Genomic DNA, 60,948 nt, shown 5'->3' on the forward strand with positions numbered 1-60,948 from the left:
GCCAGCTCAAGATTTTCCAGGAGTTTCTTGTCCTAGCAACATGGAGGAACAGTTTATCTCAAAGTCAACAAACCAGTCCTGGTCATTTTCATCTCCACTAGGAGCAGGTCTTTTGTAAGGCTAGTGGGTCTTAATTGCCCATTCGAAACCAAGTAACCTCAAAATTCCTTGTATTTTACAACAGGGAACAATATACTGTTGACAAAATTAATCCCCATCCCCACCAACTACTGTGAGGATTGTACATAAATTCAAGGAACAGGGACTTCTGAAGGAGATGGCAGATTACATCAGCATAAAGGAGTGCTAGCTGTGTCTCTGCAAGACCTGGCTCCATGACTACTGGCTACAGACCAGAACTAGGTCTCATGCACCTCTCCAACACTTATAATGCAGCTCTACTGCCTTCTTTCAACTTTACCACCTTGAATTGCTGGAACTGAAGCATTTCATCTTAGCACCTCACACAGATGTATAGAAAGTAAGCAAATCCATATATATATATATGGATTTATATATATATAAATATATATATATATATATACACACACACACACACACACACACACTGCAAAGCAGCTCATTTAGGGCCAAAACAACCATGACTTTATAGATGTAGCTGGCTAGATTTAGAGGGCCCAGTCCAGATTGGGATTTTAGCACAGGGAACAGAGGGGATTTAATAATCATTTCCTCCTTCCCCAGTACGGGCCTGGGACCCCACACCTACCATTTCTATTGTAAAATAGTGATCTGTAATGGAAATAGACCACTATTTTGCAATAGAAATTGCAGGCACTGGGGTCCCAATTGGGATTGCTCCCATTGTAGGGGGGGGAGGTTAAAGCCCCCCCATCTCCCATTTTAGGGTCCTGATCTGGATCAGGGGACCTGTACCTACTCTAGAGAGAACTGGGGTAAACTATGTAGCTTCTAGCTACATCTCTAAAGCAATGTCTGTTTTGGCCCTGAGAACCCGTTGATGTGCTATTATAGAGCAATAGTTGCTTTCAGGTGGTCCTGACGTATTGCACCCCACAACATCAAAAACATCCCTAGCAAATATACAAAGAAGAGATATAATAAATTCACTGCTAAGGCTCCTCCCATTGCTTTGACCCAAGAAAACCACAGAAGTGTGATATCCATGTCTGGCAACAGATATGAACACAGGACCTGCTCCTGCTACTTCTTTGGGGCAAGAAGAGGTTGGCCATTACTCTGGGAAGGCCCAGCACAGCAGAATGTGCCAGAAGAGTCCATACTCTTTTCCCTCAACCAGGTTCCAATATTTTTTTTCCAGGACTGAGGAGTGGGTATGTTGTTGTTCAGTCGTTCAGTCATGTCCGACTCTTTGTGACCCCATGGACCATAGCATGCCAGGCCTTCCAGTCCTGCGCTCTCTCCCGGAGCGTGCTCAAGTCCATATTCATTGCATCAGTGATGCTATCTAGCCATCTCATCCTCTGCTGTCCCCTTCTCCTTTTGCCTTCAGTCTTTCCCAGCATCAGGGTCTTTTCCAGAGAGTTTTCTCTTTGCATTAGGTGGCCAAAATATTTGAGCTTCAGCTTCAGTATCTATTCTTCCAATGAGCACTCAGGGTTGATTTCCTTTAAGATTGACTGATTTGACCTCCTTGCAGTCCAGGGGACTCGTAAGAGTCTTCTCCAGCACCACAGTTCGAAAGCATCAATTCTTTGGCGCTCAGCCGTCCTTATAGTCCAGCTCTCACAGCCATATGTTACTACTGGGAAAACCATAGCTTTGATTAGACGGACCTTTGTCGGCAAGGTGATGTCTCTGCTTCTTACTATGCTGTCTAGGTTTGCCATAGCTTTCCTCCTAAGGAGCAAGCGTCTTTTAATTTCATGGCTACAGTCACCATCTGCGGTGATCTTGGAGCCCAAGAAAATAAAATCTGTCACTGCTTCCATTTCTTCCCCTTCCATAGGCCAGGAAGTGATGGGGCCAGATGCCATGATCTTCATTTTTTTAATGTTGAGTTTCAAACCAGCTTTTGCACTCTTCTCTTTCACCCTCAACAAGAGGCTCTTTAGATCCTCTTCGCTTTCTGCCATTAGGGTGGTATCATCTGCATATCTGGGTTGTTGATAATTCTCCCGGCAATCTTAATTCCGACCTGTGATTCATCCAACCCAGCGTTTCTCATGATGTACTCTGCATATAAGTTAAATAAGCAGGGAGACAATATGCAGCCTTGTCGTACTCCTTTCCCAATTTGGAACCAATCGGTTGTTCCATGTCTGGTTCTTACTGTTGCTTCTTGACCCTCGTACAGGTTTCTCAGGAGACAGGTAAGATGGTCTGGTACCCCCATCTCTTTCAGAATTTGCCAGAGTTTGTTGTGATCCACACAATCAAAGGCTTTAGCATAGTCAATGAAGCAGAAATAGACGTTTTTCTGGAATTCTCTTGCTTTCTCCATGATCCAGCAAATGTTGGCCATTTGATCTCTAGTTCCTCTGCCTCTTCGAAACCCAGCTTGTACTTCCGGTAGTTCTCAGTTCACATACTGCTGAAGCCTAGCTTGTAGGATTTTGAGCATTACTTTGCTGGCATGTGAAATGAGCGTAATTGTACGGTAGTTTGAACACTCTTTGGCATTGTCCTTCTTTGGAATTGGTATGTAAACTGACCTTTTCCAGTCTTGTGGCCACTGCTGAGTGTTCCAAATTTGCTGGCATATTGAGTGCAGCACTTTAACAGCATCGTCTTTTAGGATTTTAAATAGCTCAGCTGGAATACTGTCATCTCCGCTAGCTTTGTTGTTAGTAATGCTTCCTAAGGCCCACTTGACTTCACTCTCTAGGATGTCCGGCTCCAGTTCAGTGAGCGCACTATCATGGCTATCAGGGACATTCAGATCTTTCCTGTATAGTTCTTCTGTGTATTCTTTCCACCTCTTCTTAATCTCATCTGCTTCTGTTAGGTCCCTGCCTTCTTTGTCCTTTATCATGCCGGTCTTTGCACAAAACATTCCCTTCAGATCTCCGATTTTCTTGAAAAGATCTCTAGTCTTTCCCATTCTGTTTTCTTCGATTTCTTTGCATTGTTCATTTAAAAAGACCTTCTTGTCTCTCCTTGCTTCTCTGGAACTCTGCATTCAGTTGGATATATCTTCCCCTTTCTCCCTTGCTTTTCGCTTCTCTTCTTTCCTCAGCTACTTGTAAAGCCTCATCAGACAGCCACTTTGCTTTCTTGCATTTCTTTTTCTTTGGGATGGATTGAGTTGCTGCCTCCTGAACAATGTTATCTGTTTATTACTGTTATGACAAAATAAAGATCCAGTGTGGTTTACCCTTTGACAAAGCAGCATTATTTGTTCATGGACTGATTTATTTTCAACCTACTTTTATCCATTAGATAAAATATCTCCACTAGTGGCCCCAATCCAACTGAAGTTATTCAGTTAAGGCCCATTGAAAAGAATGGCATTGAAGTTTCTTCTGTGACTAACTTGTTTCAACAGTTGCTATAGGATTTAGTCACAACTAACTTTAGCTGGATTAAGGTCAGCATAAGAAGCACTCTGAAGACTGTAAGGCACTATATAAATAGTAAGTAGCAATGGTAAAAAAAAATGATAGCAGTATTATCATTCAAAGTGCTGGTCGGAGGAAACTCTGGGGCAAGGGAGGAGAAGATGCAGAAGTCCCATTCTGTCAATGGTACCCTTATGCAGGTGGAGGAATGATTCTGGATCCAAACTAGAGTGCAATCCTATGCATGTTTAGACATGTTTAGATCTGGCTAAAAACTCCTTCATAAGACAGACATCCAAAACAAGGAGGAGAAGGAGGACTATGTATGCTGCCTTGGGTTCCTTAAAGAGGAAAAAAGGTGGGATATAAATGCAATAAATAAATAAATAAATAAATAAATAGAAACCTCAAACAAAATCTCAAAATTAAGTTTAAGAGGCATGACTATGCATGTTTAGACAGAAGAAAATCTTATAACTCTCTATGTTTCTTCTGACTAAAAATGCATAGGATTGTGCCCTAAATAAATAAACCATGTTAGAAAATAATTTAGGGAAGATGTATCTAAACCATTCTCTCCCTGTGTGTGTCAGGAGTGTTTTTGAGTGCAGGGAGTGCGATAGCAGTTCAGATTCTGAAGGAGAACCGCCAGACATGGGGGAGGTGTTTTCCCAGGCTAGTCCAGACATGACTAGGCCAGCTTCTCAGATTATAAACATCCAGCTGGCTGAGGATGTGGGTCCCTCTTCACACACACACCCGTGAGATGCAGCAAACAGGAGGCAGGGTTTGGGGAGTCTGACCTAATAGATGCGAGACACACGCACAGAGCAAAGAGAGAGAAGGCCAGGGTGGAACTTAGATGGTCTACCTGATTGGCTTTGCGTGAAAAGCTGCGCTTAGAGGCAGAGAGAGAGAGAGAGAGAGAGAGAGAGAGAGAGACCTCCCCCCTTTAAGTTAGGCTAGTGAAACCGCCTTCCTCTTCAAACAGCAGCTGGCAACTCTGGTAATTACCTTTTGAATCACCTGAAGGCATTCCTTTGTAAACTGAGAGTCACTGAGAATTTGCATCTGTATGACCCTGTAAAGTAATGGATTAAAAGCTGTAAACAGAAGCCTCTCGTCTGTGTTTACTCTCAGCGTTGAAGTGGGGGCTAAAAGAAACCTGACTTTCTCTCTCTCTCTCTATATATATATATATATTCATGAGAAGTCTTTAATTTTCAAAAGGGAGACCTAAAGAATAGACGAATTGGATGGAAAGCCATGCCTAGCTTGTACGAAGGAGGCAGGCAGCAGTGCATTTAACTCTTCGTTGCGGCTGAGATGAAGACTCGCATTATGCCTGCTGATCTGTGCTGCTTCATTCAGCAGCTGGGAGTGAAGAAGAGGAAATGCACTTACCAATGTCATTAGTCATGGCTTTGAGTGAACAGGCTCAACTTTGTTTAGTAAATGATTTGTTGGAGACATGCTCTGGCCGTTTATTTATATGCTGCCTGTGCAAAATAGAAATTCCCTCCTTATAAAAGTGTACATTAAGTGTTCAACAAAAGAGCAATGCTACAACACCGACCTTCCTGCAGAAGGTGCAGGAGATAAGGGAACTTGATTTGATCCTTAAGAAGCGTGTATGGAGTCAATATACACCTGTGAATGTATAGCTGAAGATTTTTTTTGCTGTCCTGGCATAATGCTCCATGGGCTTCCACCTGCAGTGTTACTGAAGATTTTGGTGTGCACTCATTTCATGTGGAGAGCTGGTATAGCTGGACCCCTATTAATTGTGCTACCCAAGGCAGCTGCGTAGTAGGGTGGCCACTTAATGCATCACCAAAAAGAGGAAAAGTATCATGAAAAAAAGAGTACAAAAGAGGACACCAATTTGCATAACATTTGAATATCTATAGGTGCAACTAGAAATAACTATAATTTTAATGAAGATACAATCCATCTCACCAGAGAGAAGTCTAAGTGACCTGTGCACCTGCTCAGTCTGCTGTCCTCATATTAACTGTTGATGGGCAACTTCAAGGCCCCTGTGCTCCCTCCTTTGACTTTAAACCAGACTTGAACAGGACCCCTCTTCAAACAGAGGACACCTCCAGAATAGAGGTCTGTCTTCTGTAAACTAGGACACCTGGCCAGACTGCCTGTATGACTGAGCTGACCCTGGCTAGGTAGGCCTGGTTGTGGTCTTGCTTTTTTTTGGTGAAGAAGAAGGCTAAACTGGGTATCTTTTGCTCCTCCTGATTCTGTGATTATAAAGTTAGATCAAAGTCAAGGGGGACTGTTGCCTTTTGAGTATAGTTATGTGTATGAGTGTGTGTGTAACGTCACGTTTGCATTTTGAGAAAGAATTGTCCTACATTATGAAGGATCTGCAGCAGGTGGGAGACTCGCTTCCATCGACAGAATGACCACGTTTGGCTTATTGTCTTCAACAAACAAAAAGATTGGTAATGAATCTCGACAGGTTATTTGGAAAGTGCTGAAGAAATGGGATCAGGTGCAGTTTTTGTTATTTTTCAATATTCATCTAACCTGTCAGGATCTCATCCAGATTTTTATTATTTTATTTCATTTTTGGAATAATGAATGGAATTGTTTTATCAGTATTGATGCAGGGAGTGTGAGATGGGGGGAAAATATTCCACTGAAATGCTGTCATCCAGATCTTTTGTTTAACTGACAAGAGTTGTCATGTTCTTTTGGTACCTGATGGGCAGAGTGTAAACTGATAAACAGCTTAAAAATGAAATTGTCAATCACCATTACAAAGCCTCAGCATTTTTTTTTTCCTTCAGCTGGAAAGCGGAGTTAGGTCTCAATATTCAGACTCCCCTGTGGACATGGAGAGAGACACAAAACTTTGTGAGTATATCAGCCTTAGGGAGTAACTTTCAGCCATTGAGAAATAAAGCTCAAGGGTTGTTATAATAGTTCTGGAAATAGCAGTTTCTTTGTTGTCTCAGGAGGAGAATTGCGAGCGGAGGTGGGTTAAAGAAGACACAGACAACAAGCTTGGGTTGAAAATTGGGCCACATTTATTGAAATAGCTGCAAAGGGGTAACTAGGACGGGCATCTAACTGTGTCAGCGGCTAGCTGGCACTTCCTGGGCGAAAACATACCCAGCCTGAGGGGTGGCAGTGATCTCGCCATCCCTCCGGACTGCCCCTTCTGGGGGAGGTAGACCTTCCGGTGTCACCCCCAACCCGGTGCCGCGAAACACCTGGGTGAGTGAGTAGGGTTGGTCTCCCAGGCAACCCTTATCCCCCCGCCGAGCCGCACAACCCGTTCGGGGGGCCCTCAGGCGTCACCTGTCACCATAAGGTGCCTCTGTATGCACACCATCCCTACTTTCCTGTTTTGCCCGTCCTAGCCGCCAACTGGAATGTGACCGATGATAAAGACCATATTCCCTTACAGGACACACTCGACCCGCAAAACAGTGTGACGTAGGCAAAAAAGACACACAGTAATAGGCCAATCAAACTGTGAGCCAAAAAATTCTTACATGATTCCCAAAGGGCAACCGGTAATAAACCCACACTGCTTAGGGGAGGGTGGGAGGGAGCTGCGTTGAGCCAGAGAGCTGAGTTTGAGAAGGGGGCTGAGTTTAAGACAACTCAGCCTGCCCCTCCTTGCATGGTGGTGCCACTGGGGTGCACCAATCAAAGGCCCCTGCGTCATGTCACCCCACCCACCCGCAATGGCCCCCCCCCTTTTAGCCAGACAAGCTGGCGCCGGGTGAGGGCATATGTTGCTGTACAGCTGTGTATAATAAGAGAAGGAAGACTTAGCAAACTGCAGCACTATTCTTGTTTACTCAGAAGTAACTGTGTTCAATGGGGGTTGCTCACAAATAAGTGAGCATAGGATTGCAGCCTTAGGGAACAAACCTATGCAAGTTTACTCAGATATCCCACTGAGTTCAATAGGACTTACTCCCAGATAAGTGTGAGGATTCCAGCCTTAGATGGCATGGTACATATTTCTATAAAATTACTTCTGGTATGTAAAATTGGAGTAACACAAAACTGAAAGATTTTTTAAATTACCCAAAACTGAAATAACACATAGCATTTTTTTTTTTAAATTACTGCTGCAAACCCATTTTCCTAGCAGAATGGGCCTTTTCAGAAATCACAGCATTCCCTGGTTGCAATTTCCTGAGATTAATAACATCCTTGAAAGTCTTCCAAAAAACCCGAAGTAACAACAAAATGCTGACCCGTGCTGTTGCTGCACTCTCCTCCTCTGGTATCCCAAATTCTGATCAGTCCTATCTCTCCTCACAAATGGCATAAACAAACTTTCTCTTGTTCCCAGTCCACAAGAGCAGCAGGCAAGTTTGATCACTAGGGTCTGGCACCAAACATCACAATGAATAATTGAAGTTATAGGGATAACCTAGCCACAGTAGTAGATGCGCTGGTAACTCCCCGATTAGACTGTTGCAATGCACTTCACGTGGGGCTACCCTTGAAGACGACTCTGAAGTTGCAGCTAGTGCAAAATGCAGCAGCTAGACTGCTGACTGGAACACACCATAAAAACCATATAACACCAGTTTTAAAGGAATTGCACTGGCTGCTAATATGCTTCTGGTCAGAATTCAAGGTTTTGGTGATGACATTTAAAGCCCTAAGCGGCTTGGGACCTCGATATTTGAGGGAGCGCCTCTCCCTATATGTGCCTGCCCGAGAACTGAGATCAGTTGGACAGGCCCTCCTCTGCGCCCCACCAGTATGAGACATATACTATGGTGGGATGTGGGAGAGGGCCTTCTCTGCTGTGGTTCCCAGGTTGTGGAATACCCTCCCCTTGGAGGCCCGATTGGCACAGACATTGGTGTCGTTTCAGCGCCAAGTAAAAATGTGGCTTTTTACCAAAGCCTTTGAGGGCTAAATGCATTCCCTAGCACATTGTTTTAACTGTTTTAGTGTTTTAGATTTTAAGTGCGTTTAGCTTGTTTAATAGTTTAATATGTTTTAGGTGTTTAAATTATTTATTGTTTTATACTGTTTAAATTGATTTATCTGTATGCCGCCCTGAGATCTTAATGATATAGGGTGGGGAAGACATGTTTTAAATAAAAATAAAATAAATAAAGTTATCTAGTTCCTGGTTGAGGCCAGGACTGCACGTTACCTGCAAAGTCTGATTCAGTGCTGGCTTCAGGATTTGGCTGCGGTGCGGTGGGGGTTGCTCTTGGATAAGGCACCCTCAGTGAGTTCCCTTAATTTGGCAGAGCTATGGTTAATTTGTCTCATTTTCCCTTTGATCTTTCTGGATGGCCCATACAAAGTGAAAACAGCACTTCTATTGGCGCGGTACACACTTTATTGATCCTGGGTCAATCTTTCCCAGCCAATGCTCAACCTTTCCACTTCCTGAAACCGGACCTGGTTCAATGGCCCGTTTGTTACTCAGAAAAGCCCCTTCTAGTGGGTCACTCAGGAGCAAACTAGGAGCCATATGTCCTACTTTGCAGAGGACAGCCCTCTGTTTGAAGGTATCGTCTGTTTGAAGGGCTGCCCAGTCCAAGTTTGATTTAAAGATAAAGTTAGCACCTAATCGTGGACCACAGACTGAGCAGGCACACAGGTCGCCTCACCACAAGGTCTCTCCATTAAGGTGGAATGCATTGTATTTTTATGTAAATTATAGTCGTTATTTCTAAATGTGCATGTATACATATACATTTGCACATGCAAATTTGATGCCAATCTCCACCCTCTTTTGTCCTCCCAAACACACAGCAGTAAGAAACTGCACAGCAGTAGGGCAGGGGAGAAGCTATTTTGGAGGTGATTTAGAGCAAGGAAAGCATAGGTAGGGGAAATGGTTAAGTGCCCTTCCCACCACTTTTCTGCTCTTGCTCTTACCCACTAGAAACCACTTTTCCATTCAGGAAAAGATAAAAAAGAAAAGTCTGGCTATTGTAATATGTGTTTGTATGCATTGTGTAGTTTGGGGAAACACCAGAAAGGAAGGCTGTGCTATGAACATAACATTACAGGATTTTTGCCCTGTAGGAAGCCCTATCAAGCTCCTGTTGTTACTAATATGTAATAGCAATAATAACAGGCTGATTAAGGGCCATGCCTGTATCTGTTTTTGCCGGGAGATAGCTATCAGTATCATTTTGTTGCTCTGGAAGGCATCAATCAAGCTGTGCCATAATGCACAGCACAGATGGTGGGAGGAAGCGAGCAGGAATGGGTGGAGACAGATGAGAGCCCTTTTAGAATAATGAAGCCGTTGTTGCCTGTGGTGCACACACATCCATCCTATTATGGTATCTGGCCGAATACTTTTGCATGTTTTTGGAGTGCTTCAGACTGGAGATAATGGTGGATCAAAAAGAATGAAAGTGTCCACCTTCGTTGACAATACCTCTGCCATATCTTCATCAGCTCTCTTAAAAGCCATTGTTTTCCATCAAGGGGTTCTAGCCCTACCACTGTAAAAGAGATGGAGGAGTTTCATAGCAGAGGTAATCCTTTTTTTGAGAACAAGTGCAGCCTGCAATGTTGCAGTGTGGAGTGCTCCTGTTCAGGGTTCTAGGCAGCCAGATGTTCCTCTTCCAGGATACTCTATTCCATTCCAGTAGTTTTAATGGATCCTTTTTTGGTAATTCAAATTGCAGGTGTTGGGGGCCTGACCCAGATTAGGATCATAGCGGGGCAGGGGAAGGGTTAAAGTCTCGTATCTGCCACCTGAGGGTCCCAATCTGGATCACACACATCCCTCCTCCATGGTAGCAATTTGTAAACAAACAAACAAAGGGTGGGGATGTGGCTTCTTGGTTCAGAGAAGTTTCCCACATCTCTCTGTGCCTGCTGCATGATACGTGTTATATGAAAAACAAACTGACTCTCCAGTGGCTATAAAAAAAAATCCAAATCTGTATTGTAAATGTCAGCTAAATTGTTGGCAAATAAGGGCCTGGATTGTGCTGGCAGAACAGTAAGCTCAAGTGCATCATGAGTTATTTGTTTTCAAAAAGGAGTCCTGCAACTGAAAATATCAGTTTGACAAGTGCAATGTGCTGGAGAAAATCATGCCCAAGCTGATTGACAACAGAATCTCTTCCAATCAAAATACCATGGAGGTTGGTCAGAGAAGATGAAGCTACACACACACGCACACACCATGAAAATAGTATGCTTACTTGGTTCCGCATTCTTTGCTGTAACAGAAAATAATATAGGGAACGTTTCTGTGAAGTTCCTGAATTTAAAAAGGGATCTAAAATTAATGGAATTAGTTTTCCCACTAAGGGATACACTACTAGATGGCATCTCTGTGGCATGATCAGCTATGCCAGAAGTAAACAAACAAGAGGTAGTGAGGAGGCATCAGCATTGGGACATATACCCCCAACAGGGATGCAGGGCTAGTTCTGATTTCTCTCCCCACGGGCAGCATATCCTCCAGGATTTCAGACATGTAAACTGGGTCATTCTTGTGCACTCGTAACATGTCCATTCTCACATCATTCTGCTTTCAGACTGGTGCTTTTAGTGCAATGTCTAGTGCAATGTCTGGTGCAATGTCTCCTTTCAGACAGCTGCAGTGTCTGCCCAGACATTGTTCTTCTACATGCAGAATCACAACTGGGGCTGCGGTGGCGGTGCTTCTTGGTTGTACGTCCCACTGTGTTCCATTCAGACTGGTGGGCATGGAATAGATTTGTGAGTGAGCAAGTGACAGTACTCCTAAGCATGTAATTTTAGCAGCATGTTAATTTTAAAAACATTTTTTAAAGTTTGCACTAAACTTTGCCATGTAAGCACTTTTTGCATGAATATTGTAATTTTCTAAATGCATTCTACAAAGTATTTTAATGCAATGCCAGCCTGTCCAATGTGGACAGGCAAAGTGCTGTTGTATCATGTAAAGGCTACTGTGCTTTTAATTAAAAGTTTCTTCTTTACAGCTTGTGCTTCTTTCATTGGTTCCTGTGCAGTATAACTAGGGAATTAGTGATTCGTTTTCATTAATCAGTCAACTTCTGTTCTCCATGAATGGATGTGTGTGCGCGGGCATGTTAATTACTGTTTTCTTTCTTTCTTTCTCTTATTTCTTTTAAAGTGAAATAGTGCTACTTCACCATAAAAGAAAGGGAGGAATGATGAAAGAAAACCAGGATTTAAAGCCCCACCCAGACATACATGGGGAAACAGAAATTGACAAATTAAGAGACAATTCATCACTAATCCCCTGACCACACTGAACAGGAACCAATAAACAGGACAGACACTGCAAAGAAGCAACTGCTAAGTAATGTTTCATGGGTACCTTTGCTAAACAAGGTTTATTTGTGAGTAAACATTATAAAAGGATTTTGACCACAGGAAAAGCTACTGATGGATAATATAGTGCTATGTATTAAGTGCTTGTGTGGAACCTTCATTTTAATTGTGCTTCCAGATGAATGCAGAAAAGTGATGTCTCATCCATGCTAAAGGGCTTTCATGTAGAAACAACCATGACATTTAGAATCCCTTGTTCTACCTTTCCCCAGACTTGGCTTTACCTGTTGGGTGCAACCAAGACCATTGCATTACAGTAACTCCATCCCAGAGATTCCTTAGGGGGTAAACTATAAGTATTGTGCAGCATCCACAATGTGGTGCCCTCCAGATTTTTTTTTTGTACTAGAATTCCCATCACTCTGACCATTGGTCATGCTGGCTGGGGTTGCTGAGAGTTGTAGTGCAAAACATCTGGAGTGTACCATGTTGGGGAAAGCTGTATTACAGTTACAGAGTGTTCATCTGCCCAAGATGAAAGGCATACTAGTAGTTGAGCTGGCTGGTAGGACTAGATGTCAAAGGACCTACAGTTCCCACTAGGACTGTGCTCTCTTGACTCTTGAGGCATTCTATTCCCCTTTCCAGCAAACTTGACATCAGGATACATTTCACACTGAATCTGAATCACAAAGGTCCCTGTCAATAAACCAAACAAACAAACTTGCATTTATAATAAATGAGACAAAATAAAATGAAGCCCAAGCGTTGAGATGTATGACAAAGGAAAAGAAAAACTGGCATGGGGGAATAAAAATTAGCGCAGATATTATACTGCATTGCTGCTAAAATGTATTAGCATTTTTATTAGAGCTACTGATGTCTTTTGGATTGTGTTTTGGCACGTTCTCGGGAGGTATGAACTCTTCATTTAATATAACGAGAGATTTACATGCAAGTGCTAATCTTTTATCTTTTGCAACAATTACATGTTGAAGAAAATATCTTCCAAGCCGTGTCAGCTTGAGTGACATGTGAGCACCCCTCTCTAAGCATCTGTTACAGAGATTCTATTACTGAAAGTCTGTCACACTTGAAAATTGGAACAAACGTTGTGGGAGACCAAGGGAGTTAAAATGTTATGATGCTTCTTTTTAAAAAATTGTTTTCTACTACCATCAGAGAGCCTATTATATTTTTTTGCAGCAAATTATAAACCATGAAGCATTTGCTTGATGGTTTACACAGAATTTACACATTTGCAATACTCTTTGGGAACAGTGCACCAAGTACTGCTCCTGTGAAAACTGAAGTGGAATAAATTAGCATTGTGTATCACTTCTGGGCTCCCTTTTTTTGGCAAGAAACCTGTAAAAAGAGCTTGCTTTTTCTTTAAAAAAGAAAGGCTACTTCCTAATAATATTGTGCATGCATGCTGAAAGCAAGGGTGCATAACCCGTGGTCCATCAGATGTTGTCTGACTTCAACTCCCATCAGCACCAGCCAACATGGCCAGCTGCCAAGAATGACAGGAGGAGTAGTCAACACCATCTGGAGGGTTGGATTATAGCATTGGTTCCCCACCACTGGTTTAATGTGTAAATCCAAATGTTCCATGATGCTCCGTTGTGCAGATGAACCAGTTCTGCCAGTATCACTGGGGAAGGGCTTGGGGCTATAGCAGGCCTATGTGGTGGTTCTCATGGACCTGTGGCCCAATTGGAGTCCACCTGGAAAAGAACCTTCAGTGTGGTGGCCCCCTTTCTATTGAACTCCATGCCTCTGATGGTCAGGCAGGTGCCAACACTGTTCTGTTTCTAGTGCCTCCTGAAAACATCTTTATTTCAGGAAGCCTTCCTCAACTGACCAGCCATGTTTTTTATCAGTATTGTTTTTTAAAAATAATAACTTTTAATATGGAGTTTTATTCTTTTATCTTATCTTTGTATGTTATATTGTTGACTGCTGCAGAATCTGTCTAGATGTGTAGCGGTAAGTAACTGTAGTATATGCTGTATACTGTATGCCTATATGTAGTATGTATTTATTTATTTAGGGCGCAACGCTAACTAGATAGGCAGCCGCCTCCGAACTCGGAGGTGACCACCTATCCAAAGCAAGGCAGAAGAGGCACAGGGGGATTGTTCCCATTTTCAGCTGCCTAGTGGCGGGTGGGCCGACAGGGAGAGGAAGCTGCCGTATGACACGTAGGATGTGTCGTATGTACAGCTCTGCTCTCCCCTCCCCGGAACGTCCCCCAGCCCTGGCCCTTTTCAGTTGCTCTGCACTCCTCTTCCAAGTACGGATGGGGCTTCTCTGCACTGCCTTGGAGGCAGCGCGGACAAGGGGGGCAGTCAGTTTTCCAGGAACCGACCTCGGAGCACAGACTCCAAGGTCAGTTCCCGGAAATGGGCATATCCTATGGCCCCCTAGACAGTGTCTAGCGGCCATAGGATTGCTCTCTCCCTCAACTTTTCAACCACCCAATAACCAAAGTTCTCTGTGCAGTGTACAATATATTAAAAACATAAAATACAAACAGATAAGAACGGCCCAGAATAAAACCATGTCAGCACATAAAACCAAAGTAAAAACCAGCAGCAGGATAGCATACTGAAAGCACTAAAAACCGTTTTTAAAATGCCTGGGAGAATAAAAAGTTCTTCTCCTGGAGTTGGAAAGACTACAATGTAGGCACTAGGCAAGCCTCTCTGGGGAGAGTCTTCCACAAAGGGGTTACCACCACTAAAAGCACCTTCTCTCTTGTAGCCACCCACCTCATCTCATTTGTCAGGGGGTACCTAGAGGAGGGCCTCAGACAATGATTTTCAGGTTCAAGTAGGTAAATAAGAGAGGAGACGTTTCTTCAGGTAACCTAGCCCCAAGCTGTTTGGGGCATTAAAAGTTAAAACCAGCACTTTGAATTGGGCCCAGAAATGGACTGGCAGCCAGTACAGATGAAGAAGTAGAGGCATAATATGATCACATTGGCCAGTCCCAGTTCGCAGTCTAGCTGCCTGATTTTGGACTAACCTAACTTTCCAGACCGTTTTCAAAGGCAGCCCTGTGTAGAACATACTGTAATAATTCAAACAGGAGGTTACCAGAGTGTGAATAACTGTCACAAGGCTATCTCTGCCCAGGTAGGGTCTTAGTTGGTATATCAGCTTAAGCTGATAAAAGGCACTCCAAAGCCCAGAGCCAAATGGCTGCTGCTAGATTTATATAGTACTAAATTTATATACTAGTGAGCTGATGGTGGGTTTGGGGAGGCAGATAGTAGCATAAGTTAGAAGCAGGAATGGGGACGTTTTCAAAACATTTAAGAAACACAGGTTTAAGGTCAGGAGGGATGCTAAGCTGATCCATTCACCAGCGATCAGCCCCCACGGATGCACAGGTTAAAAAAAAGGTTACTGTAGGGACCTGTGTTGCGCAACCATTTTCCAAAGCTTTCGCTTTGTACATGAACCAGAACTGTTCTGTCTTGTTCTGACTGGATCTCCTCCTGATGCTGAATCCAGTCTCTGAACTGGGCCACCAGATCCAAAGGCAAGACGTGGCAGGTCTGCCCCTGTTCTGCCCCTGTTGTTCTTCAGGAAGTTGGTCCTGGATTCTTCATTCTTGACTATGAACAGCTGGGTATCCCCAGATTTCAACCCATATTTAGAAAATCCTTTACTGCAACAACAGACAATAAACAATACTACATAGGATGACTTGAGCACAAAACAAAACACAGAAACAGGAAATCAAAGAAAAAAGAGCTTTGATGACATAGAGAGGGGTGGGGGAGAAACAAACTCTATGACTATAACCAACTAACAAGATAGGCTACATCTCCACCTACTGTTGGAGAAGACCAGTTGCAACCGTAATCAGTATACAATGAATGAATTGTATTTGCCAGTCTGCATGATCCCTGGAGCCCGCTGTGGCTTAAGCCACAGTGGGTTGTGGTATGTCCTGGAGGCCATTTTGAATATTCAATCCCCCAGCTGTTGGAGGAGGAAACAACCCCCAAATAACCCTAGAACAGACCATGGGTTCTTTGGGGATTGTTTCCCCCTCCAACAACCCCTGCCTCCCAGCTTTGGATGACATGGCAAACTATGGCAACCCACCACCAGGGGATGAATATTGAAAATGGCCACCAGAACACTGCAACCCACGGTGGCTCAAATAAGCCAGAGTGGGCTGCACTGATCGTGCAAACCCGGTCTATGTGAACTTTTGGCCTTTTTAAGATAAGCATGCCCTTGGACATTAATTTCTTAAGAATAAATTGTGTTAACGATTAGAATCAATAAAACTGTTGCTATCATATCAGTGCATGTGGATTACAGCTTGTACATTTGTACAACAGCCACCTCAATAAAGATCTGAATTGTTTTATCATCTCCCTGTTCCCCTAAAAGATGCACCAGAGGGTCCCCCCCCCCATGGACTTTGAATTATCATGCTCCCATGAAAGCAAATTATGTTTTGTACAGCAACAAAGTGAAGTTTAGTTCCACAAGTTGAGTCCCTATTAAAATTAAGCGATGTTATGTTTCTTTAAATAAAAATTATTTCAAGAATGTTTGCTCCTTATGTGTTGTTTTTTCTCCCAAAGAGTAAGTTTTAGAAGGTACAGAATGGGACTGTTGTTACTGAAATATGAATTTACCCATGGGACAAATAGCAAGGATGAGTTATTCCCATGAGTGATCAAATATGCACAAAGCAAAAGCTACCACACACACAAATGTGTGTTTAAAAATATAAATTTTATAGTCAGGCTCCTGGCAGCTGATCTGAGAATGCCTTAATTATTCTAGATTAGACACATGCAAGCAATAAAGATAAAGGATAAACATAACATGGAGTAAAGTCAGCCACACAAATATGAGGCTTTAAAAACAAATAAAGGCAGGTAGCATCAGGCAAGAAAACAGAAGCGCACAGGCAGCAGCCATACAGCTTCATGCTGGTGACTGCTTATCGTGGAACATTTTTCTGCCACGGACACAAGGAGGACAGGGGGTTTGTGCCAACCAGCCACAGCTCCTGGTGCTCACATGGCATGCTCCTCGTGGCTGCACGTTCGTTCAGTGTTGGTGAGAAAGGGACTGTGCATGTATATAGGTCCTTCACACTTTCAGGAATCCTGGGTACAGGGTACACTGCACGTGTGTAGGATCCCTTTCTCATTCTGGACACAAGTAGGGCCGCTTTCTCACTAACACCAAATGTGTGGTCCAGTAGCGTAGTGGCAAATTCAGAAGTGCAGGGTCCTTTTGTGACAGCCACAGCCACGCCCCTCACAGCCACGCCCCCTTCTAAGATTGTACAACCTTTTAAGATACACAGCCTTCAACTGGGATCCAAAAACAGGGCAGCTGAGAGGAAGGCAAGGGTATTTCAATTTGGCATCTGAGAAAAAATGCTAGGGTGTTAATCTTTTTCACTCACTCACTCACTCAAACACAAACATTTTAGGTTTTCAAAATATGATACTCTATGGAAGCTTCACCCTCTCAACTCAGCCCTCATCGACAGATCCCTTCTCATTTAAACAGCCCCGTTGCACACTCCCTTAGCGCCCCAACATTACCCATTAGCCTTCCCTAAGCTCCTTCATTATACCTCTCCCATCCCACAACAGAAATGTCCACACACCCAGCTGGATTGAAACACACACTCCTTTCTCCTCTCCCCCCAGCTGATTTTTTTCTGTTTCCCTTTCTTCCACTAGGGTTTGTTTGCCTAGATACATGCCAACCTTGTACCAAAAGGTGTAGCTGACAGAGCAGGTTGCATTTGGCAATTCTGCTTACTGTAGAAATTAATGTTCCAGAATTAACAGAGCAAGCCAATGGGTGTTTGTTGTTGTTGTTCAGTCATTAAGTCGTGTCCGACTCTTCGTGATCCCATGGACCATAGCACACCAGGCCTTCCTGTCATCCGCAGTCTCTCCCGGAGTGTGCTCAGGTTCATATTCATTGCATCAGTGATGCTATCTAGCCATCTCACCCTCAGCCGTGCCGCCCCCTTCTCCTTTTGCCTTCAATCTTTCCCAGCATCAGGGTCTTTTCCAGGGAGTTTTCTCTTCGCATTAGGTGGCCAAAATATTTGAGCTTCAGCTTCAGTATCTGTCCTCCCCATGAGCACTCAGGGTTGATTTCCTTTAGGATTGACTGATTTGTCCTCCTTGCAGTCCAGGGGACTCGTAAGAGTCTTCTCCAGCACCACAGTTCGAAGGCATCAATTCTTCGGCGCTCAGCCTTCCTTATAGTCCAGCTCTCACAGCCAATGGGTGTTTATTTCGAATTAAATTTACAGAGATCTTGGGAAGGCAGCTAAGGCTGCAGTCCTACACACACTTATCTGGGAGAAAGCCCAGTTGGCAATTGAACATAGTGGGACTGACTTCTGAGTAAACATGCATAGGATTGTGTGATAAATCCTAAAAACTGGCACAAACCAGCCACCTGCCCTGCCCCATAAGTAAAAAATGGTGGCAGCACCCCCCCACACATACACTCCTGCTGCTGCCGTGGCCAGTAGCAGCAGCAGCAGCAGCCCTGAACGGGTGGCCGGTCTTGCAGGAGACGAGGGCAGTGCAGGTGAGCAGACATGGAGCAGGGACAGGCGGAGAAGCCAAGACCTGAGAAGAATGGGGGGGGGGCAAGAGGAGCCTGCAGAGCTCCCTCAGGCTCCCTCGCTCCCTTTGTGTGGACAGCAGCCAAGAGGCAGCCGCCAGCACTCCCTCTGCTCCCTCCTCTTCCCTAGCAGACTGCGACCTGGCTGGGGGCTGGCTTAAAAAAAAGTGCCAGACCAATGCCCCGGCGCGACCTGCCACGACTACACCGCTGGTGTGGTCACCCGGAAGGGGAGCAATGGGAACATCAGCATTAGGTGCACAGCTGGTGGGCGCAATCCTGCCTGTGGAGTCTTCATATGTGAGGCAGTTCATATGAGCAGTTCAAGGTACAAAAGTATAATCCATGGAGAAAATCTGGCAACCCTACCATAAAAGCTAGATGTGTCTCTCATTTCCAAAAGCACCAGCATTAAATGGGTTTTGCACAATGCTACTAACTCAGCTTTATGCACTAATAAAAGCAACATTAACATTACCATCTAGCTTATGCTCCTGTGTCATATGGCAGTTTGAACATTGGGCTAAGCGGCCTTGTTTCACTTATCCATGCCCTGCATATGACCTGGAAACTTCTGTAATATGGTTGAGAGACTACTAACTGAGACTGGGTGGTATAAGCATACCATATCAGTGCTTTACCATTTTTACTTGCTCCCTCCCAGTCCAATTCTGGGCCCAATTTAAAGTTCTGGTTTTAATTTTAAAGGCCAGCTAGGGAGTGGGGTACCTGGAGGACTGCTTCTCTCCACATGTACCTGCCCAGACCCTGAGACCTTCAGAGGGTCCCCCCTTTGAGTGCCCCCACTGAGTGGGGTGCAGCAGATGACTACAAGACACAGGACCTTATCCGTGGTGAAACCTGAACTGTGGAATGTCATCGCAGAGATGCTTGCATGGCACCTAATTTGGTGTCATTACAGTGCCAGATGAAGATATTTTTATTTTCCCCAGCCTTTTAATCTGTTTCAGCTTGAAGCACTTTAACTGTCTGTGACTTGTTTTGTTTGTTTTTTTGCTGTCTTGTGCTTTTATCATTGTTCTTGTTGTTATTGAGCTTTAACAAAAATTAACTGTGAGCCGCACTAAGAATGTTGTTATAGGGCAACCTATAAATAATATAAATAAATCAGTACATTTACTTTATTTATCCAGAGTAGTGTAGCCATGTGGCCTCTTTTACAGACAACCATCCTCTGTTTGAAGGGCTGTCCTGTCCAATTCTGGTTTAAAGATAAAGAACCAAAAGAACTAATACCCATCAACGCTTAGCAGCTGGACAACAGATTGAAGAGGCTGGCACACAGGTCACAGTCTTCTTCACTAGGGCGGGATCTACTGTATTTCGTTGAAAGTATAACTACTCTTTCTAAATTTTGCATCTATACATATGAATTAGCATATGCATTTTTTAATGAAAATCTGTCCTCTTTTGGGGGGATGCATTTCCTCTTTCTCAACAGTTCATAAGCGGCCACCCTAATCCAGAGGGAGTCATTAAACATTCTGGATGAGTTGGCAAGTGGCTTCCTGAAAAGCTGATCTATAGTATACAATCAGAGTAATCCATCTGTGAGAAGATGTTAGGCCTTGTTTACACAATTAGAACTGAGAGGTTATTAACCCAGGGTTGAATCCAGGTTTGGCCATACAGTATGTAGATTCACGAAAATCACTGGGATTTGAATTAGACATGTACCATTGATTACAATGGATACTATGAATGTGACTAAGTCTGGATCCAGTCCCCAAGGTTCTAAAATAATGACTTCCATATGACCAAACAAGGTCATACAACAAACAACCCTTGCTGACTAAAAAGGATCAGTAACAGGATGCTGTATTTTTGTAGAGTTGATTTCATTGAGCCTATTCTAAAGTATGACTAAGTCTGGATCCAGCCCATCATTTACACTATTATTTATCACATGGTTAAACAGAAGTTAATCAGAAACCCTTGCTCTTGCCAGGAGGACTTATCTCTCCAAGTTTGAAGATAGGGCTGATTCATACATGGCTCTACTTTCAGTTGCTCCTATCTTGTTCCTGAACATGTGAAGCTTCCGCCTAAAGAATCTGACCTCTGAGGCCAGTTTCATACATGCAAGTAGTGCAGGATATTGAAGATCTTATTCTAGGATAATCGATCACATAAAAAGCAGTTTTTATTCTAGGCTAATCTTATTCTAGTTCTTATTCTAGAATAATCAATCACATAAAATGCAGTTTGCAAAGCAGAACACAGAGTTCATTTCATAAAAGAAAGCACAGCTGAAGACTGTGCAGATATTGGGTTAGACTTAGTCGTACTTAGAATAGACCCATAGAAATCAATGAGAGTTAATTTAATCATAACTACTTTAAGCCCCATTGATTTCAAAGGGTCTACTCTAAGCTTGACTAAGACTGGATCCAGCAAAGTTAAGTCCTTGGCATGACTTGGGAAGGATTTCATAGAATCACATTTTCTCTGAGGAGATGCCTATCACCTCGTTGGTATGTGTGCGGTGCGCCAATCTTGACAAAAATATATATGAAATGTTGAAACATTTACACTTGTATAACAAATGCTAGCAAGCTGTTCTAAGTTCTTTTGTAGATGGAAATATGGGATACATTTGGTCTCATTCTGAATTGTAAATATTCTACTTATTGTAGGAGTAAATATGAATTGATAGTATAAGTGCAATTATTATTCCATTGGGGCACTTGTTTTTATTTCCCATTCCTTTGACCATTATATTTTGAAGATGCCTTTCAGGAATCTCTTGCCTTGCAGGAATCAAATCAATGGTATATGTTATCAACCGGCAAATATACATAGAGACAAAACAGTATTCCGATATATTTTATCATACTTGCATTTGAAAATGCCATCATTATGACTAATTTTGCCTTTCATGCCTCAGCATGATTCATGCCTAAAGACAATACATTTTATATTTTGCCAGACAGACCTGACAATTATATTTTAAAACATTTATTTTTACACCTTTAATAAAAGATAACCCTCTAAGTTAATATTCTAGCATCATCAGATATTGAAATTGTGTGTTGCTAAAGTGCCACCTACTGCATCAGCAGGAACAATACATATAATGTGGGTCTGGCTAGTAGGCTTTGGAGGCAAACACATGCTCAGAGTTGTGTGTGTGATCAGGGAACTGGACAGTTTGCCCCAGGGGTCTCCCAGCTGCAAGTTCAACAAAACAATTATCTGACTCGGACTGTAAATCCAGCTTCCAGGCATCAGGTTCAAGCTCTAGGAGCAACTGCACTCTCTCTTAGATTTTTGCATCTGTGCTTTTGACTCATTTTCATGGACTTCTCCACTTAAAAACAAACTGTTATCAAATGCTCTATATTTCTTTTCAGCTTGGATTGATTATTCACTGTGTGACGGAATGGTGTTGTCAGGAGACAAACACTGGATAAGGCATCAGACTTTGATGTACTACCTTTAGACGGCACTACTATCTAAGTAATATGCAGTTCCCCAAGACTGCAGACCAGTGACCAGTGATGTGTGACCTTTGCTGGGCTTCCGTGGAACTGGAAACAGGACACCAGTCGTATCTTTTAGATGGTTAGCCTTTGTTTCTTGACACGCTGTTTCTGCCATAAGGCTCTACTTTGTTCTGACCTTTTCTTTGTTTTCTTTTTCCAGTCTAGGGATGTTAGAGAATTCCGCCACAGATCCCAGGGGGTCCTGGGATCCCACGGATCCCGGAATCCATGGCGGAACAGAGCCCCCCGCCCCCCCACCCCGCAAAAGCCCCGCGAAACGGAGCCTACCTGGCTCCGGCTCCAGCTCTGGCAGCGGCTGTGGCCGCTGCCGGGCTGCTGCGGTCGCAAATGGCAGCCGTCGTAGCAGCCGCCATTTGCGTCCCTAGGCCGGCCCGTGAGAGGCTACGTAGCCTATCACAGCTAAAGCAGGGATGCAAATGGTGTAGGGGACTTTGGGCTTTGGAGTTCTTTGGGCTTTGGAGTTCCCCTAGGCAGGATGTCATTTGCGTCCGCACCAGCCCGGCAGCGGCTGGAGGCCCAGCTGCGAGTTGGCCCAGCAGGTGACTCCACGGCCTGGCCGCAGAGCAGAGCCAGCCGGGCAGGATTCCGGGGGGGAGGAACGGATCGCCTCCCCCACCCCCGTCAAGGATTCTGGGGTGAGGAACGGATCACCTCCCCCCACCTGTGGAACCCAGCGGAGCCAGGTAAGCGGGGTTTTGTACACCCCTATTCCAGTCTCAAGGAGGTTGGGGTGGAGGCAGAGAATCTAGACAAGCACAGCAGCACCCTTCTGTGGAAGAAATCCCACAGCGATGTTCCTCCCCTTTCCACCATGGTGCGCCTATAAGCCGCTAAAAGACTGAGCACACCTGCCACAATAGCCCCCTTTGATTGGTCAAGTTATTCAAGGTCCAGAGCTCAAAAGAGCTGAATGGGGACATAAGAGGTGCACAAAAATCTTCCATCCCCCTTAATGGTGGCTGAATGCTCCTGGCATTCAGGCCTCTGACTGCCCTGACATGTGTGCCAAGGGCACAGGTGGGGAAGAGAGGACTCTGTTAAGACCTATATGGGAAAAGGTCATACCCCATGATTTTTATTCTGTGGCTGTGGCAGCAATATACTCTTGAGCTATTCCAGTAGCTGATCAGCCATTGTTTATTTCAAAGTGAGAGCCAGGGCCTGCAGGAGAAGCCACCACCACCGGGGAAGAGGCGTGCCTGCTGCTGCCGCCACCGGACTCCTGCCTGGCATTATTTTTAAGGGGATTTTTAATTGGTTTTTTTGTTTGTTTTGTTTTTTTTTCTGGGGGATTTTGTTGTGTTTTTAGGGGTGGGTAGCCTGCCTGATAGGCGGGAGCGAGGGGGCATGTGTCCACCTGATGGAGGCAGTGGGGGGAGTGTTGGGGGCCAGAACATACTGAGGCTGGGCGGCAGGCGCTGGCGGAGCGCTAGGGGCAGGCCATGCCAGGTAAGGGGAACAAGGGAGAGATGTGTAATATCTGTCCCCTGCTCCGGGCCTGTCCAGAGCCAAAGGATGGTTGGGGGAGGCGTGACCCCATCTTCTGGCCTTCGTTTGCTGCTCTGCAATGCCAGGTCTGTTACCCAGAAAACCTCCCTCATCCATGATATGATCCTGGATGAGGGTGCAGACCTGGCATGTATTACGGAGACCTGGCTGGCCGAGGCTGCTGCTCCAACCCTTGCAGCCATGTGTCCAGCTGGATTTTCGTATGCACAGCAGCCGAGGGCTGGGGATTGGGGAGGGGGAGTGGCTGTTATCTACCGAGAGTCCTTGGTCTTCACCAGACCCCCTCTCCGTCCACCCCGCTGCACGACTGACTCCCTGGCCGAGGTGCTTGAGGTGGTCTCTGATGTGCGTGTACAGTCCCCTAACTTATTGGTGTTGGGGGACTTCAACGTACATTCGGAGGCCATCCTCACAGGAGCACCTCGGGACTTCATGGAGACCATGGTCTCCTGGGAGCTGCACCATATTCTAACTGGGCCCACCCATGTAGCCAGTCATGCACTAGACCTTGTGTTTGTTTCTGGAGAAGCGGGGAGTGATCTGGAAGTCAGGGGTATATCCACCACCCCCTTGTCATGGTCAGATCACTATCTGGTGATGTTGGACTTCTCGGTTCCACAACCCTTCCGCAGGGGCGGAGGACCCATTAAAATGGTCCGCCCCAGGCGTCTTATGGATCCAAATGGATTCCTGAACGCGCTTGGGGATTCTCTGGGGCACGCCAACGGCCACTCGGTCGAGACCCTGGTGGGTGGCTGGAATGCCGCAATCACTGGGGCATTAGATCAGGTGGCTCCGAAACGCCCTCTCCCCCTGAACAGGGCTCGGACTGCACCATGGTTCAATCCGCGGTTACGAGCTCTGAAACAGGAGGTGAGACGGCTAGAGCGCCGGTGGCGGAAGTCTCGCTCCAAAGACGATCAGACACAGGCTAGAGCTGTATCTTCAGCCTATCACGTGGCGGTGAAGGCAGCAAAAAAGGAATATTATGCTGCCTCTATCGTGTCTGCAGAGTGCTGTCCCAGGAGGCTGTTCCAAGTGGTCCAGAGCCTGGTCGGTCCTGTGGCTCCGGAACTACTGGAGCATTCTAAGGCCTCCTGTGAGGCCTTGGCAAGGCACTTTGCAGATAAAATTGATCAGATTAGGTGTGTTACTCTGCACGCTGTGGATACCGTTAGTGAGCAAGAGGCGGCCTGTGGCAAACCGGTTTTGTGGGATCGGTTCCAGCTTCTTCCTCCTGATGAAGTGGACAAGGTGCTTTCATCTGTACGGCCGACCACCTGCTTACTTGATCCTTGCCCATCTTGGCTCATTATGGGCTGCAGAGAGAGATTGGGTGAGGGGATCAGGGCGGTGGTGAATGCCTCCCTTGAGAAGGGAGTGATGCCATCAGCCCTCAAGGAGGCAGTGATAAGACCGCTCTTAAAGAAGCCCTCCTTGGATCCTCAAGTTCTGAATAACTTTTGCCCAGTCTCAAATCTGCCATTTTGGGGCAAGATGATTGAGCAGGTGGTGGCGGTGCAGCTGAAGGCACACTTGGAAGAAACTGATTATCTAGACCCATTTCAGTCGGGCTTCAGGCTTGGGCATGGGACAGAAACGGCCTTGGTCACCTTGGTAGATGATATGAGGAGGGCTCTGGATAGGGGTGAATGCTCCTTCCTTGTTCTCCTCGACCTCTCAGCGGCTTTCGATACCGTTGACCACGGTATCCTCCTGGACCGCCTGGAGGGGTTGGGCATTGGAGACACCGTATTGCAGTGGTTCCGGTCCTTCCTCTCCGGCAGGTACCAGAGGGTAGCACTGGGAGAGGAGGTTTCGGACCCGTGGCCACTTACTTGTGGGGTGCCACAGGGTTCCATCCTCTCCCAGATGCTATTTAACATCTATGTGAAGCCGCTGGGGGCTATCATCAGGAGGTTTGGGGTGCAGTGTCATCAATATGCGGATGACACGCAGCTCTACCTCTGGTTCAAATCTTCACCAAGGTTGGCTGTAGAATCCCTGTCCAAATGTCTGGAGACAGTGAGTGGCTGGATGGGGAGGAATAAGCTGAAGCTGAACCCTGACAAGACCAAGGTACTTTTGGTGGGAGACAAGAGGAGGCTGGGGGATGTTGACCTGGTGTTGAATGGGGTACGGCTACCCTTGAAAGACCAGGTCTGCAGCCTGGGGGTCATTTTGGACTCCCAGCTGTCCATGGAGGCTCAGGTGTCAGCTGTGAGCCGGACAGCGCTGTATCAACTCCGTCTGATACGGCAGCTGTGCCCCTTCCTTCCCGACCATCTGCTCCCATCGGTAGTACATGCCCTGGTCTCCTCTCATTTAGACTACTGTAATGCGCTCTACGTGGGGTTACCCTTAAAGACGGTTCGGAAGCTGCAGCTGGTACAGAACGCGGCGGCTTGCCTGATTAATGGCAGCTGCCGGCGAGATCACATCACTCCAGTGCTGAAGGAGTTGCACTGGTTACCAGTTGTTTTCCGGGCCAAATTCAAGGTGTTGGTTTTGACCTTTAAAACCCTATATGGTTCTGGCCCAGCCTATCTAAGGATCGCCTCCAGCAGCACCAGACAGGCCGCTTAACAAGATCAGCCTCGGATGGCCTTCTCTCTGTCCCATCAGCCAGGACAGCTAGACTGGTGGGGACGAGGGAGAGGGCCTTCTCTGTGGTGGCCCCCACTCTGTGGAACTCCCTCCCTAGGGAACTCCGTCATGCCCCCTCTTTAATGAGCTTCCGTCGTGCATTAAAAACGTGGTTGTTCAGGCAGGCATTTGGGGTGGGTTAGGGTATTTTAGAAAATGTTTTTATTGTAGAATTTTATTGTTTTAAACTATTTTATTGTATGTTGTACATTGCCCAGAGTGGCTGGGTGACTTATAAATTTAATAATAATAATAATAATAATAATAATAATAATAATAATAATAATAAAAAAAAATAATAATAGTTGCCACCTGGGATATTTAGGGCCACAGGCAAGGAAAATTCAGACATCTTTTCAGGTCATATCTCAATGATCTCTTGGCACCTGAAAACATGCTATAGTCCAGCGTTCCCCAACCTGGTACCTTCCAGATATTTTGGATTTCAGCTCCCATTAGCCCCAGCCAGCATGACCAATGGTCAGGAATCCTGGGAGTTGTAGTACAAAACATCTGGAGGGCACCAGGTTGGGGAAGGCTGATATAAACCAATGCTAGGATCACACAATCTGTGTAGCAGGAGTCCATTCTGCTGCCACACACAGTTCCCCAACTCAATTCCCTGATTCCAAAGGTGCATAACTAAGTGCCTCTGTACTGCATGCTAGTATTTCAGAATGTCAGTGAGCATACAGCATAAAGCAGGTCTCCATGACAATGGGAGGAGAAGCGAATGGAGGAGTACTGGAGTCTTTAAAAAAAGGAATCAGCTTTGCTGCACTTTGGTCCTAGCAGGGCTTTACGAGCGAATACTCCGCACCAGTAAAAATAACTTCACAGAACATACGTCCTAGTGGGGGTTGGAGTGAACTAGGGGTGTACGAAATCCACTTACCGTTCTGGTCTGGGGCGTCCACGGCGGGGGGGGGGGAGAGGTGATCTGTCCCTCCCCCCGGAATCCGAGCCCGTCCACAGCCAGACTTCCGTCCGCTGCCAGTCTGCGGCCGCAAATGGCGCTACACCATTTGCGTCCCTGCTTTAGCTGTGATAGGCTACGTAAAGATTTAGGTAGCCTATCACAAAAACAGTAGCAACGCAAATGGCGTAGCGGACACCATTTTCATCCCTGCTCTTTGCCGTGATAGGCTATGTAAAGATTTACGTAGCCTATCACGGCTAAAGCAGGGACGCAAATGGCGTCGGTGGTGCAGGGGAGTGCTCCATTCCTCCACGGACTCCGGGGGGTGATCCGTCCCTCCCCCTGGAATCCTCCCTGGCTGGCTCCACTCCGCGGTGAGTCTGTGGAGCCGCCAGACGAGCCCATCCGTTGCGGCCAAATTCTCCACCATCCCTAGAGTGAACATCATCTGACTGGCAGGGCTGCTCAACCAATAAGAGGCTTTCCCCTCCCCCCCCTTTCTCCTTTCCCCTGAAACTCCAGATGCACCTGCACTTCCAGAGCAAGTCTCATTGAGCGTAATGGGAGGTACTTCCGAGCAGACACACATATACTTGTGCTGGGAAAGACCACAGGGATGGGAAACCAGCCCCCTTTCTAACCACAGGATCTCTATAACGAAGGTGTGAAGCTTCGCAACCAGCCCTAAGCCTCCTAACCCGTTGGTGCGCTTTAACAAAGGGGCGAAATACTTGCTTCCAATGTGTGATTTGGGGGGAAAGCATCATTGAGCACAGTGGGAGTTACTTTTGAGTAAACACTAATTGGTCTGTGCTGGCAAACACAGGATGGGAGACAGGAAACACCCCTTGCCTGGGGACACGGTGAAAGGCACACCCCTGGGCAGGGCGAGCATACCTGAGGTAAATGTGGGCATTGGAGCACACAGCAACTATGCCAGGGAGAAGGCAACTAAAGGAAAAGAATCGGACTTTAAGCAGTCTCAGGAAATCCGTTTTTTCCCTGATAAGCTCTGGGGTGGCTGCTGGATGGCTATCTATCTCTAACAACCTCAACATGTAGCCAGCTTGGGATAAATCGCTGGTGGAGACACCCCCCAAGATGAGGATGATGAAAAACAACTTTGAGATCATTAGGAAATTGCCTAAATTGTCATTTTATTTGTCACAGAACGCCAAATTTGCCATTTAGAACACCTTTTGTTTTAGCCCTCTATGGTTAGATGGTGTCTCCGATAATAAATAATTGCTATTCTTCTGTCACCTTGTCTTGTGCTCCTGAAAGCTGAGGGTGGTAAACAATGGCCCTTCAGACAGACTCCAGGCACACAGCACAGCTCTTCTGTGACTTTTACTGCAATATCAGTTTACAACATGCAAGCAAAAGTGAGTGAAAATACTAAAAAGAACAGTAAAATGGACTATAAATAAACACCTGAAAGAAAATTTGCTTTGGACAAGCCCAAAGGTGATAGTCTTTTCTACATCACTGGCCCTGCCAAAAAAAAAAAATCCTTCCAGAAATCATAGGTAATACTAAAAAAGAAAAGCAGAGAATGAATAGAAAAGGACAGAAGAGAAACTAAGGGCGCAATCCTATCCAGATAGGTGGCCGCCTCCAAACTCGGAGGTGACTGCCTATCCAAAGCAGGGCAGGAGAAGCACGGAGGGGATGGTTCCCTCCGCACTTCTCCTGCCCTGCATTTTTGGCTAGACAGCCAATTGTGGCTGTCTAGCTGCGGGAGGACACAGAGGGGGAGGAAAATGCTGTATAACACATTGGATGTGTCATACAGGCATTTCTGCCCTCTCCGCCCCGGGAACGCCCCCCAGCCACGCCCCTTTTCAGCTGCTCCGTGCTCCTCTTGCGAGTGTGGAGGATGGGGCTCTTCCGCACTGCTTCCAAGGCAGCACAGAAGTGGAGGGAGGTCGGTTCTTCGGGAACCGACCTCGGAGCATGGGCTCCGAGATTGGTTCCTGGATAACACGATGTCCTATGGCCATCTAGCCACTGTCTCGCGGCCATAGAATTGTGCCTTCCTTGTTTCAGTTCTCTGGGAGACTGCCCCAAACACTTGCCTACTCAGTCTGCTAAGAAAATGGGAACGTTTGTCTCCAGAAAAACCTGGAAATCTTTTTTCCAGTTTGACAATAGAGCTTCAGCAGAACTTCCTGGATTAAGGGTTTATGATGAGTGTAGAAGAAACATACACTAGCATCATCATACATACTAATAGTGATAGAGTTTTTCTACATGAGGCTGCTAATCTGCTGTATGCCTGTATCTACTTTCAGTTTCATTACAGAATCGAGATCTGAGCTCTTCACAAAGCGTTTTTCCTTTCCTGCTTTTCTGCTACATAACCTCTAGGTCAGCCTTCCCAGCCTGGTGCCCACGCACCCACCCCAGATGCGTTAGGATTGCGACTCCCATAATTCCCAGCCAGTATGCTGGCTGAGAGTTATGAGAGTTACAGTCCCAACACATCTAGAGGGTGCTAGGTTGGGGAAGGCTGCTGTAGCTGGTGCTGTGGTATAGTGGAATAACATAATTACGCAAGTGGGGAAATGCATTTTGTTTTGCTTTCAGTAATAATAATGCATTTCCCCCACTCTAAAAGAACCTAGAAAAGTGCTCTTTAAAATAGAAGTGAAACTGGAGAGTCACAACGTTATCTAAAAAACCTGTAAAAAAACATGAGTGAGGAATGATGAGTGTGCAATAAATGCCTTGTGTAGAGAAGCTCACATATTATCTGGATGCCAGTCCTTATGTAGTGAAAACAACACCATTCACACATATGAGAGAGGTACTAGCAAGCTTGGGAGAATCTCATGACTTGCAGAGATGCAAAAAATCTTTACAAAAACAAATCAAGGGAAGTTGTAACCCTTAAAACAGCCCAATCATGGCTGAGCATGCTCAGTGCCCACAGAATGCTAACTAACTGTTGTGCATGGAACAGAAAACCAGGTGGAAGCAGGAACGGAATGAATTATCATGGAAAAAGTCATCACTGACTGACGGAGAGAGAGGAGAGAAGTGCTCCACATGGCAACATTGTATTGAAGGTCCCCCTTGTCACCACTTAATTTAAAATTTATTTGGCACTGGAAGGGGGCTATTTATTTCCCCTGAACTCACCACAGGACCCTAAGGGCAGCAGCAGTGGCCGCAAGAATGCTATAGATGGGGGGGGGGGGCTTTAATATTAGGCCTCCTATCCCAGCATCTCTCTTGTCTGCCCCACCATCAATAAATAAGCTTTCCAACTGGCCTCTTTGAGGAGAGGGCCCACACCCAAGTAACAGGTGGGGTGGTCAGATGCAAAACAGGACAATGCTTCTCCACTGTTAATAGTTTTGTAGAAGAATATGCGGAAACTCCCTCTTCTAAACAACTCTGGAAGGTGCAGAAGCCCTATCTCCTTTGTATCTGGCCACATTAGTTTCATCTGGGGTTGCCTCTGGTTTGACGGAGAAGAGACAAGCCAGAGGTTCATACATAATGCTAAACCAGCCATCCATGTGCACCAACATGCTGCCTTGTTCATGTGTAAAACCAGGTTAATGTCAAACACAACATGAAAGGTTCACTCTTGCAAGGTAATACACATGCTATCATCAGCCAGCAATGCCCATCTGCCTTCTACCTAGGACAAACAGGACAGTCTCTACACAAAAGAATAAATAAATGGTCACAAATCTGAAATCCCAGGATGCTCTGTTACTGACAAAGTGCAAATTCTTGAACAAAGGAACTTCAAAAGGAGAAGCTTTGAACTTCAATCACGAGTGAGCAGTAAATCGTTTGAGTGGAGAAGCTTTCAGTAACTGGTTGTTACACTTCAGGAAACCATCTTAAATCCAAGCAATCTGCTGTAAGGACACCTGTGAAATCGGCCTGCATATATCTGGCCAAGATGTGTATTTACCAACACAGGAAGGTGCCTTACACAGACCATTGGTCTATCTTGCTCAGTATTGTCTACACTGACTGGCAGCAGCAATCCTAGCTTTCAGGAGAGGGCCTTTCCCTGGAGATGCTGGGATTGAAGCAGAGACCTGTTGCATGCAAAGCACGTGCTCAACCAGAGCTATGGCCTGCAACTTCCCTAATCATGAAGAAAGTGGGAAGGGGTTCCTGAAAACTATCTTCGACTTCAAGTTCTCATTTCGATCCTCCTTGTTCACTGTAGTTTCTACAATTCCCTTATTTTTATTTATTTTTAATTTAAGATTATGCAGTGTTAGGTTGGGGCCAACTTTATTGTTAGCAGGAGAGTGGTATTTCCTGTAACACTTGTATGCTCTAGCCTGCATCATTTCTTCTTCCTTCCAACCAGGAACTCTCTCGCTGCTGTTTTACTTTACAAGGGTCACTTCCTACAGTATCGAGAGACGAGGCAGCCTTTTTGGCAGGTGCACCACAAGTCAAGTAATATCCAAAATGAGCTGGTGACATTCTGAATGTGTTTGCAGGCATTGTACAAACACACATATCTTCCATAGAATTCTGCTAAACTTCCTTACGTTTTAAAACAGGCGTGCAAATTCTGGCTCCCCGTTGTTCAACAATAGCAACAACAACAGCACTTGTATTCCTTTTGGTGCCAGGTGAAGACCATCTTATTTTCCCAGGCATTTCAGCATTTTAGTTTTCTAGACTTTTAGCTTTCCTGTTTTAAAACTGTACTTTAAATTCCTGCACTGCTGCTAGGTTTTATTGTGGTTGTATTGTTATATTGTGGTTTTCATGTTCTATATATTTTATATTGTTTTACTGTGTGCCGTTTGGTTTTAATTTTTGTGAACCGCCCAGAGAGCCTCGGCTATTGGGAGGTATAGAAAGAAAGAAAGAAAGAGTTTTTCCCACCTCAATGAGGCTGCTGAAAAGAAGAAAGTGGCCTTTTCTGAGAAAGGATTTAGTTCTGGTACTGAAAACAAAATTCTGGGTTCAAAATTATTTAATCTCCAAGTATCTGTTTTGCAGAGTTCCAGAGAATAGCAAGGAGAGACAAGAAGGCCTTCTTAAATGAACAATGCAAAGAAATCGAGGAAAACAACAGAATGGGAAAGACTAGAGATCTCTTCAAGAAAATTGGAGATCTCAAGGGAACGTTTTGTGCAAAGACGGGCATGATAAAGGACAAAGAAGGCAGGGACCTCACAGAAGCAGATGAGATTAAGAAGAGGTGGCAAGAATACACAGAAGAACTATACAGGAAAGATCTGAATGTCCCTGATAGCCATGATAGTGCGGTCACTGAACTTGAGCCGGACATCCTAGAGAGTGAAGTCAAGTGGGCCTTAGGAAGCATTACTAACAACAAAGCTAGCAGAGATGACAGTATCCCAGCTGAGCTATTTAAAATCCTAAAAGATGATGCTGTTAAAGTGCTGCATTCAATATGCCAACAAATCTGGAACACTCAACAGTGGCCACAAGACTGGAAAAGGTCAGTTTACATTCCAATTCCAAAGAAGGGCAATGCCAAAGAGTGTTCAAACTACTGCACAATTGCGCTCATTTCACATGCCAGCAAGGTGATGCTCAAAATCCTACAAGCTAGGCTTCAGCAGTATGCGAACCGAGAACTACCGGAAGTACAAGCTGGGTTTCGAAGAGGCAGAGGAACTAGAGATCAAATCGCCAACGTTCGCTGGATCATGGAGAAAGCAAGAGAATTCCAGAAAAACGTCTATTTCTGCTTCATTGACTACGCTAAAGCCTTTGATTGTGTGGATCACAACAAACTCTGGCAAATTCTGAAAGTGATGGGAGTACCAGACCACCTTACCTGTCTCCTGAGAAACCTGTACGAGGATCAAGAAGCAACAGTAAGAACCAGACATGGAACAACCGAGTGGTTCAAAATTGGGAAAGGAGTACGACAAGGCTGCATGTCACCCTGCTTATTTAACTTATATGCAGAGTACATCATGAGAAACGCCGGGTTGGATGAATCACAGGTCGGAATTAAGATTGCCGGGAGAATTATCAACAACCTCAGATACGCAGACGATACCACCCTAATGGCAGAAAGCGAAGAGGATCTAAAGAGCCTCTTGTTGAGGGTGAAAGAGGAGAGTTCAAAAGGTGGTTTGAAACTCAACATTAAAAAAACGAAGATCATGGCATCTGGCCCCATCACTTCCTGGCATATAGAAGGGGAAGAAATGGAAGCAGTGACAGATTTTACTTTCTTGGGCTCCAAGATCACCACAGATGGTGACTGTAGCCATGAAATTAAAAGACGCTTGCTCCTTGGGAGGAAAGCTATGGCAAACCTAGACAGCATAGTAAGAAGCAGAGACATCCCCTTGCCGACAAAGGTCCGTCTAATCAAAGCTATTGTTTTCCCAGTAGCAACGTATGGCTGTGAGAGCTGGACTATAAGGAAGGCTGAGCGCCGAAGAATGGATGCTTTCGAACTGTGGTGCTGGAGAAGACTCCTACGAGTCCCCTGGACTGCAAGGAGGTCAAATCAGTCCATCCTAAAGGAAATCAACCCTGAGTGCTCATTGGAAGGACAGATACTGAAGCTGAAGCTCCAATATTTTGGCCACCTAATGCGAAGAGAAAACTCTCTGGAAAAGACCCTGATGCTGGGAAAGACTGAAGGCAAAAGGAGAAGGGGTCGACAGAGGATGAGATGGCTAGATAGCATCACTGATGCAATGAATATGGACTTGAGCACGGAGAGAGCGCAGGACAGGAAGGCCTGGCGTGCTATGGTCCATGGGGTCACGAAGAGTCGGGCATGACTGTACGAACAACAACAACAATCTGTTTTGCACCAAGCTCCAGTTTGTACATTTCGGTGCTCTAAAAGGGAGAGGGGAAAAAAAGCCCGAAGTGGAAAGAGGCGAGGCTGCTGTAAGGTCTTCCAAAAGCCAGAGGTCGCTCTCCGCGCCGCGCCTCTTTCCCGCCACAGCCGTTTTAGGGTCGTCTAATTGAACGCCTGAGAGATATCTTTCCGCCTCTCTTCGCAAACGTGCTGGCGCGCAAAGCCTCGCCACTACGCGAAGCCGCGGTGCGGGAGGGCTTTCGGAAGGAGGAGCGAGAGAGGTCGGGAGGCAGGCGCGTTGGGACAGGCGGTCCCGAGGGCAGACCCGTCGCCCGCAGGACCCTTGAGGTCCCCGCTCCGCGCAGCCGAGGCCGAGCTCCCAGCGCTGCTGGCACGACCGCCGCGCGAGCTGAGGAGGCAGGCCGGGCCGTGGCCGTTCGCAGCCGCCGGGATGTCGACGAAGAATTTCCGTGTCAGCGACGGGGACTGGATCTGCCCGGACAAGAAGTGAGTGGCGAGCGAGGGGCTGGGCTGGGGCCTGGGAGGCCCCGGAGTCGTGGGGAGGCCTGGGCCTGCGTTATGGCGGGCGGGGCGGCTGGTCGGTGCGCGGGCGGCTCCTTGGGGCAGGCGTGCCGGGGGAAGGGGAGGCGTTGGGCGGCATCTTTTCTTCTTCCCCTCTCCTGTTCTTTGGGCGCGGTGGAACCGCTTCTCCATGCCTTCGTCGCCCTTTCCCTCTTTTTACGGGTTTTTGGTGTGTGTGTGTGTGTGGGGGGGCTCGCTCAGGGAGTGGAGCGGACAAGCGTCTGACCGCATTCGGGACGGCCGCCCTCGCCTTCCCGCCCTCCATCCTTTCAAATGGCCGGCACAGTAGTCCGGGCTGCTGCTCGGGAGTCGCCGCGTTGACATCGCCGCGGAAAGATGGCGGGTTTTTCTCCTGGCGGGGCCGTGAACGAGGCGCGGCGCGATTCCGTGCAGGGCTAGTGCAGCTGAGTTCAGTGGGGCCTTCAAGTGTGCGTGGGAATGCAGCTTCACGGTGGACGCCTCTTCGTTAATGTGCAAAGGTTTTGAAAACGCTGCAGTAAGCCAAGGGGCAGAGGTGGGCAACTTGTAGCCCCCCCTGTTTGTTTTTGCCTATAACTCCCATCAGACCTAGTCAGCATAGCTAATGGTGAGGAATGATGGGAGTTGTAGGCCAAAACATCTGGGGGGCCACAAGTTGCCAACCCATGCCTTAGAGCTTTTATGTAATGAGTTACTTAAATTCCCTGTCACAGTAGCGCAGTCTCCCTTTCAGTAACGGTATTTATTCTAAAGTGCTTAGGCATAAAGTTACACAGTAGTTTTAAAATTTCCAGAAAGATAGTAACTTGAAGTGTTCTTTTCCGTTTGTGTGAAGATATACACCAGAAGATGATGTGAGTGACAGTTGCACACTGAATGTTAATCTAGATTTGTGATTAGAAGTTTTGCTTCAAAGAAAGTTACTTGTGCAAAGTTACTTGTGCAATGGGACTTCCTTCTCTTTTCCGCTGCGTACCCCCCAAATCTGTTCCGGAGGACACACCAACCCTGTGGAGCAGATTTGGGTGGCCCACAGGGGATGCAGATGGGAGGGGAAATTTGGTTTCCCTTCTGCTGATGGAATAGGACCATTGGATCCAACCCTTAGACTGCGATCTTAAGTATACCAACTGGGAAGAAGTGCTATCAAGCTCAGAATTCATAGTTAACATGTTTACGATCAGGCTTACAAGAAAAACAAAAGGTTCTTCAAATCATGTTTCCTTTGTTTGCAGGTGTGGAAATGTTAACTTTGCTAGAAGAACCAGCTGCAACAGATGTGGTCGAGGTAACTATCTGAATTAAGCTTTTTTTGAGAGGGAAGGATTGCTCTCTCCCCTGTTTTGCAATCCTATGCCGGGGGGGGGGGGGGAATGGATTGTTTGGTTTCTGGAATCCGAGGTCAGAAACAGGGCTCCAACCTTGGAGCCAAGGAACCGCACTCCCTTCCCCCGTCCCCTCAGAACCAGCGCAGTTCCCTCTGTGCCGGCTGTGTCTCCACATTCAGAAACGGAGCGCAGAGACCAGGAAAAGAGGGTGGGGAGGAGACTGAAAGCTGCTTTATGCAGCTTCCTATCAGGTCTCAAGGCTCCTTCCTTCACCCTCCCTGAAGCTGCGTCTAGATGGGTGAAATCACTTGTCTAGCCAAAATGCAGGGCAGCTGGAGCACAGAGAAGAGGATCCCCTCCATGCTCCAGCTGCCATGCATAGGATAGTTGGCAGCCTTCAATTTCAGAGACTAGAGACTATCCTAATAGGACTGCGCCCTAAATAAATGCATAAGAAATTGTTTGAATCTTGTTTTTTGTTGACTATTTCCAGAAAAAACCACAGAGGCCAAGATGATGAAAGCTGGAGGGACTGAAATAGGGAAGACGCTTGCTGAAAAGAGCCGTGGTCTGTTCAGTGCTAATGACTGGCAGTGTAAAACGTATGTTGATCCTGAAGTTACAGCATATTTCTAGTTTCTATTTAAACATTTTATTGTATGTCATTTTTTTAGCTGACTCTTCTGCCTTTATTATCCAGATATGTGATTCCCTTACTTCATGCAGTCCAATCCTATGTATGTTTACTCAGAAGTAAGTCCCACTGTTTTCAGAGAGGCATACATAGGTTGGTGTGCATAGAATTGCAACCTTAACCTTCTGCTGCTGCAATAATATCTAGGACTGTAGGTTTTAATTGATTTCATTGAATAGAACATCAACTTGGTTGGTTGATTTGAATCTGTGGACTGCAAATTACTGTATTGAGTTGCTAATATTGTAATAACAAATGACATATTAAACTTAGCTAGAATACTAATTATCTGAATTTCTTGTTAGCACCGCTGCTCTTTAATTCCCAAGAACTTTTTGCGATTCATATTGGGGAAATAATTGCAACTTCGTTCCTGTATAGCTTGAGAGGACACAGCTGTGTGATACCTACTGGAGAGCATTTGTCTGAATGTTTTGAATACATAGCTTTTACTTCCACTACAATTAAGTTATGACTAAATTGAAGTAGATTTTACTGGCATGAGACAATTGATATCTATTAAGTTTGTTTTCTTTCCCTGTTACTTTCACTGACATCACATGGGAATTGTGTAATCACACTGAAATCCGTGTGTGGGAGAAGAATGCTTCCCTCCCTCTGTAGCTTACAGACTTGCAAAAAGAAATTGAGTGGATTGACTGCTGGCTCAAAATATGGGGGTTTGTTTGCTTTTCTGTAGTTGTACTTTGCTCAGCTTTAGTCCCAGTCATAGCTGCGAGGAAAGTAAGGTGACTGCTTATGTTGTCCAGCTCTTACATTGCACAAAATGAGTCCCCACAAGTATTCCTGCTGTAAAGGAGATCAGTGTTGTCAGTTAAATATATTTTGCTTAAATTGTTTAAATATCAGTGTCTGTTGTATGTGTATATAGTATGTTAGAAATACACAAATGAATTCTTGTGAGTCTTGCAACTAAAAACTGATTTTAGAGCTTCTAGTTTTTAAAGTATTGCTTAATTTCTTAATTTTTGAACAATTATAATTTTCTATATTTAAACTATCAACTTTTTGTTCTCTCCAAAGTTGTGGCAACGTTAATTGGGCCAGGAGATCAGAATGCAATATGTGCAACACTCCAAAGTATGCCAAACTTGAGGAAAGAACAGGTAATAGTCTTCAGATTCTCTAAAAGCATGATTTTAAAGATACACTGTATGCAACCATGTTTCCTCCAAATGTGAGCTTTGCAATAAAGCCATGTAGAAGTTCTAAATCAGGGTTTTGGACTCTTTGTCCTGGGACCCAAAGATTCTACTCATTTCCATTTCTTCAGTTTTGCTTTTGCTTCAACTACTTCATGGGTTGTGGCAATTGGGAGTCAGGTTTCTGAGGGTCTCCGGTCAGCCTTGGCACTAAGGAGGTATCCTAGAACTGGAAAGGAAACTCCATGCTGCTGAAAGGCCCTAGAACAGCTGGATGAGCCATGTTGGTGGAATACAGATCCCACTTCAGGAGCTAGGGAGATCTTTGGGGCATCTTACTTCAGGCAGGAAACAGGTGCTGCTGCGAAACAATGCGGGAAGAAACTTGTCCTTATAGTCTACTCCCTTTAATAAGTAGAAACGTTTACTCATATGATCTTGGTATTATAAGCCAATTTTGATTATATTTACTAGTAGCACTTGTCAACAAATCCACTTGTCACACATGCATGGAAAGGGCCGCTTCCCCTCTGGCAAATGGGCCAGCACTCCACTGCATACACATAAGCTCTTCCATGGCTATGTAGATCCTGCCCTTGTTGGGTTCTATTGCAAAAAAAAAAAAAAAGAGCTGGAGAAGAAAAGACGGGAAGACTAAATTAACTGTAAAACTGCACTAGTCTACATAAGAGCTTTGCTTCAATGCAAAATGCTGGGATCGCAGATGTTGCATCCAGCACCTGGAGTTTGATGGGTATTGCTCATGCGTTGTATAAACACTGCCTAAGATATCCTTAACACTCATACTTGTGACTGCACTGAACAACAGGTAGATAGGGTGAGAGGGGAGTAGCCTTCCAAACTTATCTCTAGAACTCTTCCTTCCAATCTATCTGGGCTCACAGAAGGTGGGTCTCTTCCCCTTCCCCCTCAGCTTCCCATGCCGCAAACCACCCCATTCAGCAGGATCCTTAAACCTCAAGATAGTCTTTTGGGGGACCTTCCAGGGAGAGCAGGGGGTGGAAAAGTTGCCTACCCAGCCTTTTCTGTATTCAGATCTCAATTCAATCCATTGCCTGCATAATTCTACTGAATTCAAGCCCCAATTTCAGCCTGAAATTTAACAGATATCTTTATCTGCGCGGTTAAACTAATAAACAGTTACATGAACAGTTACAGCATGTATATCTCCTTTCAGTTAGTTACAAACTTTATAAATATTTATTGACTTCCATGTTTAAAAGCTTTTGCTACTAGTGTTAATAATAGTGTTCTGTCAATTTAGAATTTTAGAGTTTACCTTTTGAGATTTTTGGGAACTTCTCCTTGCAGGATATGGTGGGGGCTTTAATGAAAGAGAGAATGTTGAGTATATAGAACGTGAAGAGTCTGATGGTGAATATGATGAGGTAGGTGGCCGTACCTTATGAACAGATAACTGTCAAAGTTCTACACTGATGGAGAAACTTAGTATAGTAGTTAACTTGGTCCTAGTTGCATAATAGTAGTTCTGTAAATTTGAGTTATATATTTTGTTTTCCTTTAAGTAGAATTTTTTGGCTTAGGGAAGGCAAATTGCTATTTGTCTTTAATTGTAATTAATGCAAATGGGGGAGGGGGGATTCAGTTGTAGGATTCCAGGCTGCTTACTTCCACCTAAAAAACTAGCTTTCCTATCTTTATAGTTTGGTAGCTCCCAAGCTTTGTAACAGTCCTTGTAGAGGTTGTTACCAGATACACAATTCCAGAGGTGGAACCCCCTCTTTTACAGTATAGTAAACATTTAGGGAAGCTGCATTGTAATCTTTCCATAATTTACATACATGCATTCAGCAATGGTTCCATAAGTTACCGAGAACCAAGCCACACACTGCATTCTGACACCCATTTTCCTTTTTCTTTTCTTTTTTGTTTATGCATTTGATCTGGTCACCTGAGCAGTGTAATGTGTGAGCCAGGAAGTCACTGTAGAAATTGCTGCCTTTGCAAACTGTGTTTTTCCAGACCACTTATATGAGTTGGAAATAAAAAATGTGACAAAACATTACATGTGAATTTACTCTGAAGTCCTTTTATTCGAAATACATGCTAAAATATGTGTAACATACAGCAAGAACATATTTGGTGCAAAGTAAATGTTTACTTTAGAGCGTCCTTCATTGGAACTTGAGCCAGTATCCAGGAATCAGTTATAAGCACATAAAGGTGAACTGTATATTTTGCAGTCCTTGTTTTTTTTCATTTGCAGTGGTTTTCAGTACCAAAGAGAATCACTTTTTAAATTCAGTAGTAGCTAGTCTTGCAGCAGTGAGAACAGATGCTGCAGAAGCAACAACCGAAGCTCAAGTGATTGCCTTCCATATATGCATATCACTACTTTAGATCCTGACCTGGACTGCTAAACTTTGTAATCCATATGATATATATTGCTTTATGTAATCTATCTTTAAATGTAGTTCTGAATAAATAACTGTGTAGCCATTAATTTTTTCTAAAGTAGTAATGGAAAAAAGACTACAGTACACTTAATGCAAGGATATTCAGTTAAATCTGCGGCTGTGTTTGTATTAGCTGTGTGTACATAACACAGACTTCCAACACTCTATGCCCTTATGGAATGCAATGCCTCCTTGTTTAGTTTGGCCGCAAAAAGAAAAAATACAGAGGGAAGCCTGTTGGTCCTGCATCTATCTTAAAGGAAGTTGAAGATAAGGAATCTGAAGGGGAAGAAGAGGAGGATGAGGATGGAGATCTGTCTAAGTATAAGTTGGATGAGGTAAAACCTTAATCTTTGTTACTGCATGCTTATCTAAATCATATGACTACAGTATTGTATGAGCTTTATTGCAGCATGTCTTTGTTCACCACACACGGACTTCCTTATATGCATGTGTAACAACCAATGTGTACCTGAGGGGGCTTGTAATTTTTTTATTCCATTTATGAATTGCCCTCTAGTCAGAGTTCTCACACATAATAAACACAAACAGTAAAACCAGTTGCATCACTTAAAGCCAAAAGAATGTAAAGACAGCAACAGCAAAAAATTTAAAGCAGACGATAAATATGAAAGCAACTAAGAAATCTGAGCAGCTAAAAGTACAGAGAATAGTTCTCAAAAGCAGCTTTAAATACATCATTAAATGTAAAGCAATTTCATTTTTAGATTCTACTGGTTTTAAAGGCCTGAGACAATAAAAGGGTCTTTACCAGCCACTGGATGCCAACTGGGTGGGCATCAGGTGGACCTCTTTAGGGAGGATATTCCACAATTTGGGGGCCACCACAGAAAAGGCCTGTTCATGAGTTGCCACCTGCCAAATTGCTGTGTGTGAGTTCAGTCAGAGCACTGCCTCAGATTATGATCTTGGGGCACAGGCAGGAACATATGGGAAGAGGCAGTCCTTCATATACTGTGGCCCCAAGCTTTGTAGGTAAAGGCCAACACTTCTAATTCTACTAAGAAACAAACTGGAAGCTAGTGAAGGTGATACAATACTGATGTAATATGGTCATAATACCTAGTTCCAGTCGAATACCCTAACCACCATATTTTGTAGTAGCCGAAATTTCTGTATGGTCTTCAAGGGTAACCCCACATACACTGCATTTCAGTAATCTAACTGAGAGGTTACCAGGATATGGATCACCGAAACTAGGCTTTTAAATATAGTTCTAAATAAAATAACTACATTTAACCATTTGTGCACTACACTCTTGCCAAAGTGAGAAATAACTAGTTCTAAATGGGGACACTAGCTTAAACACTTGTTCAGACTTCAGAAACATAGACTTTATTTTTATAGATTACAGAAGAGAAAAATGGCTTGGTTAGTATATTCACCCTGCCACCCAGAACATGGACCAGTATAGTAGTTCTTGATAGGCTTAACTAGAGGATGAAGGCAGAGATTGGGGAAGTTGATGCTTGCCGAATAAGAATGGTAGGTGGTGGTATAGAAATGGCAGAGCAGGGGTTTAGAAGGATGTGTGACCAAGAAAGCTCGAGTCCTGATGACAAGGTGGATGGAAATGGATAGGGTTTTTTGTTTATTCGTTCAGTCGCTTCCGACTCTTCGTGACTTCATGGACCAGCCCATGCCAGAGCTTCCTGTCGGCCGTCGCCACCCCCAGCTCCCCCAAGGTCGAGCCCGTCACCTCCAGAATATCATCCATCCATCTTGCCCTTGGTCGGCCCCTCTTCCTTTGGCCTTCCACTTTCCCTAGCATCAGCATCTTCTCCAGGGTATCCTGTCTTCACATTATGTGGCCAAAGTACTTCAGTTTTGCCTTTAATATCATTCCCTCAGGTGAGCAGTCTGGCTTTATTTCCTGGAGTATGGACTGGTTTGATCTTCTGGCAGTCCAAGGCACTCTCAGAATTTTCCTCCAACACCACAGTTCAAAAGCATTTATCTTCCTTCACTCAGCCTTCTTTATGGTCCAGCTCTCGCAGCCATAGGTTACTACGGGGAATACCATTGTTAGGGGAAAAGAAATAAAGCAGGAGCAGCTATAATTACCTGACTTCAAAAAAGGGGAGTCCAGAAGAAGGGGTACCCTGATTGATTGCCAAAGGTTAGGAAAATGCTGTGGGTGCAGACTACCCTTCAATTTCTCAGCTTTAGTTCCAATTCAAAAATGGGGCAATAGCAACCTAAGCACCCTTGAGTACTAAATTATCAATAAATATCCCAAAGAATGGCTTTGAATTATCCAATGTTGAACTCTTGAAAACTTAGTTTCACAGCAATAATGGGGAGACCGAATGGAAGCTAAGCTGTTATTAGCTTCCCTGGAGTCACCACAATTTGTTTAAAATTAGCTTTGCGTGGAGAGCCTTGCCAACGGGGATTCTCCTTAAAGCTTCCAATAGAATTCAAAGGTTGTGCATTCAGCTCAGGATGTTTTGGTAGGTGCTTCCCAATACTTTAAACTCACTTTAAACCATCTCTCTTGGACTCAGAGCTGGCAACTCACACAGAGGTTACATAGCACTTCTGTGGCCTTGTAGGTCAAACTGCATTCCTGCATGTATAGAACCCACCTTTGGGACTGTCAGGGTTCCCCTTATGAGCTGGACCTCCTGAGCAACTCCTTAAGGATTTCTTGCCTCCTTAAGAGCCCCACCTTCCTTCTTTTACCTTCCCCTTTCCAATAATGTGGGGTGATTGACAATCTAGAAACAGGGTTTAACCACAACAGTTCATTGGTAAATTAAAGCGAACAAATCACAACTAAAGGTATTTGCACAATAGAGCTGAGTGATACAAAAGGCAGTAAAAGAAAAAAGTTGCAAAATGCAAGTTAATTTACCCTAGTTGCACTTAGACTTTTCCAGGCTGCCTCTTCCTGCTCCCCCTTCAGGCTCTGGTCTCCTGGACTCTGCTTTCACTCACTGGCTTTCTCGCTTTCTTCCTCCCCCCTCAAAACCGAAAGTACTGTTTCAGACCTGAAGAAATGAAACTTAACTGGGGAAATGAAACTGAAACTTAGTTGGGGAAATGAAACAACTACTCTCAGAGATACCCCCTCCCAACAAAAAAACTCCAGGCCTCTAAGCCTTACCTTTTTCCTTGCTTCTGTAGGCCTCAAACCTTCACAGGGACTCAATAAGTACTCTACCAGGATTGGTAAATCACTCTGGGAGGGTGTATTTATTTTATTTCTATCCCGCCTTTCCAACAAATGGTACTCAAGATGGCTAACAATAAAATCCAGATTAAAAACAATTTTAATTAAAACATAATATATGAACAAATAAATGTAAAACACAATAGCAAAAGAAATAAGAAGCACCAACCAATTTTTTTTTTTAAAAAAACCTTTCAGCAGAAGGCCATCTTACATGCCAAGGGCCTGCCTGAATAAAAATATCTTTACCTGCCAGTAGGAGAACAACAGAAAGCCAACCTAGCCTCCCTTGGCAGGAAGTTTCAGAGCCTGGGACTGATTAATGAGAAAGCCCTCTCTACCATCCCCACCAGTTGTGCCTCTGATGGCAGTGGTACTGAGGGAAGTGCCTCCCCAAAAGATCTTAAATCCTAGGCAGGGTCATATGGGAGAAGGTGGTCTTTGTGATCACAAGCCATATAGGGCTTTATAGGTCATAACCAGCACTTTGAATTGTGTCTGGAAACAATGTTAGCTGTTGTAACAAGGGAGTCATGTGCTCCCTGTAACTGGCCCTAGTCAACAGTCTGGACACAACATTATGGACCAGCTGAATTTTCCAAACACTTTTTAAAGACAGCCCCACACAGAGCATGTTACACTAGTTTAAACAGGATGTAAGTAAGGCAAGTAAGTAAGGATGTAAGTAAGGTAAGACTATGACCAGATCAGACGTCTCTAGGAATCGGTGCAATTGGCGCACTCCTGGCCACCGCCAAAACCTGAGCATACAGGTTCAGGGCTAAATCCAGGACTAAGCAGAAACCGTGAGCCTGAATTTTCAGCACAGACTGGATCCCTGTTAGCTGCCTTTCAGCTAACCAGGAGCACCTCTGTCTTGTTTGGATTAAGTTTCAATGTGTTCGCCCTCATCCAGTCAGTCCACTACTGACCTCAGACACTGATTTCAATTTAAAACCCCTTTCTTGGATTTAAATGAAAGTGAAAGATGGAGTTGAGCATCATCAGTATACTGGTGGCACTGAACCTCAAAACTCCAGACTACTTCTTCAAGGGGTTTCATGTATATGTTCAGTTGCATGGGGAACAAGATAGAACCCTGAGGGACACCACAGGCCAATGATGACAACATCAAACAAATCCCCCAGAACTACCTTCTGAAATCACCCCTCCCAAAAAAGACCAGAGCCACTACATAACAGTGCCTCCAAGTCCCATCTCAGAATGATGCCTCAGAAGGATTCCTTGGTTGATGGTATTGAAAGCCACCAAGATGTCCAATAGAACCAACAGGAACATGCTCCCTTTCTCCAGTTCCCGGCATAGATTGCCACCAAAGCAGCTTCTTTTCCATAACCAGGCCTGAAGCCAGATTGAAATGGACCTAACTAATCCACCTCATCCAGAAACCCCTAGAATTGTGAAGCTGCCACACATTCCAGCACCCTGCCCAAGAATGGAATATTAAACGACAAGACAGAAATTATCCTGTACAGTGACATTCAGGGAGGTTTTTTTAAAAACAACAACAACAACAACGTCTTACCACCACCTCTTCTGGGCAAGGCAGAATCACATCTTGCCATGAAGAAGCATTCACTGCTATCCTTACCCACTTGACAAGTCCTAACCTAGCTGCTTTTATAAGCTAGGAAGGGCAAAGATCTACCCCACAAGTGGTAGCCCACACTTTTCTAAGGATTCTGTCCACAACCTTGGGCTGTACAGATTGAAAAGTATCCATTATAACCTGTCAGCTGTCAAAGTTACATCCACTGAACCTGTACCAACTATGGCATCAAAGTTGGCATAGTTATGGTCGATTTTATCTGCAAATTGTCATGCAACTTGGTTACAACAGACTAACGAGTGGTCCAAATTTTCTTCTTGTGGGCTGGAGCATAACACCTTTGACCACCTGAAAAAATTCTTTTGGGCGACTGCAGTGGTGGTGGAGAAGAAGGTGTACAAGGTAAACAGATCTCTCAGGGCCAATGCAGTGATACATTGATTCAGTAGGAAAGTGCAAGCAGAAAACTTTGGCCCTAGAAACGTGGGATTGGCACTAGAGTAGAACAGAGAATTGTGCTAGCAAAGAGTCACGAGGAATTATACTAAAGCCAGTCAGATCCCAGGTTATTCTCAGAGCAGCACATGGGATGGCCAGCAGCGACTGCCCAAACTCCAAGGCCATTAGTGTTTGAAACAAAGGGATCAAAGAGCTCAGCGCCTCAGATGCTGGACAAAGGAAACTAATTTGATTTTGGAAACTCAATAAAAGACTCAGATTCCTTATTTCTTGATTGATTTACATCCAGATAGCTATACAGAGTATCGTCGGGCAATATTCAAAACAAAACGTTTGTGTTAAGGTCAAGGGCGCTCAGGTAGTATTTGATCTTGCTGACTTGCCTGGAAGGTGACAGTGCTTTAGTATTGGGCCATCTTTCCTTCCAGAGCTATTGATTTGAGTTGAAAAAGGTGACATTGCCATTTAGTGGGTGGTGTCATGGCAATCAGCCAGGCATTTGCATGTTTTCCAAGATCACAGGGAGCAACCCTCTTAAATCCAGGCAAGGAGGAACCTCGTATAATCTATGGCTCCTATGCATCTGCAGGAGTTCCGGAGCTGTAACAACATTCTTGACAGCTTTTCAGGCTATGCCTTCCATGTCAGAGAGCCAGTAAGTCTGAGGCTCCTCTGTAGCAGCTTAATTTTAACATTTGTTGTTGTAAAGTCTAAAAGACCGCTAATAATGAGCAAGGTGGGAATCCAGCAGAACTTTCATCCTTTTACTTGGTGCCTCCTGCTTGTGCTATATACCAAACAAGACTTGGTTTTCCCTCAATAACCCAGGGTTTTGTATACCATGAATTGCTCTGAAGAGGAAACCAAGTCCATCTTAGAAATATACAAATTGGTTGGCATTCAATAAAATCTTAAGAGGAAGAAGTGTGCATCTCTGTGGATAAAACAAATTTGCAGCAGCAAAACGGTATTCTGTTAAAGTTGGCCCCTTTTGGCCAACACCTCACCACCAAAATTTGACAACAAACAGCTTTTTTGCCACAGCCCCCTGGCTTCTGTGGGGGGTGGGAAATTGGCTCCTGGAACTCCAGAAATTGTCTACCCCTGCCCTAGACAGTTAGTGAATCAGGCTGCATATGTAGTAACTTAAATGTGCTTTATTGTTTGTATCTGTGTTAAAAGATTTGGGGGGCCTGCCCTTAGGGTTTGAGACAGGGCAACGATACATATATAAATGAAATGATATTCTTAAGATTTCTGCCTAATGAGCATAATCACTGATTATATTTTTTTCAGGATGAAGATGAAGACGATGCTGATCTCTCCAAATATAATCTTGATGGTAGTGAGGAAGAAGATTCTGCCAAGAAAAAGAAAGCTACAACTAGCCGCAGCCGTTCCAAGTCTCGATCTTCTCATTCACGATCTTCATCTCGCTCATCCTCCCATTCAAGCTCAAGGTCTAGGTCCAGGTAAACGGGTACAGGTCAAGGGTAACGCCAGACAAAATGTCAGTATCTAACTTACTTTATTTACATCTTTTGTGATTGATTTTTTATTTTTTTATTTTTATTTTTTGCAGTTTTGAGTTAATCTAATAAATCTTACATATCCAGTCTGCACAGGTAAATAGCACTTTAGCTGAAAAACTGCAGGTGTTCACTATACAGTTTAGGGTACATGTTAATTTAATAGCAGTGTAAGTGAAATGTTTGGCTCTGGATGTAAATATTTCTTAATGGCGACGTAAATTGTAGCTTATGAACTATATAACATTAAGCACTTTAGAATAGCACTGTGCTGAATTTTTTGATCTGTTTATTGTTGTGCGAGAGGGGTGAAAAGAAATTGCACCCGAAAATTGTGGGAAGGGGTGAGAATTTTGGAGAAATTTTTCCATGTGCAGTGCTTACCTTATTGTAAGGAGGTGACAGAATGGGGGGTGGGGTGCTCTTTTATCATTTCCCCATTCTGTCCTTTCAGCCTCCCCAGTTGCTTGGGCTTCTTGGAAAGTCCCCTAGAGGACTTAGGAGGACTTCTTCCATTGGGGAAGAATTTTTAGTTTTGCTTTGTTATTAAAAGTCATTTTAACAAGAGGAAGAATTATCTAGATTATCTAGACCCATTTCAGTCAGGCTTCAGGCCTGGGCATGGGACAGAAACGGCCTTGGTCGCCTTGGTGGATGATATGAGGAGGGCTCTGGATAGGGGTGAATGCTCCTTCCTTGTTCTCCTCGACCTCTCAGCGGCTTTTGATACCGTTGACCACGGTATCCTCCTGGACCGCCTGGAGGGGTTGGGCATTGGAAACACTGTATTGCGGTGGTTCCGGTCCTTCCTCTCCGGCAGGTACCAGAGGGTAGCACTGGGAGAGGAGGTTTCGGACCCATGGCCACTTACTTGTGGGGTGCCACAGGGTTCCATCCTCTCCCCGATGCTATTTAACATCTATGTGAAGCCACTGGGGGCTATCATCAGGAGGTTTGGGGTGCGGTGTCATCAATATGCGGATGACACGCAGCTCTACCTCTGGTTCAAATCTTCACCAAGGTTGGCTGTAGAATCCCTGTCCAAATGTCTGGAGACGGTGAGTGGCTGGATGGGGAGGAATAAGCTGAAGCTCAACCCTGACAAGACCAAGGTACTTTTGGTGGGAGACAAGAGGAGGCTAGGGGATGTTGACCTGGTGTTGAATGGGGTACAGCTACCCTTGAAAGACCAGGTCTGCAGCCTGGGGGTCATTTTGGACTCCCAGCTGTCCATGGAGGCTCAGGTGTCAGCTGTGAGCCGGACAGCGCTGTATCAACTCCATCTGATACGGCGGCTGCGCCCCTTCCTTCCCGACCAGCTGCTCCCATCGGTAGTACATGCCCTGGTCTCCTCTCGTTTAGACTACTGTAATGCGCTCTACGTGGGGTTACCCTTGAAGACGGTTCGGAAGCTGCAGCTGGTACAGAACGCGGCGGCTCGCCTGATTACAGGCAGCTGCCGGCGAGATCACATCACTCCAGTGCTGAAGGAGTTGCACTGGTTACCAGTTGTTTTCCGGGCCAAATTCAAGGTGTTGGTTTTGACCTTTAAAACCCTATATGGTTCTGGCCCAGCCTATCTTAAGGAGCGCCTCCAGCAACACCAGACAGGCCGCTTAACAAGATCAGCCTCGGATGGCCTTCTCTCTGTCCCATCAGCCAGGACAGCTAGACTGGTGGGGACGAGGGAGAGGGCCTTCTCTGTGGTGGCCCCCACTCTGTGGAACTCCCTCCCTAGGGAACTCCGTCATGCCCCCTCTTTAATGAGCTTCCGTCGTGCATTAAAAACGTGGTTGTTCAGGCAGGCATTTGGGGTGGGTTAGGGTATTTTAAAAAAAAAAATTTATGGTAAAATTTTATTGTTTTAAATTGTTTATGGTGGGCTGTACATCGCCCAGAGTGGCTGGGTGACCAGTCAGATGGGCGATTAATAAATTTAATAAATAAAATAAATAAATAAATAAGAAGAAGAACAACTCCTCGATCAGCTTTCAGGAGTCAGCAGACAGCTGCATTGGAAAGCCCCAAGGCAGGAATTCCTGACTAAGTCTTCTAGAGGGCTTTCCAAGAAGCTCAAGCAGTTGGAGAGGCTGCGGGGACAGAAGGGGGGGGGGGGTTAAAAGAAAGAGCACACACAAACGCTTCAGCCACCTCCTTACAGTAAGGTAAGCACTGAAGCCCTGTACCCTGAGAAATTTCTCTGAAATTCTCAACTTCCTCATGAAAAAGGCAGAAAAACGACTGCCTCTTTTGCAGGGAAACAAGGTTGGGAAAGGGCAGGTGGGCTTTCAGAACAGCACTATTTTAGAATACATCTTTGTCCATGGATTGGTGAGAGTGAAGTACTAATCAAAGCACTTTAAGGCCAGCTCATTCTGCTAGAAAACATTTTATAACTAAACTTTCCTTAGGAGGGGCTGGAACCTGGAAAGGGAAGGAGAGAGAACTTGTAGTTCATTTATATTTCTAAACACAGGGTTTCTATATACAGAAAATCCCTTTTGCTGGTCAAGTTCTTGACCTAATATTTTTATGCCTTTTTATTTTTTGCCTCATCAGAAGTCCTAGTATCTCCTCCATTTTGTACCAGTTTGCATGGTGTATCATTTGCAGGGAGTGCTGTACAAAAACTGGTGAACACTGCTGTTCTTTCATGATTTATACCTGCCTTTAAAGCAAAACTGAATTGGATAGCAATTGACACTTCACTTAACAAAGGCTTTATTTATTTCAGTTTTCTATACTCTTCATGTATCCACATAGTACATAGAAGAATATTATTGAAAGAAAACAGAATTCTACATATTGGGTTGGATCCAGACATGTCCTTCCATGAACAGGGCTGTTTCCATTCATGGGAAGGGAATGATCCAGCAGATGCTCCTATAAGAGGAAGCGGGGGGGAGTTTTGCTTATCCCCCCATTACCACCCCCCACAGTGTTCCAGAGGGTCCCCCATTCCTTCAGAGCCTCTTTTCAGAGGGCTGCAAAAGGAAGGAGGAATTGGTAAAAATTGTTTTTCCCTGCCCCCCCTCCCATTTCTGCCAGTGGAAGCATATGTATGGATCCAACCCATTAAAAATAAAGTTGTTTCATTAAAATATTTCCATTGATCAGTTGAAGCTTTGGAGAAATGTTCAATTACTTTTGAATTTCATGATGTTTCTATACCTTTTGGTGCTAACCCACAAATGCAATTTTGGACAGAATGTTAAATGTGTTTCGTAATACATAAGAATTTGTTCTCAAAGAACTTAATAGGAAATAAATAATCCCCTGCAAAATATAAATGCTTCCCAAGTAGAGATGAAATTCTGGGATTACTTTGTTCATTAATGTGTGACAGTGTTATGGGAATACTTTTTCAAAATTGGGAAACAATGTGAAAAATTCAGAGGCCTCCATGAGTAGTTTCTGCATGCTTACCAGGTTTCATGGCACATCATTTCCTCACACTTCCTGCCACAGCCACTTGTATTACCTTGAAAAGAAAGCTGTTCCAAAAAGGTGTTGTGCCCTTCTAAGTAGTATCTGCATATTGCTGCTGTTGAGAGTGGAAAATGGGAAAGATTAGCATAATAAAAGTGCATAGAAGTGCGATTGGGAAATCTAGGGTCTCATAAACAAGGTACCTGAAAAATAATCTCAATATACTTTTAAAAACTATGCTGTGCTTGAAAATATGGTAAAACAGTTTATGGGCAGAATCCAATGCTGCCCTTGCACATGCAGCCAACCTGCCAGTTCTGTTCCACAAGTGGCTCAAACAGCTTGCAGAATAGTGATTTAGTGCTTCTGGGACAGCCCGAAATGAGCAGAGACATTTGTTTCTGGAAGGGGGCAGTACAGCGGAGCTCATATATGCTCTGCCAACCTGTCCCCTTCCAGAAATGAGCATTTCTGCTTGTTTAGGGCTTGCCCCAGAAGCACTGAACCATCATTCTGCAAGTGATAGGGGCTACTTGCATAATGGAATTGGCAGGGGCAGCTGCATGTGGAGCAGAATCAGCAGCCAGCTCCCCTAGCGGATGGGCAGCATTGGATTCTGCCCTATATCTTTAATTGCCAGTGTTGCAAAAATATTTTTCTGAAAAGATAATCCATAAATCTTGAAAATAAGTTCAGGAACTCTGAGGACCAGGAGAAAAGAGAAGTTAATTACCATTATCTTGAGTTCTCAGCTATGATTAATACAGTTTTAGTAATGGTATTTTGATGTCTGAAAAGGCACTTGGGCTGCAATCCTTACGAAGGAATAAGTCCCACTGAATGTAATGGTACTTACTTCTGAGTAGCCATGTATAGGATTACACTGCTAAGTCTTTACTAAGGAGCTAAAACCATTTATTTTTGAAAAATGTCTTTAAAATAGTTGTCAGGTGTTGATTGGTATGTCTAAATCATGGCTCTTTAAAGCTTGCTTTCAAAAGTGCCTGGCACATATTGTTTGAAGCACAAAAGATAACATTTGAAATTGCTTTCTTATCTTTTATGTGACTTAAGTTATCTGTTTTCCACTTTTGAACTGTATAGTTCTTACCAACGTAAAGTTCAAAATAAAGTGTTTGTAATGTTTGTGTGTGTCTTCTAAACTTAACTTAAAATATTAAGAACATTAAGATCAATAATATACAAGACAGCACAGTTTAATCTGTAATGTTACAAAAAAAACCCTCTGTTGGCCAGAATTCAAAGACTTCTGAGTGCCGGATTCAGCAGGGGCTTTCTGCACGTGACCAGCCCTGTTCAGCACACGGCCTGGTCAGCATCACTGGCGGCCGCAATGTAGCGCTTCCAGAGTAAGCCCCCAAACGAGTGGAAACGCTCATTTCTGGAAAGGGCGTGACCTGCCCCTTCCAGAAATGAGCATTTTCACTTGTTTGGGGGCTTGGCCCCAGAAGCACTTCATCACAGCTGCCAGCGGTAGAAGCCGTGTGCTCACTGGAGCTGGCGGCGTGTAGAAGGCCAGCTGTTGGATCCCTGTTGGATCGTGGCCCGAGAGCCCCAAATTCTGTAAGTCCAAAATGGCCTTTCTCTAATGGCAGTCTTTCTCTAATGGCAGGTTCTCACACTACACAACAAACTGCTTTTGAAGTTGAAGGATGTTTCAAAGCCAGCTTGTGACAAGATAGTGGGCTTAAATATTCAAATGAAAAAAGTTAAATTCAAATAGTCTAGCATGTGCCACTCCTTTGAGCTCAGACAGCTCTTTGGGTCTTAACTATCAATTCTTTGAAATGTTCTACCCAATTCTTTGTGCTGTAGTAAATGAGATAAAATTATTTAACATCAAATACAAATTAGACTAAAAAGTGGATGTTATCTGATTCTTGTCTTTCTATTCTCCCCCCCCCCCCCATTCTTCATGTTGTTTCAGGTCAAGAAGTTCTTCCACTTCAAGGTCAAGATCTCATTCCACTTCCAGAGAACGTTCTAGATCTCGTGGGTCGAAATCAAGGTGAATGAGGTAGCAACCTCTCTGCTTGTCAGAGAGAGACTAAAAGGCCACCGGAAACTACTATTTTATTATAAACAGTAGCAAATAAAATGAAATATTATTAAATAAAATTATCATAAAAAGTTCTCCATTATTGTAAAAGGCTGTAAAAACAAATGTGCCTTCTCTTCCATTTAGAGGGTGTCATCCGTGCTGCGCAAGCCACAGCCTTTGTAGAGGCACCCTCACATGGCTGGTGTACCCAAGGCTGAACTTGGATATTCGGTCTTGAAGTGGAAGTGGCTAACCCCACAGTACTCTTGCTTGTTTGACTTTCAACCCCCCCCCCCCACAATAATGCATAGTATGCTGTATTGTTCAATTTTATTATCGTACCTAACTTCTTCTCTCCAAGTAAAAAAAAGTTAGAAAAGTATTGCACTGGGAACCTGCCATGTCTTATCCAAAGAAAGGCTGTGGGAATATATTTGTAGCTAAAGCAATTGGCCATGATACAGGGCAGGTATACTTAAAGACTTTCTCATAAGGCTCAACAGTGCTCTATTATTCTTTTGCCCACCAAGCAGAACAGATGAGCGTGTTGAGAATTTGGAGTTCTGGAGCTCACAGAACTCACCTAAACAGAATGGAAGAGCTGACTTGGAGTATGGAAAGTGTTCCCTTCATGGATCACTGCCTTATTGTGGCGAAGGGGCTTGCGTAACTCAGTGAAGCCATAAGCTATGCCATGCAGGGCCACCCAAGACAGACAGGTCATGGCAGAGAGTTCTGACAAAATGTGGTCCACTGGAGAAGGAAATGGCAACCCACTCCAGTATTCTTGCCAAGAAAACCCCGTGGAACATATCACAAAGCTAAAAGATATGATGCCGGAAGATGAGCTCCTCAGGTCGGAAGGTGTCCAATATACTACTGCGGAAGAGTAGAGGGAATTTCAGAGTAGCGCCAGAAAGAGTGAAGCGGCTGGGCCAAACCCGAAAGGACACTCAGCTGTGGATGTGTCTGGTGGTGAAAAGAAAATCCGATGCTGTAAAGAACAATATTGTTTAGGAACCTGGAATGTCAGATCAGTGAATCAAGGTAAGCTGGAGGTGGTCAAACATGAGATGGCAAGATTGAACATCGACATCTTGGGAATCAGCAAACTAAAATGGACAAGCGTGGGCTAATTTAATTCAGGTGACCGTTACATCTACTACTGTGGGCAAGAATCCCTTAGAAGAAATGGAGTAGCACTCATAGTCAACAAAAGGGTGGGAAAAGCAGTACTGGGGTACAATCTCAAAAACGATAGAATGATCTCAGTAGGAATCCAAGGCAAACCATTCAACATCACAGTTATTCAAGTCTATGCCCCAACCACTGAGGCCGAAGAAGCTGAAGTTGATAGGTTCTATGAAGATCTACAACACCTTCTAGAACTAACACCAAAAAAAGATGTCCTCTTCATCATAGGGGATTGGAATGCTAAAGTAGGAAGTCAAGAAATCACCGGGATTACAGGCAAGCATGGCCTTGGTGTACAAAATGAAGCAGGACAAAGGCTAATAGAGTTTTGCCAAGAGAACACGCTGATCATAGCAAACACGCTTTTCCAAGAGCACAAGAGGCAACATGGACGTCACCAGATGGTCAATATCGAAATCAGATTGATTATATCCTTTGCAGCCAAAGACGGAGAAGCTCCATACAGTCAGTAAAAACAACATCTGGAGCTGACTGTGGCTCAGATCATGAGCTGCTTCTTGCAAAATTTTGGCTTAAATTGAAGAATGTAGGGAAAACCACTAAACCATTCAGGTATGACCTAAATCATAGCCCTTATGAATATACAGTGGAGGTGAGGAATAGATTTAAGGGATTAGACCTGATAGAGTGCCTGAGGAACTATGGACGGAGTTCCGTAACATTGTTCAGGAGGCAGCAACTCAATCCATCCCAAAGAAAAAGAAATGCAAGAAAGCCAAGTGGCTGTCTGATGAGGCTTTACAAGTAGCTGAGGAAAGAAGGGAAGCGAAAAGGAAGGGAGAAAGGGGAAGATATAGCCAACTGAATGCAGAGTTCTAGAGAATAGCAAGGAGAGACAAGAAGGCCTTCTTAAATGAACAATGCAAAGAAATCGAGGAAAACAATAGAATGGGGAAGACTAGAGATCTCTTCCAGAAAATGGGAGATCTCAAGGGAACGTTTTGTGCAAAGATGGGCATGATAAAGGACAAAGAAGGCAGGGACCTAACAGAAGCAGATGAGATTAAGAAGAGGTGGAAAGAATACACAGAAGAACTGTACAGGAAAGATCTGAATGTCCCTGATAGCCATGATAGTGCGGTCACTGAACTTGAGCCAGACATCCTAGAGAGTGAAGTCAAGCAGGCCTTAGGAAGCATTACTAACAACAAAGCTAGCGGAGATGACAGTATTCCAGCTGAGCTATTTAAGATCCTCAAAGATGATGCTGTTAAAGTGCTGCACTCAATATGCCAACAAATGTGGAACACTCAACAGTGGCCACAAGACTGGAAAAGGTCCGTTTATATTTCAGTTCCAAAGAAGGGCAATGCCAAAGAGTGTTCAAACTACCGTACAATTGCGCTCATTTCACATGCCAGCAAGGTGATGCTCAAAATCCTACAAGCTAGGCTTCAGCAGTATGTGAACCGAGAACTACCGGAAGTACAAGCTGGGTTTCAAAGAGGCAGAGGAACTAGAGATCAAATCGCCAACCTTCGCTGGATCATGGAGAAAGCAAGAGAATTCCAGAAAAACGTCTTATTTCTGCTTCATTGATTACGCTAAAGCCTTTGATTGTGTGGATCACAACAAACTGGCAGATTCTTAAAGAGATGGGAGTACCAGACCACCTTACCTGTCTCCTGAGAAACCTGTACGAGGGTCAAGAAGCAACAGTATGAACCAGACATGGAACAACCGATTGGTTCCAAATTGGGAAAGGAGTACGACAGGGCTGTATATTGTCACCCTGCTTATTTAACTTATATGCAGACTACATCATGAGAAACGCCGGGTTGGATGAATCACAGGTTGGAATTAAAATTCCCAGGAGAATTATCAACAACCTCAGATACGCAGACGATACCACCCTAATGGCAGAAAGCAAAGAGGATCTAAAGAGCCTCTTGTGGAGGGTGAAAGTGGAGAGTGCAAAAGCTGGTTTGAAACTCAACATTAAAAAAAACGAAGATCATGGCATCTGGCCCCATCACTTCCTGGCATATGGAAGGGGAAGAAATGGAAGCAGTGACAGATTTTACTTTCTTGGCTCCAAGATCACTGCAGACGGTGACTGTAGCCATGAAATTAAAAGACGCTTGCTCCTTGGGAGGAAAGCTATGGCAAACCTAGACAGCATAGTAAGAAGCAGAGACATCACCTTGCTGACAAAGGTCCGTCTAATCAAAGCTATGGTTTTCCCAGTAGCAACGTATGGCTGTGAGAGCTGGACTATAAGGAAGGCTGAGCGCCGAAGAATTGATGCTTTCAAACTGTGGTGCTGGAGAAGACTCTTACGAGTCCCCTGGACTGCAAGGAGGTCAAATCAGTCAATCCTAAAGGAAATCAACCCTGACTGCTCATTGGAAGGACAGATGCTGAAACTCAAATATTTTGGCCACCTAATGTGAAGAGAACTCACTGGAAAAGACCTGATGCTGGGAAAGATTGAAGGCAAAAGGAGAAGGGGACGGCAGAGGATGAGATGGCTAGATAGCATCACGGATGCAATGAATATGAACTTGAGCACACTCCGGAACAGAGCGGAGGAAGGCCTGGCGTGCTATGGTCCATGGGATCACGAAGAGTCAGACACGACTTAACGACCGAATAACAACATGGAAAGTGTGCACAGATCTCTCATGCTCCAGAGTCTCCTGGTGTTTTGCCTGTTTATGTGTCCATATGCAGGCATCTGCTGTATGGCACAAGAACAACAGTGATACCTTTAAATCTAAAATTGTTTGGTATATGCCATTCCTTCATTTGAGGTAGGAGAGAGCATTTAGCAGGGAAGAACTAATTTTTTCTGCTGTGGTGCTTGGAACTTCATTGTGTTTTGCATATTAATCTTTGTGAGCCGCTCAAGCCTTTTCGACTGAAGACTGGGGTAAAAATCCTGTACTTAAATAATATTATTGTAGCACACAGGGTGCTGCAGTGATACTCTTTGCATTTTAGTATCACATCTACAGCTTGGTAAAATTAATCCTTATGTTACTAGTGCATAATCATTATCCCCTACTGCACTAAGGTCAAAAGGTTGCCTTTGTAGTGACATTCTCCGCAGAATTATTTGAAGAGTAGTGCTACAATCCAGTCCATGTAAGGTCTGGAGTAAGGTCCTTTACATTCAGTGAGACTGACTTCTGAATTTTGCATATGATCAAGAAATATGTACTTTAAAACTTGAGGGGGTTTTACCAATAAAAAGACTTAACCTGGTAAATTAAAGTTAGAGCTGGCAGACAGAGAGCAAGTCTTTGTCTGGAAGCAGCATTATTGTTCTTTGTGTGATTCCACAAAAAATCCAGTTTAGTGTAGAGGCTCGAAGTCCTGGACCCCTGGTAGCAAAGTAATCATTGTTGCCCTATATATGCATGGTAATTACGGCTTTGACTCAGTTTTTCTGTTTTAGTTTTGTGTTGATCTAATTAATTCCTGTAACTGAGTACACATTATATAATTTTTATCACCTTCTGTAAAATGGAGAGTTGAGCCAAAGCCCCGGTCCTGCACATGAATTGGGACGCAGAAGCTGTTGGCCTACTATTTGGAAAGAGGCAAGGGAAAGTTCGCACTGTTATGAACACTAACAGTTGCCTAACTGGATCAGACAAAGGTCCACCTAGTCAGTATTTGGCTTCCAATAGCAGCCAGCCAGAAAATGAAGGTCTTTCTCCTGTTGTGTTTTCCTCTGAAAAACTGTTACTCATGTAGGTGAGTTGATCTGAAATGTTCTTGCTTTATCTGCTTTTAGGCTTACAACTATTCAGGATGAAATAGTTTTCAGATCTTTAATGTGATAAATGGTATGGCTTCTCTCTGGTCCTTATCCAGAGGAAATTTGCTTAAATTTGCATATTCACATCTCTTGTCTACATATTAGCAATCCCTTGTATCTGTAAATTATTATTGCAATCAGGTGTTCTAATGCCTTTACCATATCCTTGTGTTCAGAGATCTGTCGTGAGACAATACTTAAAACCATTTTTAAGCTGATTCCCCACTGTTTTTCTTAATAGGAAAGTGAATTACACATTTTAATCTCTGAATTTAGTCTTCCATAGCTTGCTGTTGCTGAGAAGCAACAGTTATATTAAGCAACCATAAGGGTTTCTATATTATGTGGTCGGTTCTGGTAAATGGATGACTTGATTTGGATGCAGTCCATATTGAGGAACACTAAAGTTGTTGAATTCTAAATCCTTATTAGCACAGCACTTAAGTATTTATCCATTAATCTGATTGCATTTTATGGGTCTATGTTAGCAGTGAGTTCTTGGAGTTTATATGTATTATAGATTGTTGTGCTTTTATTATTTACACTAGGATTAAGTCTTACTTATTTCTTAATAAAGATCCAGCTCCAGGTCTGTCAGGGGTTCTTCAACCCCAAGAAAAAGATCTTACTCAAGCTCTCATTCGTCATCTTCCCCCGAGAGAAGCAGGAAGAGAAGCCGATCTAGATCTTCATCTGGTGATCGCAAAAAAAGGCGAACGAGATCACGGTCACCTGAAAGGTTTGGGTTTTGTAGAATAAAAATGGTTGTTCTTTAAATGTTGACTGAAAGGTCTAGAAAAAGACCTGAATGTCTAAAATATTGTGTGTGTTTGAACATAGCAGTTTTTATTTTTGTAGATTTTATCCTGCCTTGCTCAGTCTTCTTCTAAAACATACACTCAGAAGCTTTGAGTTATTCCTAATACATTTACTTAATCACACACAAAAACTAATGAGAAAAGTTGTTCTAAGTCCTGAAACACTCATGATACAGTTAGTTCTAGAAATTTGCACATGAAAGTATTCTTAACTAAAGTTCTATATTATGTGAACTGTTTTATACAGTTATGATACAGAGATGAAGTCCAGTAATTACATTCACATCTGCCCCATCTGTTTTATTTTCCCTTTATTTTTTCACCCCTGAGACAATCATAATAATTAAAACTTACTTGTTTGCATGCTTTCTCCCATTTTTTTTTTTATCTTACAGACACCGCAGGTCATCATCTGGATCTTCTCATTCTGGATCCCGTACAAGTTCTAAAAAGAAATAATATATTAAAACTCAAAACTCACAAATATAGTCCAGTGCATGAGACATTTTGAAGAAGTTGGTGTCTTACTTGGTCAGAAGTGCTAAATCCTGCTAGTAGAGGTGCATGTTTAATGGAAAACTGCAGCTATTTTAATTCATGAAACAGAATGTAATGAAATATTTTAAGCCATAAATTGAGCCCAGAAAGGTGAGTAGTATGACTTTTTCTTTCAAAATGTTTTGCCTGGCCCCCCCCCTTTTCTCTTCTCTTTTTTCCACTGGGTTTTACATTTTAAATTGGAAGGCTCTCATCTGTGAATTTTTGTGTAAGAACATCATATGTTATGGTGCCATCCTGATTTGTCATTTAGTCTTCACATCTACTAGTTGTAGAACTGTCCAGGGGTTGGTATGATTGATGTTAATGTACACTCTGGTTCTTAAACTGGTCTAGTTAACTTTTCTCCCCTTATCCCTGCAAGAACAAATAAACGAGTCAGTTTGTAGTATGTAGTTATAATATGTCTCAGTTGCAAAGCAAGGGGTACTCAGGGGGATAGCCATTTTCCACTGCTAGATAATGTGATTTCTAACTGAGAAGAAGCCTCACTTTTTACCCAAGTGAGAGGTAGTTCCCTGTGTAACCAAGTTTTCAGTGGATATGTAAGCCACCTTACATTGCTTCTTGCCTATTTGGCAAAGGAAAAATGTTCTGTACAATTTTCTCCTGAGTGTTGTTGCATCTATGAGTACTCCCTTGTGGCATGTAACTTCCCAGGTGTTTAGTTTAAGCTTCGTAAGTGCTTGGCTCTTGATAGCCACATCCTAGCTGATTAATAGCTGTGGTGCTGCTGCAAACAAAATATAAAGTTCACAATCCAAAGGAATATATGTAGGGTTCCATGCCCACCATTGCTTTTCAGACAAGTCTTTGTCTCTGCCCTTTGTTCCTCCCTCCCACAAAAGCTGCTTCTGTAGTATACTGAGTATTTCAGTGTGGTGCAAGCAGCTTCAGTCAGTATCGAAAATCATTCACCCTCTTCTCCCCCTCCCCCCGCCAATGTACGTATGGAAGCTTTGGATCCCACTGAACGCTTTGGAGTTAGTGTGTAGTTATCAAGCTACATTAAATAAAGCATTAAGACCCAAACCTTTCAGAATTTCTGTAAACTTTTACAAAGTAGAGGGAATGTAATATTGAAATCTGTTTCTGTGAGCCAATAAACAAAACTGAATTTAGACTGGTAAAGCTGTATTTCAGGTTTATAACTCTTACAGAAAATAGCATATCTATTCTAAAGTACTTCATACCACAAATCATTTCATTTGGACTAACGTAAATTTATGGCTTAAAATGCTTCATGAAATTTGTTTTACTAGCCAGTATTTGTTAAATACTGACCATTCTTAAGCTCTGTTTGCTTGAGAGAAATATGTGTCCTCTTCAGTGACATCCCAAGGTAAGTATGTTAAGAGAGATTAATGCTTCTAGGAAAGAAGCAGTATGTTTTCAGTTACTTGTATACTGGAACATCTGCTTTGTAAAGTAAACTGCACAATGACAAACGGAGAAGAACTTGTCTTTATTTCTTTCCTTTTTTGAACATCTTATATTTCTTTTGGATGGATCAAAGACAAAGCAAAATGTTTTTGCTATAGAAATACTTTGGATAAATTTTGCAGAAAAAATGCCTTGCAAATCCTGTATTGCTTTCTCTTAGGTATCTTTTTTTCGCTAAACGTAGCATAGATTGCACAAAAACAAATATTCTCTTGTAACCGTGCCTCTGACTTCTTGAAAGTCTGTCTAAAATTGTGAAAATCAAATTTGCTAGATGCTACATGTTAACATTAGTTATTCTTGTGCTTTGTATTCCTAAATATTGTATCTAAAAAGTTTTTAAACTTGACAGATGATAAGCTAGAATGACTAAGGGAAAATTATGGGTTTCATTTGGCTTGGATTAAAATGTACTGGTTTGTTCTATGAAGATACAATTCTGTAGACATATGTAAATAAAGCATGTCAATCAAAGAGTGTGTATTTCCTTGTGTCTTAAATAATACCTGCCTAAATAATTTTCAAAATATTGACCCTTTTGAAGAGTTATCTCTCTCTATATTCCTATGGGTGACTTGAAGTAATTTGGATTTTAGACCCAAAGTAGCTCCAGACATATTCTGATTTATGCCTTTCGATATGTAAACATGTTTAACTTACATTAATTATTATTAGACTTCCAGAACTGCACTTAAACATAATAAATGTTTGGGTGTTCTCCATATGCAATTTCTGAAGTGTTTAAAAATCTGAAGATGAAATAGAATAGTCGTCATTTTTCAAGGAGCATAAAATGGAAACTCAGATGACTAAAGAATAAATTGAAATAAAATTTAAGGGGTTCGATCTGCCTTTCCATGAACAGAAGGGCTCCTATTCCTAGAAGAACCTGAGAGTCTCCTGCTGAAAGGAGGGG

General features: G+C 43.9%; 1 protein-coding gene and 1 pseudogene across 1 annotated transcript; both read left to right on the plus strand.

Moving 5' to 3' along the window:
* The first annotated feature begins 5,919 nt into the window (after nucleotides 1-5,919).
* On the plus strand, nucleotides 5,920-8,415 carry LOC146348047 (uncharacterized; annotated as a pseudogene).
* A 25,742-nt stretch (nucleotides 8,416-34,157) lies between these two features.
* ZRANB2 (zinc finger RANBP2-type containing 2) lies at nucleotides 34,158-60,506 on the plus strand. Its single transcript, XM_084852231.1, has 10 exons — nucleotides 34,158-34,310; nucleotides 35,600-35,652; nucleotides 36,186-36,294; nucleotides 37,431-37,513; nucleotides 38,882-38,958; nucleotides 40,188-40,325; nucleotides 46,509-46,684; nucleotides 52,119-52,199; nucleotides 57,791-57,952; nucleotides 58,427-60,506. Exons 1-10 carry the CDS (start codon nucleotides 34,255-34,257, stop codon nucleotides 58,488-58,490), a joined length of 999 nt encoding a protein of 332 aa, XP_084708357.1. The 5' UTR covers nucleotides 34,158-34,254; the 3' UTR covers nucleotides 58,491-60,506.
* The last annotated feature ends 442 nt before the right edge of the window (nucleotides 60,507-60,948 follow it).

The sequence above is a fragment of the Heloderma suspectum genome, chromosome 4 (assembly GCF_057233095.1).
Source record: "Heloderma suspectum isolate Gila_16-S chromosome 4, 16-S_ref, whole genome shotgun sequence".
Lineage (NCBI taxonomy): Eukaryota > Metazoa > Chordata > Lepidosauria > Squamata > Helodermatidae > Heloderma > Heloderma suspectum.

Bases quoted from the DNA above. Each gene is read 5' to 3' on its own strand.
- ZRANB2 (XM_084852231.1), top strand. From the start codon at position 34,255: ATGTCGACGAAGAATTTCCGTGTCAGCGACGGGGACTGGATCTGCCCG. The intron at 35,653-36,185 runs GTAACTATCTGA...GACTATTTCCAG, and splicing joins CTGCAACAGATGTGGTCGAG to AAAAAACCACAGAGGCCAAG. The intron at 36,295-37,430 runs GTATGTTGATCC...TTCTCTCCAAAG, and splicing joins AATGACTGGCAGTGTAAAAC to TTGTGGCAACGTTAATTGGG.